Genomic DNA, 72,089 nt, shown 5'->3' with positions numbered 1-72,089 from the left:
ATGTTTGCTCAGCTTTGATAATGCAGTCTTATATTTTCTGACACTACCTGTGGAATCCCCAGACCCTTCCTCTGCGTCAATGGAATCAGGCAAAGTTCTAAATATCCTCAGTGCTTCTGCACCCACACAATTGAGCAAAGTAGCCTCTTTCAAATCATCATTGTACTTAGCCCCTCCAATTGCTCTCAAGTAGACCTGGAAGTTGTCTAACCATTGTTCCCACGAGCAAACAGGATTCCCAGGCTGTGCCAAGAACTTCACTGGTGCCACAATGTTCTACATAGCGAAAACGGTTAATCTTTGATGAGAGCAGTCGTATAGTAACAACTTCCAAAATATATATATATATATTTTTCTATTTTTCAGATGCAGCCAGTATATTTCACGTATGTATGGCACTTTTCAACTGTACCTAAGATTTTTTTGCCGGGCTGCCGCTGTATTGAGGTATGTATTTTTTGCAATACTGTTTGTATTACTTTAAACTCTTCTGCTCAACTGTTTTCTTTTCTCACATCTGATATGTTTAATGTTCACAGGAAAGTAGCATGCTGAGCTTTTAAATGCTCATTCGATTAGTGCTTTTGGAACATTAACTGTGTAAAACCACCATTCCTTTTCACTTTCCCATGTCCTTCAAATGTGGTGTCCAGTGTCCTTTAATAACATTTGCTGTGTTACTGGAACCGGTCATGTATTTCATAAGAGACCGCACATAACATTCATCTTCGCAAGCAGCCGTATTTATAAAACGTTACTGTATATACATTTGATATGTTTATTCGTCGTGTTTTCCTGGTTACGCGTTGTCTGTAACGTTATTGTTTATGCGTAGCCATGCCAACCCACAGCCAACCAAGATGGCGGCACGCAATGCACGTTCAGAGGTGCTTTATTCTAATAAATCCCTGCAGCACTTCCTATGTTATGGCAGTCAACGTGCTCACGTACCGGGTGCTTTACTCGGATGTCTCTTCGGTTGGTCTCCCAGCCTCGTGCACCATTCATATGATGGAAGCTCGGTCTGGCGTCGGTCCGAGGTGAATAACTTTTATGTTCTTATTGTGATAGAAGTCAACAATAACATGTTGAATTAGGTTGCTTTCTTCTTCCTTGCTGTTAATGGGTTCCAGCTGTCCTCACACCATTTCTTGTTAAATGTCTTCTAGTCAAGGCTTGTGCCAGCACGCATCTGGGGACTTCCCTCATGGACAGCTCCTCGTCGTCAATTGTTATGATTGAGAATCCAATGAAGATCAGACGCGATTCATTATGATAAAACATAGTTTAATTGGGAGGAAGTCCCCAACAGCCAACCTTATTCATACAGGCATCTTCTTGTGTGGTTCTGAACTTAGATTTTAGAACCACACAAGATGAACGCTCCTAATTGGAACTATATACATAACATTAACATTCTACATTACAACAACTCTTTGGGCTCTTTTAACATGTAAAAGAAAGCAAGTGGTGCATGGAGCGAATCGGCACGCTTACTCTGACTGTGCGCTCAGTGGTCATTTTGGCAACATCTAACTATTGCTCATGAGGGCTTGACTTACACGCACTGAGCATACGAGCAAAACACGTCACATTCTAAATTAGAGTTAGTAACAAAGCGATGGAATTACCTTAAACAGAGGTTCTAGCAGATCGCAGCCATGCCCTGGCCAGGGATGTTGGACAAATGACATGTATGTGGGAGAAGAAGTCACTTCTGTACTGGTCCGGTTTTGCCATTGTGAAACCCAGGCATACAAATATTGATACACTATCAGGTGAAGTGCTCATGAGTCTTGTGCCACATTTCATGGTCAGCTCGCCCTACTGAGCGCGTCCTTCTCGCACTGCAAGCTACGGCCAAGCCTTCACCCTGATGGGTCCCACTCCTCCAGGGCCCAGTTGCTTCCATTTAAAAAATATATATTACACGGCCTGCGGTAGCGGCCGTGTAGTTATGGTTAAGTTGCTCAACTCATAGGAGGAGCACTTTTTGGGCAGCTAATAACTTCACTCCCCCTGGCGCGATCCTTACCAAACTTTGCTAAAAAAAAGTATATGGCCCGCTCTGAATTATTCTGGCAAGTTTGGTGAGATTTCATTAATGCTGGGCAAAGTTATAGGGTGGTCTCAAATATTTTCTTGTTTCCATAGACGTAATGGAAACACATTTTTGCTCACTCCTCCAACAAAAACCACTGGATGGATTTTCATCAAAATTGCAGCAGGTGGGGCGGCATGGTCCTGAAAGTGTGCTTTTGTAAATTTGGTGTAAATCTCTCCAGTACTTTTCTTTAACACAGGCAAAATATAGGTGCACATAAATTAGTGATATCTGTGTTCTCTCCGCGGACTCACTTCCCTGTGTGCTCCATGGACAGGAGTCCGAGTGGTCCGGAGGGTGGCGTGATGGCCGTGGACACCCAGCGCATCCGCTGATTGGCTGGTGAAAAGCGTGATGTGCTTCACCTTATTCCGAAACGCCCACCAGGCTGTATCCACGGATTTACGTCAATAGCGCAGTGGGGAACAGCACTGGGAAACATGTTTTGGGGCATTTGGTGTTGGGAAGGGGGGCTGGGAAGGGTGAGGGAGTGAAAGATGGTTGATATAATATATTTGTTTAGGTGGAAGCAGCACGTGCAGGGCGTGACTGTCCGTGGACAATGCGGTGGTCCGTGGATTAGGCCAGCATCTAAGCACTGGTACAACCTGCAAGCAAGAATGTACCTACAACTATTGTAGTAGGTACTGTTCGGTGGGTAGTTGAAGAAACATGTTTGGGTTAATTTGGTGAGTGCCACATGGCTTCTTAGAGTAGGGGAGAGAAATCTAGATGATATGGTGATATTGCCATTGGTGAAAAATAGGGTTATTGATATTGATATTTTATTTCTATCGTACACAAGTGTTTCAGAATGCAACAAGGAAAGGGAGGGGAACAGGGGAGAACAAACCAGCAATCTTACTAAGCCCAGTGACATTGAGAATGTGCAAGAGCATGGGAGACGGGGAGGGGAAAGTGCATGGAACGGGGGAGAAGTGGAAAGTGTTAAGCAGAGGAAAAACAGATAAATAATAAATCAATCAAATAATAATAGAGGCAACAAACAGTGGTAGTGCAGCCAGCAATTTGCAAGTGCTAGGTTTAAGGCAGCAGACAGGGTAGGTCTGATAAGTGCAGGAAGAAAAAAGGGGGGGCTGTATGGGTACAGATACAGACCCCAGTGCAAGGGGTGGCCAGGAGGCAGTGTGGGAGGGTGGCAGGGTGAGCAGGTACCTGGGCCCAGAGGACAGAGAGTGGCCAGGTGCACAGTGCCAAGAGAGAACAGATCAGAAGGGGAGAGGGGGAGCAAAGGCAGAAGAAGGAAGAGGAAGGTCTTGAGGTGCTTCCGGAACCGGAGATGGTTCTGCTCAAATTTTAGAGTGGCAGGGAGGCTGTTCCAGAGGGAGGCCCCAGCCGAAGACAGAGATCTACCTCTAGCTTGTTTCTTTGAAAAAGACTGATCCTGAGGGAGTTAGAAGTAGAGGAGCAAAGAGCTTGAGAGGGGAGGTATTTGCGGAGGGATAGCTGAAGGTAGTTGGTGGTCTACTTTGATATTAGCAGATAGGGTTTAAATTAGGAAGTTAAGGGCAAATTGTTGTATGTTGGTTGTGGACAGTGGCCACATTCTTGGGTGCATGGCCAAATTATGCTGTGGTGGTTGTGGCCAGTCCCTAGAGTCTTGGGTGCATGGCTGAAGCCAAGAATCTGGCCAATGGCCATAAGCATTGTAATAATATGTGAACAGGAATTTGGATATTGGAAAGAAGCATTACAGTAATATGTGTATAGTCATTATAGATATTGTATAGGCAGTGTATACTTTTTGAAACACAGTGACACAATACCATTGAAGTGGAAATGGTACTTTTCATTGATGTACCATTGCGGGCACAGATTGACTTTGTTGTACATGGTAATGCAAGAGAAATCCTTGCTTCTTTCTCTGTGAAAAAGATATAGCATAATATGTTAGGTAAGGTACTTCACAATGTCACATTGCACACAATGTCACATATTCATGTACTTTTTAGACCCTCATAATTAGTACATTACAAGTACTATGCTTCAAACAACATCACTGTGTGCTTTGCACAGTTGGTGTGTTTGGTTGCATAATCACTGAGTCTATAAGAAAGAAATCTGTGTAGGATTAAAAAAAACCTAGCACCTTTATTTGATGTTACGTGTCACACTATGTTTGTTTGAAATGTGCACTAGTTACAGGAATGTTTAATGTACACAGAGAAGTGCATTTGCTGTTACAAGCACTGTAGGAGGAATTGAAATGGTATATGTGTTTTGCTTTTTGAAAAAGTGGTGGTGGAATGGCTTTAATTAGATACCAGTTGGCATATTCTAACTGTGTATCATTTTGCAATTTTTAAGAATATCCTTTCATGCCTTTCATTCCTGTTGGTACATTCTAAGTACTTTACTATTGAAAACTAATATCGTAGTACTGTGGGTGCAGTTAGATACCAGTTGGTGTATTCTAACTGTTGATAGTTTTACAGTTTTTCAAGGGTATGTTTTGAAGCACTTTCATTCCTGATGGTGGATGTTAACTGTTTCTCTATTGGAAGTAATGTTGCAGTACTATGGGTGTAGTCAGATAGCAGTTGGCATATTCTGACTGTTGATATATTTAGCGTCTGGAAGGGTATGTTTTGAAACACTTTCATTCTTGCTGGTGCATTTTAACTTTCGCACTATTGGAAACTAACATTCCACTATTATGGGTAAAGTTAGATACTAGTTGGCATATTCTAACTGTTGAGAGTTTTACAGTTTTGCGGGGTATGTTTTGAAGCACTTTCATTCCTGTTGGTGGATTTCAACTATTTCACTATTGGAAAGTAACATTGCAGTGGTATGAGCGCAGTTAGACAGCAACTGCCATAGTCTAACGGTTCATAGTTTTACAGGCTAGTGACTAAAGTTTGTAGACCCTCATAATCAGTACATTCTCAGTACTATGGGTGAAGAAATGTTAGAGCGTGTTTTGAACAGTTGCTGTTTCTGTGTGTATAATAATTGGGTCATTGGGGAAAAAACTGTATAGCATTATCAAAAATGTACAACATCTGTTGGAATATTGAAACTCTTTTCCATTTCACAGAAAACATTGTAGCACTACGGATGTACTCACATACCAGTTGCTGTATGCTAAGTGTTTATACTTTTAGAGTTCAGAACGAGCACTTACATACCTGTTGGTGTCTATCTTGCAATAACTTATGATAGTTGTACAGGTCAGTGGCTAAATTTAGATTTAAGGAATATTAAGGAATATTAAGTAGGCATTTCTTAGAATTGCTGGTAATCTATGTTTTAGAGTAATGGAAGTGTCATTGCATTCAAACCAACCACATCTTTTTTTGTATGTATGCAGTATAGTGACCAGCACTGGTTGTGGCACCAGTGTGGTAGATTATGCCTACTGTTGTGAAGGTTTTCTTGCCAAGAGACTCTTGCCCGTGTGTGAAGCTAGTAAGCTTGCAGTTGTTTTTGGTACCATCTGTATCGTACCTTAAAAGCATTGCTATTACATATTGGTTATGTGAGTTTATGTGTAAGGTGGAACGATTGTCTGAATTACAAACAGTGCATAATATACCATGATTCGCATTTTGCAACAGATGCTGAAACGGAACTGATTCACAATTAGTGTATAGATACACAAACAAATTGTTCATTAGGGACGTTCTCCTGTGCAACATGGTTGCAGAGAGTGCATGTATGTTTCCACGTATATGAAATCTGGAAGATTTCATGTATAGGTATATTTTTGCTTTCTAGTACCTGCAGTTAGTATGTTAGACATTATTGTGGATCTTCCTATGTGTTTAAGTTGAATCTTACCATTCCCACACAGTAGTCCAATTCTTGCCTTATTCCTGAGACACTGCAAGTGTTGTCAGGTTTGTCTGTTGCATTTCTATGAAGGAGGAGCATTTGCAAACACAACTGGTCTACGCCATTCAAGTTCATGCTATGAACAATTGGTGGCAATTGCTACATTTGCATGGCAATTTACACCAGTTGTGTTGGAAAATTTAAATGAACCAGAGAGTTCTGTGTCTGTGTCATTTGCTGGACCTATTTATGTTTGTTTGCGCTGTTGGATATGCATTTGTGTTTGCACTACATAGTTTTGTGGTGGTGCTACTTGATGAAGTAGCAGCTGTTTTCACTTTCTTTGGTGGTACTTTTGGGAGATCGCTTATAAGTTCTGTTTGCATAGCTTTTCTTTTAATACGTTTCTCTTTTGGAGGAAGAGGGTACATATCGAGATGGGGTGTGTAGAGTGCACATAGCCTGTTGTACTTCACGATGCAAGGAATGTCAGCCTTGACTTTGTATCTCCTATTTTGTACGTTATAGCTACAGCATTGGTGCTCTTTGTATAAAAAGTTATGCGACCTCACACACATACTTGGTTTGATATTTCAACAGATGTGCTTTTAAACTTTGCTATTTCTTTTTTGTACATGTTTATTAGAAGGTTGCCATTTGCAAGTGTTTTGCTACTCTTCTTTAAAGTTACTGGATTTTCTACGTGATCTTCACTTTCAAAATATTTGCTTTGGATGTGGTCTACTTCTTCAAGGAGTTCTTTGGCTGTGACATGTAGGGGAATGTTATTAAAATGTTCAAGTTCTAAAGCAGGACTTTTTGCATAGTACAATATCTGGACAAGATTATGTATAGTGGAATGGTGTGTCGCTAACATTTTGATGTGGTGGAAGGTGCCTTTGTAATCAGGTCCTGAAATGCAGGCTAATGAATGTCCTTGCAGTCCAGTGTAATTGCGCACTGGACAGCGAGTCCATGGTTTGCACATTTGTATTCTTATTTTCTCTTTACTTTCACATAGTGTTTGAGGAATTGCTGTAAAGATTTGAAGGATTGTTTTGCATACATTACACATTAAGGTGTAGACCCATTTATAGACGGGACAGATTGGTTTGGTGGAATGAAGAATTGATTGTAAGTTTGTTGGGGACATTTTCCCAATGAGGGATTCTTCTGCCATAAACCATTTCATACCCTCTGTCACTGCTATATATGGTAATTGTTTTTTTTCTGCTTTTGTTTGTATGTCTCTTCATTGAGCTGTGGTTCTGTGCAGGTTGTGTGAATCCACTCACCTGCACAGAAGTTTTCAAAGGTATCTATTTTGACATTGCGCATGTTGTAAAGTACTTTTTGTAGTTTACTGATACATTTTTTTAGTGGTTTCATTCTGCATTTTGGTTAAAAATAATGTAAATTGACAACGGGGGGGGGGGGTCCTGGGAGTCTCTCTTCCAGACATTAGTCCTGTTTACGAGAGACTTAGCCAGAGTCTTTAGCTCACTATCTTTCACAGAGAAGAAATATCCCAAACATATCAGTCTTTGTCCTGCCCTGGGGCAGTCCAGCACCGAAATGCTAGGCAATTCTCACCCTGAATACACTAAATTACCTCCACACAGAAGAGACGACTGTGCTATAGACTTAGTACCCAACAGTCCTCTCCCTTTCGGACGCATGTACATACTCTCAGCCAAAGAGAAGGAAGTTCTGAAGGAGTATTTACGAACCCATATCCAAAACGGTCTAATTATGGAGTCAACATCCCCGGCGGCAGCTTCACTCTTTTTTATACCAAATAAAAACACCTTAGTGCTCCGCCCTTGCATTGACTGTCGCGGCTTAAATAAGATCACGGTGCCAGATAAGTATCCAATGCCACTCATCCCAGACATTTTGGAGGCGGTAAGGGGCGCCTGCATTTACACCAAACTCGATCTGCGTTGGGCTTATCACCTTATCCGTATTAAGCCGGGGGACGAATGGAAAACAGCCTTCCACACTCCTTTTGGCCACTATCAATACAGGGTCATGCCATTTGGCTTATCCAACGCTCCAGCGGTGTTTCAGCGGTTTATGGATCACATATTCGCAGATATATCCCCACACTATGTAATAATCTATCTAGACGATATCCTTATCTTTTCCTCCTCATTATCTGAACTTAATTATACCGTCCTGGAAAAAGAATTACTGGCCATATAACGTGCCTTTGAGGAATGGCGACATCTTCTGTTAGGAGCCCGATTCCCAGTTGAGGTGAGAACGGATCACCACAATCTACGCATATTACAATATGCTCAAACTTGTAACAGCCGCCAAACTAGGTGGGCTCATTTTGTCCCTTTTGTATCAAGTTTACTTTTATTCCAGGCTCGACAAATCTTAAGGCAGATGCATTGTCTCAGAGAGATCCAGTGGAGGAGACTCCATTCAGATCAGAAGCTATGTTCCCCAAGACCATGAGGATAACAGTGGTGCGAGACTTCCTTCAAAAGATTGAAGACGCGTCAAGAGAATGGGAAACTTCACATCAAGACTTGATTGCGAGAGACAACCTGATTCCCAGCCAAGGCCTGTTCCTCAAGGATCAAAATATCTTCATCCCTCGCAAAGATTTGCATCTAGAAGTGTTACTTCTCTGTCATGATTCCCACTTAGCAGGTCATTGAGGCTGTGCAGGCAGGTTAGATCTTATACACAGACAGTTCTGGTGGCCAAATGTCAAAGAGAATGTCCAAGAATATATATTCCTCATGCCCTATCTGCCTCCAAACCAAGAGCTCCAGACGACCCCCCCTTGGGGAAACAACTCAACATGTAAATACCTACTAAACCCTGGCAGATCAGATCCACTGATTTTATAGTGGATCTCCCGATCGCAGAAGGATGTAACACTATCATGGTCACAGTAGACTCCCTAACAAAGATGGCTCATTTCATTCCGCTTCAAAGTATTCCCTCTGATGCAATGATTGCTCGAGTTTTCTTGGAACGTATATTTTCACTTCATGGACTTCCAGAAGTCATCATATCCGATTGAGGCTCTCAGTACACCTCAAAATACTGGAAACAGATATGCCACATCCTAGGAATCTCCAGAGCTCTAGGTTCTGGGTACCATCCCCAGACTAATGGGCAAACCGAGCGACTCAACCAAACCTTGGAAGCCTATCTCAGATGTTACATTTCAGCCACCCAGGATAATTAGAAAAGTCTTTTACCCCTGGCTGAATTTGCATATAACAATGCCCCGCATTCAGCGATACGCCTCAGCACGTTTTTTTGTACCGACGGATTTCACTCTTCGGTGTTCACACAACACTTACCTCCTCTCTATCATCCTTTCCGGACATCAACGGAATGATTGACACCATTCAGAAAGGGCAGAAAGAGGCAAGGGAAGCCTTGATAGAGGCACAACTCAAGAGCACGAAACAAGTGGATAAGCATCGGACTCCAGCCCCCCCAATACAAGTGGCAGACAGAGTGTGGCTCTCGAATAAATTCCTCCCCAAGAGACTGGTCGCCTCTAAGCTATCCCCTAAGTATTTTGGCTCTTTTAGAGTGCTCAAACAAAAGAGTCAGGCAGATTTTCAATTGAAACTTCCATACTCCTGGAAGCGAATACATCCCACATTTCATGTTCCATAGTTGAAACCAGACGTACGGACAAAGTTCCATTTACAAACCACTAAGAATCCTCTTCCTGTGCTTACAGACACCAGCCCTGAATATGAGGTTTCCGGAATCTGCGATTCCCGCTACAGAAGAGGGAGGTTGCAATTTTTAGTGGATTGGAAGGGTTATTCCCCAGCAGAACGATCTTGTGAACCGGCTTCAGCAGTTCACGCCCCTCGACTGGTACAATCATTTTATCACTTCCATCCTGGTAAACCCGGCTTTGTCGCACATAAAAGGGGGCATACTGTTACGAACAATCGTAGTGTTTTCAGCTGATGGTCTTTCTGGCGCCGTTGGCGACGTATCTCGAGTGTCCAAACTCCCCAATCCAAGATGGCCGGGGGCTTACAGGTAGACAGTGCAGTGTTTCGGGAGACCGCAGACCAAGCCCCTCCCATTCATCACGGGAAGGTATTTCCGGTCCTGGACACACCACTACATTGCGTTGCTACTGTACACAGAAGCCACGCTTCGTGAGTATCGCTACTAGATTTCACGGACGCCGAACATCAGAAAGCCTTTATCTCACTGACTCCATTCTTTACTCCCTTTTGTTAGGAACCCTCACGTTCACCCCCTGGAACTCCTGCGCCAGCTCTCTCATCAGCCCTCTCATAGCTCAACACGGCACGGGAATCTCTGGAACTCTCCCACCTTAAGTAGGCAGTATTCTTTCCTCAATCTTCCATTAAACTCTCCCTCTTTAGCTTGTGCTTACCCTCTCCTCTGTTTTATCTGCACAGCTCAAACCACGCTTTACACGCATACGGACAACATCTCCCAACCACCACCGCGATTGGAATCCAAACCATTGCTCCTGAAGACCCATTCCAGTACCCGTTCAGGATTACGGTACAGGAGGAAAGGAGGCTTCGGTAACCTCAATATTCACCCTCTTAAAACTGCATTCACTTACCAATGTGTCTGTTTTCACATAGATATGTACCTACGTCCTGTACTCGGGATCCAACCTCTTCACTTCTCCGTACGATCTGATTCATAGGGTAGGTTCCACTTCCCCGAAACTACTTTCCTTTCTCCACTTCCTCTTTATCAGGTATAACATCTCCTCTCTCCTTTTAGCTGACACTGACAACAGAAGGAAGGAGACGTTGAATTCCATACAGAGGAATAACTGCCAAACCTACGCTACGGAGACACTCAGTTGTATCCTGTCACATCCAGCTCCTCCTCCATTGGACTCCATCGGCAAGGGATTTCTCCCCCTTGAGGGTTTCCCTGGCGTCTTCACTCCGAGCCGACTGGTCAGCGCTAAGAGAGGGTGTCAGGTGAATCACTCCTATACTCCGAATACCCTCTGAAGATCAGGTAGGAGACATCTTATCCTTTTACTCGTGTGAATTTGGGAAGGTGATTTTCAGCGCATCCCTTAACGTAAGGGGCACAGTTTAATAAGGTTAGTTCCCCGTAAACAGCCTTAACAGGATAATCTAGATGGCAGAGAAGATGGTTTTCAAGATCTGATGGTCACAATTATTTGATGCGTTTACATTGCCTGTGACGGTAGGGGTTGTTAAATGCGCTGCGCATACAAGAAAAAATGACTTTGTAGCACTTGGTAACAATGCTGCGGACCGATCAGGAAAGGCTGCAGCTTATTTGCCCCTTCCAGATATCCCAAACATTGAAATACTGGACCTCATTACGAGTCCAGTGGTAGCTGTGCCGGAAAAATCGGCAGGCTGCGTCGGACCCGAAATACCATTCCACCTCCGTGATTGCCGGAATCACTGGGGCATTACAACCCTAGTGACCCGGTAATTCCAGAGGCAGAATTCCGTAAATCCCCATTCCCATGGAGTCCCATAGGACTCCATGGGGATGGGGACAATGGAAACACTGATTCCCTCTATGATGGAGCCCATATTTCCATTTCTGCCTGCAGGCGGGTGGTGGGTGACACCTCCCGCCTGCAGAAATTTTAAATGACGCACACAGTTTTGAAGCTGATAATGTATGGTACCAGCACATGAAGAGAGTGGGAAGAGAGAGTAACTCAGCCATGTTACATTTACTCCATCATTCTCCATGCCTCTGGGGTCCCTAGATTATTTATTCCTAAAGAGCTAGAAGTAGCAGATGCACTTTGTCTGGTGCACCAAGCCCAATGCTGGCTCGGGGGGCAGTATCAGGGGCAATCTGTAGCTTCTGTCCTTCCAATCGATGAAGAATGATAAGTTTCAAATGGGGAATGTCGCAAAGATGTTTGTTGTACACAAAGAATGCGGCTTAATCTTGATGGTCTGATTATCATGAACAACAAATGGGAGCAAGGGGTAATGAGTGGCAAGGATGGTGGGACACTCTGAAGAAGGCGTGGCACAAACTAATTTGGCATGTGGAAAAGTTTGTGGAAAATATGTGAATTTGTTGACATGGCTCAAGGAGCCTGAGAAATCTGTTAAGATCTGGTTACTTACACTTTTTTTTCGGTGTTTTAAGGGTGATGGCACAGTGCCTGTGGGCATGAATCAATCAAAACTGCAGCACCACTCTGTGTATTCCTGATTTACATGGAGGTACGGTGGTGATTCTCAATTTATTCTGGTCATGTGGACCCCTTTATTACAAACACTTATCTCCGCCCTCGAGAGGTGTATGCAGCATCACCACTTTGCATGTGCCCGTCATTGTGTTTCTGCAGAGCCACCTGATAATTTCCACATTTGTGCCCCATTTTTTCCCTGTGCCCCTTGCATCCATTGTGTTCGGACATGGACACTCTATGAACTTTTCAGGACTCTGGAAAAACAGACTTTCTGAGGAGATTGAAAAAATCCAACTATTTTCCAGCAGCATCTTCTGAGGCTCTAAGGAGCAATCCTGATCATGCTCAACTGTTTAGTCATGCTGAAACTTTTTTCTCCTCTCTATTGGCCCTATGCATGCAATACTCTGTCGGTGCAAAATTACTTAAAATAACCTGTTGCTATTATTTGTCAATTCTCTGTGTTAGTGGTCAGTGCCATCAAAGAAGAACGTAGGGCTTTGCGTCTTGTAGGCCTGCAGAATAGGTACATTTTGGACCTCCTAATGGCTTGGATAACAGAACTTTGGGTTAAACAATTGCTGAATTACAAAATATAAAGGGAGCCATGGAGCGGGAGGTGGGAATTACTGACAATACATTTTGACTCTCTGTTCTCTTGGATGCCATTATGGATAAACATAATTTTAAAAGTACTTTCACCTGTTTTGATTTTTTCTCTAGTACTTTTTTGTTCTTATCAGTTATGTCTTCGATGCTGTTCAACTCAGATGCCTAGGAGTATTGCCATGTTTCTTGTAAACCCATATAAGGCTAGGTATAAGACCAATTCTCTTCACATGGGCACTCAAACTGATGATTGAAAGGGGGGATTTCTGTCCTTCCCCAGGTTGTAGTGAATGCACCGAACAATGGGTAGATTATGGAACTAATGATCTGTCAAATTGGGGTTGTCTAGCAGTGGATTATGGAAAAAACTGTGGTGATGTGTTCCATAAAGATAATGAGATTGATGATTTGGAAATTGGTGTGTTAGTTAATGGATCAACTAAAGGGGCGAATATTGGGAAATTGGAAAAGTTCGAACTTTGCACGCCATACCACTGTCTGAGGGGTGGACACGTCAGCATTGTCATTTCTGTCACTTTCCAAAATTGCTACAACTATTACAATAATTATGGTAAATGGGATATGTTTTACATTTAGGTTACTTTGTGTCATTTTGTGTAGAGATGATACATTTGTGGATTTTCATGCGCGCAGAAACATAACAATGAATCATTGTCACACAGAGTGCCCCTCCCCACTCAGGTGAAGCAGGCGGTCAATATGTGCACGTTGAGTTTAGCTGTATGAATGGCAGTCACGAGAGGAGATCATAATAGGTATAACATGCATGCATAATGGTACACATGTATTGGAATTATTTTTCAAATTTAGTAAAAGATGTGAAATATATGTGGTGGTTGTTATGTGTATCATGGGTCGTCGTATTTTGGATTAATTAGAAGGATGTTTTAGTGTGACTGTTAGATGTCATCTAAGCCCCCTTCCCTGCTGTCTGTACAATAAATGTGCTTTATGGACATAAGGTGCACTTACTAATTCTAGAGGTGGGCCTATTTTGGGTATTGCGATGCAGCTAAAGTTCCACACCTACAAGGGGTGATAGAAATAAGGAGGTAGTTGGCTGGCCAGGTAGAGTCTGCTGAGGATTTTTCATGAGGAGGTGCAGAAGGGAGTGCTTGAGGGGCATGGGGAAAGATCAAGTGGCGAAAGAGTGGTTGCAAAAATCAGTGAGTACAGTGGCAAGAGAGCCAGTGTTGTCCTTGATGGTTCTGGAGGAGTAAGGGGAAACCTGTTTGGAAGAGACCTTCATGGAGCCGACAACTCTGGTAACTTATTCTGTTGTGACATGGGCGAAGGAGGAGAAGGAGGAAGAAGGAGGATAAGGGACCAAGGATGGCAAGCAAGTAAGGAATGGGTAGGGCGGGTAAGTAACAAGTGTGTTCAGAATGTCCTGAGTTTTAGTGTTGAAGTGTGTGACCAATGCGTTGTTGGATGCACCAGATACCTGCACCTGAATGTGGGCCCTTTTCTTGGCATGGATAGAGAGTCTGCATTGTCTTTGGAGCAGGTGGCAGGCCAGTTTGTCAGAGTGTGAGCCTGAGGTTTTCCGCTTCTGTTCTACTGCTCTGCACTTTCGATTCAGGGCTGCAAGTTCAGAGTCATACCATGTGTTACACTTGGAGGCGAGTTCACCAGATCCTCATGACTGGGGCTAGAATGTCAAGGGTATTGATGATGGCCAAGTGGAGGTTGCTGAGAGCAGAGTCGGTGGTATATTCTGACACTCGTTTCATTGGGTGGATGGTCATGAACGAGGTTGGCAGGGCTTTTGTGGGTGTGGTCAGAGTGCCAAAGGGACCCATGTGGGAGGAGAGGAGAGAATGGTCTGACCAAGAGACAGGGGTCAGAGTGGTGAGGGCGTCCAGAGTGTGTCGAGCCGAGTGGGCAGGACCTGAAGGGAGAATGGAGAGGGATAGAGAGGTGCAGAGGTCAATGAAGGGAGTGGATGCTGTGACAGGGGAGTCCAATTGGAATGAAATCACCCAAGAGAGGAGGAAATTGGTGGTGGGTGAAAGTAGGAAAGAACACAAATCAGCCGATTCAAAGAGGAACAGTCTGGTGATCCCTGGAGGCGGGTAGATGGTAGCAATAGTTCGGGAGGAGGAAGGAGAGGTGACCAGCTTGCATGGCAGGCTCTCAAAGGAAGAGTAGTGCTGGGTGGGTATGATGGAAGAAGGAACCCACTCAAGGAAGATTAAGGCAAACCCACCACCAGCACAGTGTGGTTGAGGCTTGGAAAGGATTTTAAAGCTGTCAGGGAGAAAGGAGAAAAAAGCAGTGACTGAGCTGACATTGAACCATGTCTTGGTAAGAGCGAGAATGTTGAGGTCAGTTTCTTAAAGAAATGTTTGTTGGCTGAGCGGACATTAAGCACCAGTTGTCAGGTGGAGGAGGTCTCTGTCTTTCAAGGTTTTATGAGGTGGAATACAGGGATGTGGTACACCAGCCAGAGGGAGAAGGACAGTGAGAGTGGTGGGGGTAGAGGCAGGTGATGGAAGGAAGCTAATGAGGGTGGTCAGGATCCAGTCAAAGAGAAGGAGGTTGGATTGAGAACCCTGAACCAGGATAGTGCCTGTGTGGGAGACATTAATAAAGAAATGTGATAATGAGAAGCTGGCCAAGAAGACTTCCCACTTGGTGCTACTGTTAATGCAAGAGGATTTGAAAGGGAGAAGAGAATAGATGAGATGGGGAGTCTATAGGACTGCAGAAGGGACAAAGAAAAGGATGTTGGTGAAGACCCCTCTGGAGGTTGCATTGACATAGGTGTCTGCAATGAATAGGCCAGGGTGGTCTTTTAGTATGTTTATCTTGTGATTTTTGCTTCCAGCCTTTGCAAGGGAGGGAGGGTAGGTGATAGTGTAACCGTTGGAGAAGATTGGAGAGATGGTGAAAGCCATTAGAATGGCAGAGGAAGGTTGAGAAGGAGAAGAGGTTGCACTGCAAGCTCTGGCTCAGCTCACATACATTCAAGTGGTATAGAAGAGGGCATAAAATGTGATGCAATGTGATGTGCGTAATGTTACAACCACAATTTCTAGGTATGGCAGTCAAAAAACTTTGCAAATTACAATTCAGTTGGGCTGAACCATTAATTTGGGGAAGACCAAGTTAGTGGCGATTGTCAGAAAGGGACCTGCTGGCTCTGGGATTGACACAAGTCTGGGCACGATCAATCTTACTCAATCTTATCCCTACTTAGGCCTGGAATTCGATGTCCAGCCTAATTACAACCCGATAATTACCCAAAGAAAGAGGCAAGCTAAACTCCTCACGCTCCAGGCCTGTAAATTTGTCAAGGGAACCGCGGGCTATAGTATGGCTGGGATTGGAAAACTTGACCTGCGATGTTTTGTCCCGGCCATTCTTTATGGCCTTGAGGCATTGGCAATGCAGGACCTGAATTGGCTAAATATCTTAGAGGGCCATTATTGGCATGCAATACTGGGCATGGGACCTTCTTGCCTCATGCAATATCTACAATTAGAACTTGGTCTAACCTCTTTGAGGGGAATGGCATTGCGCGCCCAGGGTGTATTTTATTTGAAAGCATGTGCTTCACCGGTCTGCATGTTACTTACCTTAGTGAGCAGTAATTTTGACTCTGAAAACATATCGCGTGGTCTTAGCTACAAACAACTAAATGAATCTCTATTCTTGTAAATTGATTGGTCTTACTCCAAGAAGAGAACCATGATATATGTCCACCTGAAAAAATTCTTTGTATACAAAATAAATAGATTGGATTGGTGTGAGAGTTACACTCACTTGGCTACTCTGAAAGGGTATAAGGCAGTAACTAATGTTCTATACAGATATAGGAAGATACAACCCTATTTGCTACTCTGCCCGGACTCCGAGGTTTCGACAATTTATGCTAAGGCTGCATACTAACCAAGTAGTGGTACTTGCTGTTGTGGGCCCACGTTTGGGGGTCGTGTCAGGATCTGTCGCATCTGTAAGACAATGGGCCAAATGGAGACAACCAGACATGTCCTAACACAGTACCCCAGATTGGGACCGCTGTATATGTGCATGCTGGGTAGGTTGGTGCAGAGTTATGAATCCATCACCGGGGAGTCCTTCTGGGATTACTGTCTTAACTCAGACACTATTGCAACCCAGCTGGCATTATTTAGGATATGATCTCATGTCAGGAACTTATTGCCGGATTAGACACCCACTTCAGATCCAGTTTGCATCCCATTTGGGGGTGGTCATTAATGCCGAGGATGTACTACTCTGCACTATGATGTGTCCCCATAAATCTGCACTACACTATGAAAGAAATGACATATGTGACCTTTTCTCTACGTGTCTAAATTACATGTTGATGCCTGTGACATTGTGTATTGCTTGGGGTATTTTTGAGCATATGTGTTACTCACAGTGAATCTTATAGAGGATACATGTAAAGGAGTTTAGATGGAATATGTCTCTTTTAGCTATTGTGCTTATGTAATTCTATTCTATTAATTAATTAATCTATGTGATAGTGTATTGACTTGATTGATTTGATTTGTTTGTGTAAAGTTCCGATTTTGGACTAATTCACAATAAAATTATTAATATTGCAATGCAATAAGGAGTGAAGGATGTTAAAGCACAGTGCAGTGGCCCAGGTTCATGGAAGAGCAGGATGTTCACAAGTGTCTGCAGCATCGTTTGTGGTGGGGCTGAAAGGTTGGGGGGCCCTCCTAGCTCTCCCAGGCTCAGACAGGGCCTTAGATCACAGGCTTTCGGTGGGGGGGGTAGCTAAAGCCTACCGGTGCCTTGATTGGCCAGAAGATGGCTACCCTGCCCAATCGGGATACAGGAAGCAGCTCACTGTACTTCAGGGCTGCCTGACTGATGTGGGTAGGAAGCAGGAGCCATGTTTTGAGGTGTTAGGGAGAATGCTCTCTTTAGGCTGAATTTATTAACCTAGTGAGTCCCCCAGCAGCTTTGCTGGATTTCTGGAGTTTGTTTTTTTTCTCCTGCCAAGAGTGAGACTCTTTTTCTCCCACTCTTGGACATGATTTATGGTGTTCCTTTTACTGTTAATCTGTTTTATGGGCTATGGGGTCCTTTACTCCATAGGGTCTCATATGTTTTTACTATGTGTGTTACACAGCACCCTCCGTGCAGTAACACAGGGGTGCCATAGTGACACCCCACCATAGACTCCAAAGCCTGGGACTGACTACTGTCTCCCAGGGCATGTAAAGTCACCATTGGCTTTACTAGTCCCAAATTATTAACAGAAACCAGTACAAACCATCATATTGTGGATGTGCTGGTCGGGGCAATTCGATTGCCCCGGGGTCTGTTAGTCGAGGGGCCACGTCTCTGCCCCCCCGATCGAGTTTTGGCTGGTGGCAGTGGAAACTATTTTTTATATTCGACCGCAAATATTTCCCTATGGGATTTTCACATTGTTCGAGGATACCAACTTTAATTATTTAATTCTCATAGCCTCGAACATACCGCCGGTTTATTTAATTCATATTAATTCGCTGGTTGTTTTTTTTTGCAGGACTCGATTCTAAAATGGCGTTTGTGTTCTCTTCTGTGACTCCAACCCAAGTCGAGCCCTTTGATCCACTTTTTGGCGGGCTTCTCCACATAAGCCTCCAGAAGTGGTGCCACTCTGTCTGGATACCACAGTGGGTGTGGGAGGGGGTTTAGGCACCCTGGACTGAGTGACCTTGGTAACTGAAGTCGCACTCTTGTGTGATTGGCCCAAGTGGTGAGCCGGCCGGCTCACCACTTAACATGTTTGATTGACAGCTAGGCTGAGTGAATGGAGGTATGCTGCATAAAAGCAGGGCTTTGGGGACTGGAACTTCAGAAGTCGCCACAGGACCTGAGAATCCGACGAGGGAGAAGCTGAGCCGACCTACCACGACGACACCACCGGTGGAGCCCTGCAGAACCGACTCACCACTTCCCGACGACAGAGAAGATCTCCCGGCTGGAGAGGCTTCTTCCCCTGACTGGTGGGCACAACCAGTTTACCTTCTTTTCTTCGCACCCCAGACCGGTTTTTGGTCGAACTGCCCGTGCCAAGCACCCAGGCGGCCGGATAGCCACTTACCACTGAACCGCAAATCAACGGACCGCTCCTTGTACCTGAGAAACTCTGCGGCTGGTTTCTTCCCTGGCAGTGCAACGGACTCCTGTCTTCCTCCCCGACGAGATCCTCTCTTCCCCCGGATGAAGCACCGACTTGCATCCGCTGCCAGGAACAACTGCCCCCGCTGGAGTGTTCTCACCACTTTAAGGTACCGTGTCCGCCAGGCCTCCCTTTCTAAAGATTGCTGCAAGGTAATAATAACCCCTTAACCTCCTGAACTGGGCAGGCCGCCTTGACCCTCTAACGGGTCCCTTTCTTTGTTCCAACTCCTTTTTGAACCGTTACAAGACTTTTGTGCACTGCAACCGTGTGACCTTGGACACATTTCGTTTTGATCCTCTTAAAGCGGATCCGGCCTACTGACTTTGAATTCACGGTGTTACTTTGCCTTCCTCTCTTGTTGTGTTTGTGAAAAAGTGTTGGGATCTGTTTCAATCTATTCTCTGCTTTTCTCTCCCTTTTTAAAAACGAATTATTGGAGTGCCATCTACATTAAGCGCTCACCGCTGTCTGAAAATAAGTGGGGCTTTACTTAAGACTTGTCTAATATTCTTTTAAGGGAGTGTATATATTTAAGTGACCGTGTTTTTGAATTGCTTACTATTAGTGCCTGTGTGTTTTTCTAGATGTGGTTTTAAATAAATAATTATATCTCTTTTACACCAAGCCATGGTCAGTGTTTACTTGTTCTATTGTGTTCTCTTGACCTATTGTGAATACTCTGTATACTGCCTAACTCTTCTTGAGGGAAGTCTGACTGCTCAGCCACAGCTACCAAGTGAATCTGTGTGGTACAGACTGCTACCAAGTGGGTTTACTGCCAAACACTTGTAGTCCTAAATCTTTTGCAGTGGTCCCAGAGGGAACTGCACAGGTTTCTGCCTAACATAAGGGCCTCAAGGTGCCTGTGATCTCACTGTGTAGTTTCCTCTACACAGACAAGCATGACAATCTGGAGTGTGTCCAGGCAGCAGATGTAGTCTACCAATGATCACATTCGGGCAACTGGATTTTTAAAAATAAACAAATATTTTCAATTTTTTCATGGAAGATTTATCATTAATAGCATACATCTTGATGTTAGTGGCTGAGATTATCCTGCCATTGGAAAAAAAAGCCTTGTTGGTGTTGTGGATGCCTCACAGCATCATGCAGGGGGAGAAGGCAAGCTGTGTCTGTTCCTCTGTGTCGATGGTGGGATTCATATAAGAGTGGAAGCTCTCCCTTTGGCTTATTCATCTTTGGACTTCAAGACAAGAATGATTCATATGGAACTCTGTTGGGGATACACTCTATTCCAAAGTCCTGCACCATAGTGTTAAGGATAGACGGGTCCAAGGAAGAGGGACAACTCTTCTCCCTGCCCATTCCAAGCACACATTTTGAGTGAAACATCTGTGTGGACCAGCCCTACTGAAACGTTGTCACTGGCACCGATGACCCTGCCACTGGAGAGAACAAAAATCCTGCAAGCATCCTCTTCAAATCTTACTGTTTGGGAAAAGGAGATGAAATTACTCACTTGGCCATGGATAACCTGGGCTGGACTGGGTAATATTTGCTATTTATGTAGCACATGCTACAGGCTAAAGTGTCACTCGTGGCTACATCAAGTGTCTCTCATATCACTCATGGCTACGACAATTAGTAGCCATGGCTCCTCCATCATAGATGAAACAATAATACAATGTTAGTTAGTTGATTGTAGGGTGGTCAGGGGAGCGTTTGAAGAGTGTAATACAGAATTTAGTAGGTGGCATGAACGGATGTGATTTTAACTATGATACATTCTGCATATACAATATGCATAACAATGAACGATCCAAAGGCACAGCATTCACAGGAAAATATGGCTATTGGTTTATTAAAACATGCGCCATAAAATGCTCATTCCAAATTCCCTGCTGTCCACTTTTTAGATGGGTACACAATATAACTTTTTGGGAAAATCTCCAGACCACACACCCCTAATTTGATTTAATAAACCAAGCTCCAAATTGTTCTTCAACCCCAAATTGTTCGTCAACTTCAAATCACTGAATACGTCATACAATACTGAGCAAGCACAACCTAGTCTAAGCCTATCACTCTGGGCCTGATTTGCAAAGTGTGTTTCAATGGGATTGTACCATTGTAAACCACATTTGTAAATCAGGCCCTATGTGTTCTTAGTCCCTCACTACCACGTTCTTTAATTCCTCCAACTGAACTACTCTAACGCCACTGCACTTTACACCTCATTCCCTAACTTCCCCTAAACCTGCCTCCAGCAAGGACCTCATGTCTCTTTGAAAGCTGCCTAAGACTGATTGCAGCCTCAACTAGGTTTACCCTTTCAGCAATGTTGTCTGCCAAGTCCCCGACTTTGACATGGTTGAATTACCTGAAGTTCAGGTATGACGTGCAGACATGTATCCTCGTTGCACCCTATTCATTACATGAAATGATCAACTGAATGAGAAAAAATAATTCTCATTTCAATGACTTAAGCCGTGTTATGCAATACTTTAATAAATGGTCTCGTTCCGCTATACTCCTCATTTTCTGAACACTAGCCCCTTTGTCTACTAATAAAAACAACACCGAATTTCTCCACACTAGAGGCGTGAGTGCCTTCCGAGCTGCAACCTCTTGCAAGGTCATTTATCATTTTGAAAAATAATTAATATCTGAAGGTTTCCTGAAAGGCTCATATAGCAGCAGACATTTATGAGTGAAGTCTTGCACCTTTAAATGTGAAAGATCAAAGAGACAGAGGACCCTGCCGTTAACGTAATGGCTTTAAATTTGTCACTGTTATTTCTCAGAAGCCGTATAGTCGGCTTTGAGGGAATCCATACTAGACAGATGTACTTTGCAAAGAACCCCACGCAGTTCTGCCAGTCATGCATCACAACATCCCTTGTAATTCTTGTGGGGTGCATCAAGCGTATACGAATTAATGAATGAAGCGCTAAAAAACAAACTGTTCTGATGCTCTTTGATTATTATTTGAAGTGCTGAGATGTGTCCTTGAGTTGAGGACAAAGAAAATGGATATTTATGTATGGAGTGTTTGTTGAACAAGCCGAGCCCGGTTAAATACATGCTTCGATACAAATCCCTCCTGTAGCATGGGGATGTTTAGAAAGTCCAACTTCTGAGTTTTGGAAATTAGATTATTTGAGTAGCAGTTTCTCTGCCACACTCGGTTCTACTAAAATGAAACAAAGCATGGAAAAAAAGAAGTTCCTACTTGCAAATTGAGTAAACAATGTATATAAATCCCTCCCTGCCAAGTTTCCTATCTGTAATTTAGATGTAGGGAGAACAATGTTGATTTCATAACATTATATAGATGGAGGGGGATTTATAATAAATGGACAGAGAATGATACTTTTAGTTGGTTGCTATTGAGTATAACACAGCTAAAAGGAAAACTGAAGAAGAAGTTAAATGAACTAGATTGTGATCAAAGGGCAGGCAATTTAGCGACTAAAGCAAATAGTGGGTTCTTTCTTGAGCATCTGACAATAAGAGATAGTAAACCTTCTTATCAATGTGCATACCCAGAAAGCAATAGTATCAGGTGGTATCTGACGTTTAAATTCAATATATGTAATGTGTTGACCATACTTGGAGCAAAAATTGGTATCCCCGAAGAATTTAGATACTGTAGACTATGTGGGTTAAATACATTAGAAACTGCGTACCATATATTATGTGAGCGTGATAGTTTGACCTGGTTACGTAACTTACATATCATGAAATATAACAACAAGTATAAATGTAATGGTTTAGACATGTGGCAAAGACTACTTGGTGGACATGATATGAACTTAATATTTCATATGATGAAATTTTATGTGATGATATTAGACATTTTAACTGAGCTATCAAATGGGATCTATGTGTTTTAAAACTAAAATGTATTTTATCTGTGATTGATTGGTGATTTTATATGAGCTATATGAAAACATGTTTTGTTATAAACATATTATTAAATAAATAAATAAAATGAAACAAAGCATCGAAAAAAAGAAGTTCCTACTTGAAAATTGAGTAAACAATGTATATAAATCCCTCCCTGCCAAGTTTCCTATCTGCATGTGTAAAAGCTTCAGCCAGACCTGCTTTTTGCTTCCAATTGCATACTGAAACTTGTAGCTTGTTTTTCCTATTGCAAAGGTGGGCCTGCAAGTCACAAAATGAAGTGCGAAAAGAATAAACCCCAGCACTGGCTCAAAGATTCTGCATGGAACTGGGAGACCTGGCAGCTATTTAAAGCCCCAAGAGAAGCATGGTTGCCTGTTTAAAAATCGCATGTGTATACACTACATTTATTTGGTAGGTAGCTTTCCAAATGTTATTTGGTACCTGGTTGTTATGGCAGGTTCTTCAGGTATTATACTCAAAATGTAAACACTGTCAAGTTGTCAAGAAATGAGGCTAGATGCTGGCGAAAGTGAAGAGGACGAGTAATAGAAATCAGAACGACCTGAGGAGTAGGTTGTGACCAGGGGTCTCGGAAACGCAGACAATGGTGAAAGGAACTGCTAGAACGAGCCAACAACTAAGAAGCTCGAGGAGGTTGGTGACCAATTATAATGAAGTAGAGGTTACCCAAAGCCATGTAGGCGTTGTTGGGTGAGAGATCAACAAAGACAGTAAGAAGCGCAGCGCCGCGCAAGCCCGCCCGTACAAGTTTACTGAAATCACCTAAAAGAACAAACATTGCATTACTTTTAGACTGTCAAAACATTGAATTATGTGATACTGCGCAAACAATTCTCAATCCACATTATTTGAAAATGTTAAAAAGCCCACGCTGTTTACCGGCGCGTGAGGCACTCTTCAATCCAAACAAAACCAAAGTTTGAAAACCAGCACTAAGACTAATATGCAACGCTGGAACATAGGGGAAAGGACCTAAAGACATAAATAAACGTAGCAGCCAATTTGGTTGTGGGTTTCAGCTATTAAAGTCATGAATATCGCTATGACAACACAGTGCAAATAAAACACGTCTGTTACTGTAACGCTAACTCTGGAAGTCAGACAATGTCAGTTACATTCATCTCAGTGCAGACAAACCACGCGATAATAGAGTGGGGCATGGTCTAAGCAGTACTGTGTCCTAAATTCATAGATTTAATGGAAAATATGGGTCTTCGAGGTTCTTCTGATTTCAGACTTTCAGATGCGAGGATAACATGAGGCAGAAGTGTGCGAGAGAAGAGCCTTGAGAACGTAAGAGCTCATCGGAATCACAGGATGCAACCAGAGGCTCCACTTGCAGGACTAATACAGCCTAGGGCATGGCCACTTAATAGCTATTGGCTTTGAGAAATCCATGGCAGTCAAACCAGCAAATGCCAGTGTCCTTGGAAATATTGCATTGCAGATACTCAAGCATTTCCACTTATTTTCATCATCCATTTTCTATACCTAAGCACCTGACTATGTAATTTAAACCACGACATGGGCCAGATTACAAAAACCTTGCAATGGTGCAAGTGCACATGTGAATGGTATTAGCACTAGGAAAAATATTTCCCAATGTATCACCATATTTTAAAACCATATCTTAAAACCTTTTCACAGAAGCAGAGAACAAGTTAAAAATATCTCTTTAGCTTTGTAATGATCTGCATTGCTATTTAGTAGAAATCATATATAGCTTTGGAACATAAATCCCCAAATGTAGCTACTGTTATTTGCTTTTAATACATAGCATTCTGCAATATCTGTTTAAAAGATGGGCATTATTTTCTTATTACAGAATAGCTTGGCCTTGCAACTGACTTGTAATAAGAATATTACATCATAACTGCTCTTTAATCAGTTGTTATGCTTCAGTTGTGACATCACAATGCCTGCTGCTCGAGCCAGCACAGAGGAAAACACCAGGTGAATGAAATCTCAGAATGCTGGCAAGTAGCTCCTAATAGCGTCTATGATCTAGGGAGGATAGCTCAGCGGCAACGTGCTCGCCTTTGCAGCAAGATGACACGAGCAACACAGGTTCCATCCCCGGGTCCGCGCTTTGAAACCTCTGGGTGTTAAGCGCGTTATAAATAACCCATCATATCATATCATATCTATTTGCAGTCCGTCCGTTGGCCTGATGTTAATTAGAACATGGCAGGGAGAACACATCACTAGAACTATCCAAGTTCTTCTTTAGATCAATAGGCCCAAGAGAGTGGAGTTTGAAGTTATGTCCTTTGCTCCAAGAGCACTCAATACAATGTGGTCAACTTTCATGAGAATAACATTTATTAGCTCCCTCTGAAGTCTGTTCCACTAATCATAATGCAGGGGTGTGGGTGGTATCTGCCAGTGGAAGTCTATGTTGCCCAAGTTCTATTTGACACCATGTCCCATTTCTCAATTCTTCTATCTGTTACCTTCTTTCAGCCCTGCCCCTCCCCATGTCATATTTCTCCCTCCATGGACACCCTCTCTTGGTCTCTTCGCTCCTGCTACGCCATTCCTGACTCATCTTCCACAGTCTGTGCTCATCCCTCCACTCCTCACCATAATTGCCACTTCAGCTGTGCAGGCTGGCTGTTGACCCTTCTCTGTTTCCACATCCCAGACTGTCTTCGATCTTGTGGCTGCCCACATTTCACCTATTTTGACAGTCCCTCAGACTCTCTTCACCAGCACTGCTGAAGCTAATTGTGATAATTGCCTTGCAGGTAGGATCTCATCACCCAGGCCATTGCCTCGGTACATTCCGTTATTACCAGAAGATACAGCCCTGTGCCAATGCCATTACTACCATCAAAATAATATGGTTGTGGGGGGCGCTGTTGAGCAGCCGTTGGATGCAGATGTAGCTTTCCACTGCTCCGCCGGGGCTGCCGTTATCCTTCGACATCTTGCTTATTTTGGGAAGATAATCATCCAACAATGTTACTTCCAGGAAGGGGATTGCACCTACACCATTCCCCTGAAATCCCGGCAAAAATCGAGACGTTTTGGGTCTTTTTCACCATCTACCAATCTGCCGAGAGAGTGTATGGCCGTGTGGGGGAGGAGCGGCACTGGACGACCGAGACTGCAAGAGGGGGAACCGCTGGTCAAATTGTGCCGAGGGCACCTAGCCCCTGCTATAACTTGAGCACAGCTGTTCCCCCCCACCATAAACTGTGTAGCAGGAGAGGCTACTGCAGCGCCCGACTTGAAACGGCTGAAACAGAAAATAAAACATCAGCTTAACTGGTGCTGCAACGCCGGGGATCCCGCCGAAACACACCGCTCACCTCAGGGGGCCGACACCATTGGCCTGCACCGGCCCTGTGGGATCGGAGCTGTCTCGAACTCCTGTTGCATGGCCGTGGTGCTCTGGTCACGTAGAGCCTGTTGAGATCAACGAAACAGAAGCAGCAACGACCGGGGGAATGGGTCCAGAACTCCCGATCCCGCTGTCCAAATTACAAGGACGCCACTGGACGCAACTGCTGCAGCAACGGACTGGCTACACTGCCAAGGGGTCACCGGGTGCCACACACACTGTCGGTAATGAGAGGGGGGAGGGATGCTGCTCCGGTGGTACACCAGGGAAGCTGAGTGTGATTGCTCCCTCTCACACCCCCTGCCCGACCCCAAACCTACTCACCGCAACACCTCACCTGCAACTCTCCATCAACAAGTGTGGGACCTTGTGGAGTCTGTTCCCACAGACCCTGCATCTGGCGGTCCATCTCTGTGGGGCCAGTGCCTGGCAGCGACAGCCACACAAGCACCATCAGCCTAGCAGCTGTTCCCTAGGCAATAAGCTAAGGCCATCTACCATTCCGGAGATACAGCACCACACACCCCCCAGGCCACGGCATTGACACTCACTGCTCGTGGACACCGTGCTTAATACGGAGTCAGCCCATGTCAAGAAGCAGACCACACGTCACCCTGCAGAAGGCCACAGGGGGCACACAGCCATACCAACAGAGGAGGGGCCATCCAGACTAACACCCTGCAACTCTGCACAACAAGAGAGAAAATGACCGCATGGTCACTGCCAATGCAGGAACAGCCTAAGTAAACACCTCCATTCCTCACTGCCAGCAAACAGTAGGCGACAAATTCTAGGGAACATAGCCATGGCTAGAGACTGTGCCTACACTATCACACAGGCCCGGTGCAGCTAGGACACTGAAGGAAAATAACTCAGTGGGTGGACAGACATACCGGGAACTGTCATGGGGCTGGGGACTGGGCCCGCCCCCTCCTTCATGGCAGGCACATCAGAGGTTGATTGTGGGCTGGCTAGCCCCGCTGTGCACTGGTCTGACGAGAGCCATCAGTAACGAGACGGGAGCCCACCCTTAAGCCGCCCCACCAGGTCAAAGATGGGAAAAGACCTGCCCCGTAGAGGAGCAACACAGAATAAAATTGACAGGTACACATTGAGTACCCCATCAAAGCCCCCTGGACCGACAAACGAAACAGAGGACAAAGCCATGAACGCGGGCGCGGGCCAGACGCTTTCACTCACAGACATCATGACGCCCATTAGCAACTCCAGGACCTCGGTGGAGACCAAAATTGATGGCCTAGCCTCTGAAGTATCCTTTTAAAGACAAGACCTGAGAAACCTAACTTCCAGGGTAGGGGAAGCAGAACAACGGATATCCGACACTGAGGACACTGTTAAAAATCTAGCTGACCCCCTTCAACAAATGTAGTGGAAAATTACCATTCTGGAGAGCAGAGCCGTGGACAGTGAAGGAAGCTCCTGCTGCAATAACCTTCATATACTTGGCCTTCCCGAAAAAGAGGAGTGACCCTCCATGGAACTCTTCCTGGAAGTCTGGCTATCAGACCTTATGACTCCTAAGAAACTCTCAAACTTTTTCTCCATTGAAAGAGTGCACAGGATCCCAGCGGGCTGACCTGTCCCTGGGGCTCCCCTGCGCAAGGTGATCGCCAAACTTATGAATTATAGGGGTCGCAATACACTCCTCCATATGGCGAGAGCAACTGGCCCGATCACTTATAATGGCAACCGCATTGGATTTTTCCCCGACTATACAAGGGAGGTCCAGAAGTCACAGCAATATTACGACTCTGTTAAAAGAAAATAGCATCCCTGGGCATCAAATATGCACTTTTCTTCCCGGCAACCTTCAAATTGTACTACAACAGCACAGTCCACTTGTTCCACAACGCCCGTGAGACATGGGAATGGTTAGAAACACTCTTTGCCCCACGTCCTAACAAACCGGGAGGACGTTCAGCCCGCAAGCGCAAGGACAACAATGGCGACACCCAGCCTCATGAGCAAACCAAAATGCTATGCGGGGAAGTTGGGAATGCCGGATCACTGGCGGGAACAGGGACCACTTGAGATCTGAATGTGCACAGCAAGACCCGCAAGGAACCAGAAATGGACCCCTGAACCTGGCAGCCCCGGCAGGGATGGCATGGAAGGAATAGCCCCCCGAGGTTTCCCCATTTAGGTTCTGAGACATTTTAAGTTACATGAGTTGATTGGTTTGGGTCACAGGTGCTTCTGGTTGGGGGGAAGGGCAGGGTGGGGGGAGTTCAGGGGAATTAGTTGTTCAGCAAGAAGGCCTGACCACACATGACTACTTTCAAGACCTGTGAAACAACAAAATAGAGTATTACTTACACACAACACAAATGGGGCTGGAATACCGCCCCTAGTGGTTAATATTTTCACACTGATCCGGCCTATGTTTTACAGTTAATGGTTTGTCAGTTCCATTTTGAAGTACACAAAAGTGAAACCACAGTGGGAAGAATGAGTGGACTTGAAGCCCCCATCTCCATGAGATCGCTCAACATAGATCATATGGAGGCAAAAGACCTGTGGATACTCCGACCAAGCTGCGCACCTTTGCGGAAGCGATGGGGTTATCTGCCACGTGGAGGGCAATGCACACGTCAGACGCAGGCTACTCATTCTACTCCAATGCACATAGGTCCCTCTCTAGACTCGACTATATCCTCACCCCTTAGAACATGGCCCACCGACTATTATCCACAGAATTCCTGGCAAGGGGGATATCGGACCACTCCCCACTACTGATTAAACTCAAGGGTGCACAAACTACCTGGCACTTGAACACATATTACTTGGGAATGCCGGAAATACTAGAGGGTCTTTCTAATAAGACGTCAGAGTACTTTGACCTAAATGAAGAAGAAGTTGACTGTCCGATAGTATGATTGGAAGCATATAAAACAGTCCTATGAGGGGAAGCAATATCCTTGGTCGCTGCTCATCAAACATGGCACAATGAGGCAATCACTGAAGCAGAGGCCAGGTGATCAGGTGGGAAGAACAACTGCTAGAAAAGGGAAGCATGAGGTGCACAACGCCCTAGTAACGCCCCAAGTCATTTTGAAATACAGGGCCCTAGACAATGCTCGAACAGCCCACTGGCTGGTCGGGAGCCAGATATATGAACGGGAAGACAAAGCAAGCAGAACCCTAGCCTGGTTAGAAAGACACAAAGAGAATAAAGGGCAGGTACGGGCCATTCAAGTTGAGGATGGGGAAATACTAACGGGCGACTCCGAAATTGCAGAGGCCTTTGGTAGGTACTATGAGCAACTATACTCTCCCCCAGCAAGGGAACTCATACCAAACGCCCCATACTTTTTGGACTAGATCACGATCCCCAACTCTCTATGCTACAGACAGAACAGTTAGACACTGGCATCACCGAAGAGGAGATTGGGGAAGCCCTGTCACAACTACAGACAGGGAAGACTCCTGGCCCTAATGGCTTTCCACTAGAGATATGGAAAAGACTGGGCGAGGCAACGGACAACAACAAGACACATGCATCTCATGTTCCTCCACAGCAGAAAACTGGGCAGCCTTCCCCCGGACCTTCGAAAAACAAGTATTGTGGTTATCCCCAAAGCGGGGAAACCTCCAGATTGTTGTGCCTTGTATAAGCCCATATCATTAATAAATGGGGAGGCAAAAATATTAGCCAGAGTCCTGGCGAACAGAATGCTCAGAGTAATCAAATCTTTAATCCACCCAGATCAGTGCAGATTTATGCCGGATAAATCTACACAAATGAACCTCTGCAGTGTCCAGGTTGCCATTGACCGAGCAGCTGAAATCCCAGACCCGCTGGCCCTCCTTGCGGTTGACTTTGAAAAGGCATTTGATTCAGTGGATTTGGACGCCCTATGGGAAATCATGAGACGTATGAGTTTTGGGTATAGCTTCGTGTCATGGGTCAAGCTCCAATATACCCTCCATGAAGCATCTTTATGTCTCAACAGGAAAACATCCAGGACGTTCCCGTTGGGCCGGGGGACTACAGCTACCACAAGTACTTGCAGCAGAATCATCATTGATTGCCAACACCTGCACTTGCTGTGAGCTGCAAGTTAAGACTGCCTCCTTGACGATGTGAGGAGCACAGAAACCGGTAGGAGGAGAACACCAGAGGTTGAGAAGGTTTACTGTGCAGGCAACTGGAGTGCGCCCCTCTCCGCTTCATTTTTTGTCATATCTCCAGGATTTTTGAAGGGTGGAATCTTCAGAATCTGATAGGGTGCTGCACTGGGGTGACACATCCCCTGCTTTGGAGCGCCTCACTGTAGGCTACTCACCCCCTTTCCCCACTGTGGGATTGGGTGTGAGCTTATTCCTTGCAAACCTGATTACTACAGCTACCAGAAGTCCTTCCAGCAGAATCATCATTGATTGTCAACAACTGCACTTGCTGTGAGCTGCAAGTTAAGACTGTCTCCCTTACGATGTGAAGAGCACTGAAATCGGTAGGACGAGAACACCAGAGGCTGAGAAGGTTTACTGTGAAGGGAACCGGAATGCGCTCGTCTCCGCTTTCTTTTTTGTCATATCTCCAGGATTTTTGAAGGGTGGAATCTTCAGAATCTGATAGGGTGCTACAGCGGGGTGACACGTCCCCTGCTTTGGAGCGCCTCACTGTAGGCTACTCCCACCCTTTCCCCACTGGGGGATTGGGTGTGAGCTTGTTCCTTGCAAACCTGATGACTACAGCTACCAGAAGTCCTTGCAGCAGAATCATCATTGATTGTCAACACCTGCACTTGCTGTGAGCTGCAAGTTAAGACTGCCTCCCTGACGATGTGAAGAGCACAGAAACCAGTAGCAGGAGAACACCAATGGCTGAGAAGGTTTACTGTGCAGGGAACTGGAATGCTCCCCTCTGCGCTTTCTTTTTTGTCATATTCCATGATTTTTGAAGGGTGGAATCTTCAGATTCTGATAGGGTGCTGCACCGGGGTGACACATGCCCTGCTTTGGAGTGCCTCACTGTAGGCTACTCCCCCACACTTTCCCCACTGTGCACAACCCTGCAGCACAAACCGCTGGACAGATTTTCGCCAAATCTGCGGCAGGAGCAGAAGCTTGGTCCCGAAAGTGTGCTTTTGTAAATTTGGTGAAAATCCGTCCAGTAGTTTTCTTTTAAAATGACCAAAAAGTAGGTCACAAAAAAATAGTGATATCTATGTCTGCTACGCGGACACACTTCCCTGTTCGCTCCATGGACAGGACACCGATTGGTTAATCGGCTTGCGTCATGTCCACGGATATGCAACGTGTTTGCTGATTGGATGGTGAAGAGCGTCAGATTTTTGGAAATGCCTGCCATCTTGGATTCACAGACAGCGGCCTGTGTCTGCGGACATCGCAGTAAAAACATACTAAAAAACACAACATTGCACTTGTCAAACTTATCAAATAATCTCTGGGGAAGTGAGGGGTGATGAGGATGAAATGGGCTATGGCTACAAGAAGCAAAAAAAACAGGTGTTTTGCCGTGAAAGTCTGCGAACAGTTTGGATGTTCGCGAACAGTCCTGTTAAAGTTCGCGGACACCTCAGCATTACAGGGTTGGTGAAATGCAGTTCTTGGATGGCTTATAACTTTGGCACCACTTAATGGAACTGCATGACATTTTGCATTTATATTTCTGACCTGATTCTGAGTGAGTATGCAAAGTTTGGTGGGATTCTGTCATGAGAGACAAAACTAGAGGGAGGTCCAAAAATAATGTAAAGGTTTATAAAGGAGGTGCTATTTGACAAATCTACACTTAATTTGGGAAATCGACAATACATTTAGATATGAATGTTTTTGTGAAGTTTGGTGGGATTCTGTCAAGAGGTAGCAAAATTAAAGGGGGGTCCCAAAATATTGTAAAGGCTTATAAATCTGGTGCCATTTGACAAATCTACACAAAGGTTTGCAAAAGATTATAGATCAACATGTAGATGTTTTCATAAAGTCTGAATGGATTTTGTCAAGTGGGGGCTAGGTTATATGATGATTGTATGTGCATACATTTGACACTTTTGAAAAAATAAAACATGGGTGGATTTCCAGCAAACCTGCGTAAGGAGCATTGGCAAGGACCTACAAGCATGGTTTTGCAAATGTGCTAGTGTTTTATTATTTGACAAGTGCATAATCTAGCTACAAAAAAGTGCAGTATATCTTTAGTGACTGAGGGGTAGCCTGTGGCCATGGGCAGTGGCCAGATTGTCTGGGTCATGGAGTAAGGTCATGATCCACACACTCTGTCTACTGGCCATGACAAAACATAGGATTAAAATGGCCATGTCTACCTGGGACTGGCTTTGTGGTAAAGTTATTCGAAATTAGGATAGATCTGAAAGGGAAGAAAAATATGATCGTGGAAATATGGTCATAGAGTTCTCTTTTTGCTTTCTGCAGGCTGCCATTGAAAGCGAAGAGGGACCCTGTATGGAACCCTCACCTTCCCTTTCCATGGTGGCCATCTTGGAAAAGGATTTTCCTTCCTACACCAGGATGCAGTAGACGTCCCTGTGTAGGAAGAAAAATCCTTTTTTTAGCACCTGCTTTGGGAACCTAGTGTGCTAATGGCCTTGATCCCCCATTTCAGGGGCTGGAATGGGGGGATAATGGTCCTGGGACCTCGTTATCCACCCTTGCTTCACTTGGGCTGATAACCTGGGCTGCTGGGCCAGTATCCACCGTTCCAGTCCCTGCAGCAGAGGATGAATGCTACAATATACCCATTAGCATAACACAAAATGTAACTGGAAATGTTGGAAAATCTTAGTGAGTCTATGTACTTTACTGAGAAATATAAAGTAGATGGAGTCTATACACGTTTTTTTTTAGTTCTACTTTTTTAACTGTGAAAGGTGGTTCCTAAAGGAATATGACTTTTGTTGTTTTTGGATGTATTATTTTGGGCAGGAATGCTGAGAACAAAAGGTGGGGAGGGAAATGAGGGAAGAGGAACCAAACACTAATATGGAGGGGTATGTGGACAAGGGAAAATGTTGTGCATGTGTTATTTTTAAGGTAGGGGGCAGTGTTTCTCATGATTCTTGATTACAGCAGTGGTGGTGGCTCTTGGGGAGGAGGGATGGCATTAGCTGATGCCATTTTAAGATAAATAGCAGTTTTGCTAAAAGTATGTACTGTGTACTAGATTGTTAATGGATAATGAGTAGGAATCGGTGTTGGAGCTGTGCAAGGGAAATTTGGAAGTTGAAAGTTCCTAGATTAGTAGAAAATGTAGTTCTGAACTGTCCACAAAGCAGAGATCTTATTGTGAAGTGCGGACGGGTTCTCAGACACGTCATCATGCCGCCTGCCAGCATATGGTCATGTGGCACTGTCCGTCCGCTATGAAGTGAGATGTTCGTAGACAGCTACGGATGCAAAACTAGTTGAAATAGTTGCAAAAAGTGTATGGAAGTGTTAAAAAATGATTCCAGAAGGTGGGAAATGGCAGAGTTTTAAAATTTTGTAATTGGACACAAACATTTCTATTTTGGGTAAGTATGATATTAGTAAGTTGTAGGAAAATAGCATGAACTGGTAAAAACCTATGAAATTCACTGAAAAAAAAACTTTGTTAAAGGGACATCATGGTTAAGTTGCACCAATAAAACCTATGAAATTCAATGAAAAAACTTTGTTAAAGGGACGTTATGGTTAAGTTGCAATAATAAAAACATGAAATTCAACGAAAAAACTTTGTTAAAGGGACGTCATTGTTTCAAGTAAAATCGAAAAAACCCAGAAATACGCCAGTATGGTAAGCTAAACAACCATAACTTGTGCCACCACCGTGCACTGCTAAGACAACACCCAGGACATCAAAGATGACATCACATATGCCATTGATGACATCACTGATGACATACAATATCTGGCCCACTTGTTTTTGTTTATTGACATATATAGGCCAGGTGGTTTTGTTCACTGGCAGTCAGAATAATAAAATAGGTGATATATATCTAGACGTTAACCTTGTCATATGTTCTTTGAGTACTTTCCTTAGGGTTTGGTCTCAGCTCATGGTGCACATACATGGGGAAATGAGCGGGCCTCAAACACACAATAAATTTGTATACATGAAGATAAACTAACATTTTCTGATGATGCAGTTTCTTTCTTATTTACTTTAGTTTCCCTGTGTGTGCCTCTGACTTGTATGCATTGTGGTTCTTCATATGTATTGTTTGTACCAGCACAAGTGCTGCAAGTCTGGAATTGTTATCTAGTTATTACATGTTTAACAATACTCAAAACTCTGATACGGTAGCATTGATTTTTGTACTGTCCAAAATTACAAGATTATAAATAGTGTACTTCTCTGGTGCATGCTGCAGTCATTGCCTATGTTTATATATGATTAGGTTTCTGTATTAACAACAACACTCCAATACAATGATATTAGATGAGTACATTCTTTAATAGATTAAGTAGTTCGTGATAGGTATCCCGATCACCCCTGACATCTTGTTACCAACAATAAAAACACATCTCCTTGGCTGGACTTTTCATCAAAAAGTATTTCACATTTGATGTCATCAGTGATGTCATCAATGACATTTGTGATATCATCTTTGATGTCCTGGGTGTTAGTTTTAGCAGTGCACGGTGGTGGTTCAAGTTATGGTTGTTTAGCTTACCATAACTGGCAAATTTCTGAGGTTTTTCGATTTGACTTGAAACCATAATGTCCCTTTAACAAAGTTGTTTTCTTTGAATATATATATATATATACATATTCACTAGAAAAAACTCTGTTTGAGGGACGTTATGGGTAAGTTGCACTACTAAAAACCTGTGAAATTCACTAAAGAAACTTTAGAACGTGACATTATTGTTCAAAGTACAATAAAAAAAAAACTGAAATTCGACAGTTATGGTAGGCTAAGCAACCATAACTGCCTGCACCACTGTGCACTGCTAACACTAACACCCAGGACATCAAAGATGACATCACACATGTCATTGATGACATCACTTATGACATCACATGTGCATTTACTTTTCAGACGATGGGTTGTGAATGTAATTTTAGCAAAAACATATCAGGGATTATCAGGACATGTGATTAAAAGTACATACTTCATCACGTAATGTAGTGTTACAAATAAAATTCCATTGCAGTGTTCTTTCTATTACAGGAACCTACTCATACAGAAATGTAGGTATTGGCTGCAGCATTCACCACAGAGGTGCTAAGTTTGTACTTTCCAAAGTTGTATAATAAAAAGGTGAATGTTTCTGTATCACACTTTTGTGGTCTGTGAAACATGTACTAAGTAGCTAATAATGCATCACTTACTACATATATCTAGTACTACACACAAAACATAAATAGTCTACAAAACATACAAAGATGGGGCTTATACGTGGAGAGTAAAGTAAGCATACAAGAGGCAGTATCATTAGCAACTGTGTATAATCTACATGATAGGATTCACGCACAAAAATGATTGCTGTGTTTCAGGCCAGCTTCTTCTACTATATATGTACATCAAACGCTGCGATTACATTCTAAAGAAAGTAGTGTTAGAACATGTGAAAATAGCAACATTAGTAAATGTAATACCTTTTGAAAGTTAAGTTTCTGACTGTCAGTAAATAAACCCACCTGGCCTAGATATGGCAGTGAACAAAAACGAAGGGTCTACACATGTGATGTCATCAGTGATCTCATCAGTGACATTTGTGATATCATCTTTGATGTCCTGGGTGTTAGTGTTAGCAGTGCACAGTGGTGCGGGAAGTTATGGTTGCTTAGCCTACCATAACTGTCGAATTTCAGGGGTTTTTCAATTGTACTTTGAACCATAATGTCACGTTTATAAAGTTTCTTTAGTTCATTTCACAGGTTTTCAGTAGTGTAACTTAACCATAACGTCCCTTTAACAAAGTTTTTTTTTACTCAATTTTACAGGTTTTCAATAGAGCAACTGAAACATACCGTCCCTCTTGCAAAGTGTTTTTGCTAAAGATGATCGGTATACAGAAGTGCCACATAACCATAATGTAAAGCAATTTCTGACTTGTTTAAACACCTTGCGGAGAATACCACTTGACAATATGCTGGTGTACAGCATGGTAACGTGTCCCAGAATCCGTAAACACTTAACAGTAAGATGTTTGTGTCGTGGACAATGTGGAAACAGATTTCATATTGATATAGGAACGTCACCTGCAACATGTGACTTGCGCAGCGCCAACACATATTGGTAGTTAGCCATTAACATTGTAGTGCACATTGCATACAATCAGCAAAAGTTTTAGTTATCTGAAAATGACATCAGCTAAGGCCATCCATCCTCCCCAAGAAACAACAGCACGACTGTAATGAAGGAGCATGAAAAACACTGCCCCAACCTTAGAAATAACAAACACACAATATTTTTGCACCGGCAACCCACTCCCCCATATCACTGTTTGATAAGTCTTTCCTCATTTCCGTTCGCAAGTGGCCTTATTAGCTGTCCTACCAAAAAAGAAAGCCATCCGTTAACAAAGTAAATGTTGCATTAAGAACCACCTTTCACAGTAAAGGAAATAGACGCAATAATATTTGACAATAATAGTATATATGTGCAAAGCATTAATGTGTGCTACAGAAAAATAGGATTTCCGGTTCAACAAAATCCTTTTTCAAGATGGCCACCATCGAAAGGAAAGGCGGTTGTTCCATACATAGCCCCTCCTCGCTTTCCATGACAGCAAGGAAAAAGGAACAGTATGTACCGTGACGCAGAACCTGTAAATAAACATACATCAACGTATAACGTGGTACTTTACATTTCAAAATGATACACGTGATTTTAAACGAAAACGGTAACATTTTAGAATTTGGAAAGTACTTTTATTTAACAAACAACTGTCAGAGCTGAACGGACTAATTCCATTTCCAAATAATTTTCAGCAATGACTCTAAGGCCAACATTGAAAATGTTCATGGAGAGACACATGAAGTTAATTTTGCATACACAAAGTATGCGTTTCTGTTGAAGCATTCGATTTGTTTGCACAGGTATTCCCAACACGGTGGCATCACCGTTGCTTTACACCACCATAAATTATATTAAGTCGCTCCTTGTCGCTAGTCCAGCGTAGGGACAGAGCGGCCCTGGCCTGTCATCCCATAACATTATAATGGACAGGCACCCGGTCACCAGCAGTTGCATCTGGCGTGGAAAGAAGCCGTCACTCGGCATCTGAAAACAGTGGCATGCACAGTACGGCAAAATGTAGCTAGATGGAAAACGTAAGAGAAAATCTGTGTCAATACACAACCTTTATGAAAAATTTCCAAAACAGACACAACGATTGTGGAAAATACTACACAAATGTAAGTGGCCAAACAAGATATTTTAAAGAAATATTAGAGTTCACCATGGGTACATATAATGACACCCTACAAACGCAGATAAACAGCACTCGCCGTAAGGGTTAAAAAAAGGACAACTACACAGTGAGATGGTAATTCAGTTATGGAGGCAGCATGAATGGACAAGCAAGAAAAAATGACATGTCGTAATGTTACACAAGACCAAAAGAACGTGCAAACTGATACACAAAACTATGTGGGCAAGCATAACATTTCAAAGGAAAAGAAATAACGGTCACCAACGGTGACTCTTGTCTTAGCCTGCAAACGCGAACAATGTACACTCTCTGTTATTGGAGGAAAATTACAACTCCGCAAAAATATAATACTTCAGTTACATTGTCACAATTAGTGTACAGTCGTCAAAATTAAACTTATATCATCTTCACAGCTTCCATTATTTTTGCCAAAGTCAGACAGCAAACTGTTTGCATCAAAGTATATTCGTGAACTGATATTTCATGTTCCTTACAAGCGTTTTTAAACTATAACCTTATCAAATAGTATTTTTTTTCCAAGCTTTGATTCCTTGCGTAACTTTTAAAGTTTCCCTTTCGCTCAAGGTCAAAAAACAATAGCCCCTTATGAATTGACTTGAATGCGTGGGCCTACTGAGCTTGCAACCAAAAAAGCAAATCAACTGACCTTCACTCAGAAGGCAATTCCATTCTCACTTTGCAACAACATATGAGCATCCTATCATGAGAACCGCTACTCCCATGCAGCGCGTAAACCAATGTTTCCATCAAACACTCCAGGTGGTCGCCTCAGATTTCAAAACATAGGACGCCAGTCCGACTTCAATATTAATCTGAAAACATTACAACATAGACGCAGGCATTGCTCGCAGTACATTGAGCACCAACTTCCACTTTACCGTATGAATTTGGTGGCAGGAAACCTGCCCACAACCACCATGTACCCAAGACTGCAGGCCCTCCCCACAACCACCTGAGTGATGTGCGGTTGTACGGGTGTATCTATAGGTGTGGTATGCTTCAGTGGTTGTGGCCAGAGGCTAGACTACTAGCTGTATGTCCATAGATATTCCAATGTATGGGTGTGCAGTGGCTTATACCTCCAATGCCCAAGACTCTACACACTCCCCACAACCATCTGATAGATAAGCAATACTACAGGTGTATCCATTGCTGTGACATGCTGCGTTGGTTGTGGCCAGGGAGTACAGTCTTGGAAGTATGACATTCGGCCTATGGCCTACGGCCACGCATCCAAGACTCTAGGCTCTAGCCACAACCACTGCAGCATGTCACACCCATGGCAGCATACAAATGAATAGCACATTTGTATGCCGCTGCATACTCTTGATCGCTGCATACTCTTCATTGATTAGTTTCGCCACCCGACTTCCACACCTACTTACGGCTAACAAAATGTACCTACCAGGCATTTACTCTATACTGCTGAGAGTCATTCTCTCCCTTATCAACTCTTCCAGCGCTATAAGCTTTACCTCTAGCACGGCCTCCATAGGCACCATTCCAGCACCTTCCAGTATGCCTCTCACCATAATTACCCTGCCCCACTCCTCCAAACCATGTAGCCCCCTTGCAAGAAAACCCAGGCTACGAGCTAGACTACCCAAACTATACAAGCCTCGAGCCAGAGACACCATCCAGTCTAAACTGAATAACCGCTCCCCAACTATGCACACAACCACTCTCACTAACCTCCATCTGGAAAGACCCAAGCATAACCCAACTAATACCTTGACTAAGCATAATGTGCATAACACAGACTCTAATCCTACTCACACCAAAAACACTGCCCTGCCATTTGTGAGGTCATCTTTGATGTCCTGGCTGTTAGTGTTAGCAGTGCACGGTGGCGCGAGTTATGGTTGCTTATCTTACCATAACTGCCGAATTTCAGGGGTTTTTCGGTTTTACTTTGAACCATAACGTCCCTTTAACAAAGTTTTTTCACTGAATTTCATAGGTTTTTAGTAGCGCAACTTAACCATAACGTCCCTTTAAAAAAATGTTTTCACTGAATTTCATAGGTTTTTAGTAGCACAACTTAACCATAATATCCCTGACTTCATATACATGTAACATAGAACATACTGAACCCCCACGTAGTGATTTTGATGTCCGCGGACTACCGCCATGTCCGTGGACATATCGAGAATCTGAGCGTGGCGAATGTAAATTTAAATAGTGTGCCCCATTTTCCCTTTGAAGTTGGCTCTGAAAAGAGCTGTTTTTTTGTTTTTTTTACAGATGCTTGACAGATACCTGTTATTTTGTATTTTTTTTCTTGTTTTTTTTTTCTTACTTTACTCCTAAAATCTTCACATAACCTTCTCCAAAGCAACCCTTACATTCCAAAATAGAAAGACATTTCCCGTAAAAGATAAAGAGATGCCATCTTCTTTAAAATTAACAGTATTACTGGCATCAATATTCTCATTATTACAGAAGAACATACCAGCTCTAAGCATGAAGGCACACATGCCTCGGTTGATGACACACCTAGCAATGTTTTGCTGAGGACAAAAAACTGAACTATTGTCCCATATTGCCCTAGGTAGTAATCCAGAAAAAATTACTTTCGCATTTGGAAGGATCTTCATTACGGCTTGAACCAAGCGTTCCAAATCAGCCAACAAAGTAGGGGCACTGACATTGCCCAAATGGAAAGCACCATAGTGCAAAACTATCACATGCAGACTGTTCATCGTGGCCATATCCTCACAAACTTGTACAATACCCTGTACATTGCAATCAGGCACAGTGCTCCACACCACCTCCTTTCCTTTCACATCAAAGTTCTTTTCAACATGCCTGCATCGAGCGTACTGTTGTAAACCATGCACAAACATATCTCCAAGTACCAACACCCTGACTTTCTCTACTTCTGCCATCTTCACCACACACAGTCTCTTTCAACACAAATCCACAACCTCGACATCTGATTGGCTAATCCGTACAGTCTTCTTTCCATGTTGGATTTGCTGGAAAACCCTGGATGAAGCACGCCCTGTCCACGGACAACCGCGGTGTCCGCAGACCACGTAACTCTTCGACACCTCTTCTACCATTTCCACTTTACTCTCTGTGCCATTCCCTCATTGCATACAGCTAAGCAGTCACACATTACGAAGAACATCCTCAGAACACCCCCATTTTGTTTATTTTCGAACATTTCAGGACAATTATCATTTCATTATTCAACATATTAACATTACAAATATTATACTGTCATCTTGTACGCTGCACACAATGCTATGTTTTTCCATTAGTAGCTCAGTATACTAGATAGAACCCCATAATACAATGCTATTTATATCAATGCATCGTTCAAAGCACTAATTATCGTATGATATTTATTGCATTGATCCTTGACACTTTTTTCACAACATTATAATAAAAATCCCTAGTACACAAATTTCATGAAAAGTAAATGCACATGTGATGTCATCAGTGATGTCATCAATGACATTTGCGATGTCATCTTTGATGTCCTGGGTGTTAGTCTTAGGAGTGCACAGTGGTGGCGTGAGTTATGCTTGCTTAGCTTACCATAACTGGTGAATTTCAGGTGTTTTTCGGCTTTACTTGGAACCATAACGTCCCTTAAACAAACTTTTTTTATTAGCACGCAAACAATATACAAAGATGTAGATGTAAGTTCTCACAGATGGCTTTACACAGAATGTTGCAAAGTAAGCATTTATGCTCGTTCACAGTGAAGGTCAGCTGCTTCCATTTTTTTCTCGCAGCCCGGAGAGGCCCACGACTCCCAGTATAAGGTTCTATTTTTTTTTTTACCTTGACAGACAGAGATTGTGCTGAAAGACTTCTTTTGAAGAAGTGTAGCAAAAACGTAAGACACGATAAAGATGACATTTCTGAAACGAAACCACTTTTGTATATTATATCACTTTGAGAAAGATCATTGGCACACGCGGAGTCGTATTTTGGGACTGCAGTACACTTGGACAATGGAAAATGCAATTATAATGTAAGTAACACTTTAGATTATTTTATACCGGAATATAATAACAATAGCGTGGCAGTAAAGCCCGGTCAAATTGTACTTGTTCGTTCAATGTGACATATTGTTTTCTACTGCACACTATCACCGCCAAATTGATCCCCTGTCGTTTAAAGGGCTCTGAAAAAGGCAGACGACACAGGGTGGGTTAATAGAAATAATTTAACAGGTCTGTTGCCGGTCAAGCGCTCTACTCGCTGTGCCACTTCACTTTAGCCGGTCAAGTGGCACAGCGAGTAGAGCGCTCACTATGACACCCGTGCACAGCTTGCTAACGCAGGTTCGAATCCTGGCATGGCCAAACTCAGCCTTTCATCCTTCCATGGTCGATAAATGAGCACCACACACCGTGGGTAATAATAGGCAGCGCTGAGATACCTGACGGTTCTTAGCGCTATATAAATGCGAAAATATTATTAACATACTCTGTTGCACTATCTTTGCTAGCAAATATTTTCACGCCCTAATAAATTAAATGAATATTTTTAATAAAGACCGGCTGGTGAGACTAATTTATGTTTTTTAAAACAAGTACGTTGCCCCATTTTGCCAATGTCACGATTTTCAGACTCCAGAGGATGGATATTTCAACTGCCACGTGCAGCTCCATGTAAGCAACTTCATGACCCTCACCATTTTATGAGACAATCGCCAAGGACCAATATGCCCTTACGCAGTACTAGCGGCTAGAAGCAACATACCAACCATTCTGGTGGTCTAATGCCTCGTTGTTGGACCAACCTTCCGATTATCAGTGTGACCATTTACTGCTTTTATCATAAACCAACAGCCTATCTGCCGCAAAGGAACAGCGGGTGGCTCAAAATAAACTTTTGCTGATCGACAGCAGAGACAATTGCAAATCGCTGAATATTCACTAAACATTTCATGTGAAATAAATGTACTTTGCCAAATGTACAATCCTGCTGTTTACTTTTAAACCACAGTTTCATATTCCGAATTGTGGTGCACTGTGTTCTAAGCTGATCTAACACCCTCTGTACCGCAAAGGAACATCGCGTGGCTCAACATGAACTTTTGCGGATTGACAACAAAGACAAATGCAAATCGCTTAATATTCTCTAAACATTTGATGTCAAATAAATGTACTTTACAAAATTTACAATCTTGCTGTTTGTTTTTAAATTACAGTTTCATATTCCGAATTGTGGCGAACTGTGTTGTGACATAATGTGTGTTGTCTTCCGGGTTCTGTGTAAAGTCGCGTAGGACTGGAGACGACTGGGCGCGTTTGATGACGCACCCTGTAACGTCACGGAGAGAGGCAGGGAATATGAATGCTTTCATAATGTCAAGCTTAGGGGCGGGAGATATGATTTAGTGTCGCAAAAGCAAGTCAGCCAGGTTAATAGCGCCAGTCATAGGATTATCACATAATGTCGGCGCTCACCAGCCTGATTTATCGTTTCTTTAGTGGACAAAAAGTCGGGTGAGGCCCATAGGAAATTGTACTATCAGCGGACAAAAGGAGGGTTCGTAGAACACTATCAACCTGACAACAAACAATACAAACAACGTTCTCAGAACACCCCCATTTTGTGTAATTGCAACCATTTTGGGACACCGCGAGTGTTCTTAGAACACATTCAACTTAACAGATTACAATACGGACAGCGTCCTTAGGACACCCCCAGTTTGTGTATTTACGAACATTTAAATACACCGGAAGTGTTTTTAGCTCAATTTTACCTTCCTTGCGAAAAAAAAGGACACATACTCCGTCCTCTGAACACCCCACCATTTAGTTTATTTACAAAATGTCAGAACAGCCGTGTTCTCCGCGGACAAATCGAACACAACAAAAGCGTATAGCACATAAGAAACAAAACATTGAACCTATCTCATACTCCCCCAACCTCCCCAAACACTCTTACACACCAACACACTCCACTAAATACAATTTTTAATCCAAGTTTCACCGCGCTGTACGCAGTCGACGGCGAATACAAGATGGCGGGCACCACAGAAAATCTGACACGCTCCATGCCCCACGCCGTCCAATCAGCGAACACGTTGCATGTCCGCGGACATGACGCAAGCCCATGGGCCAATCGGGGTGCTGTCCACGGAGCGAACAGGGAAGTCCGTCCGCGAAGCGAACACAGATATCACTAATTTTTTTGCCTTACATTTTGGTCATTTTAAAAAAAAACTACTGGACGGATTTACACCAAATTTGCAAAAGCACTCTTTCGGGACCAAGCCGCCGCTCTTGCCGCAAATTTGGTGTAAATCCGTACAGCGGTTCGGGCTGTAGCTGTGCGCAAAGTTTTTTCCCATTATGTCTATAGGAAAAAACAAAAGTTTTGGGACCCCCCTGAAGTGGGAGAATGGGAGAAAAAGGTCCCCCCAATCTCCTTGCGACCATGGCCTAGAGGATCGCGGCCCAGACACCCACCATGAGATGAATTTGTATATCTACCAGATGACCAAATACCCTGGTTCAAGAACATAAGGATATGCCCACCAGCCTGCCTTACTCAAGCCGACACCTGCGGCATGGATGAACTCGACTAAGACCTCAACAACAAGCACCCACATCGTTAGAGATGCCATGACGAATAAGCCAACTGCCAAGAACACACGTGCCACCATGCACACTGGTCACTCACGCACCAACCCACACGAAGAATATATTCAGTGCTATGACGTAGGTGATGGATAGACCCACTGACGCGCATCTTTATTATTTTTCACATAGGTTTTTCCGTAATGCAGAAACGCAAAAAAAAAGCACTCGTGTATACGCTTGCTGACGCTTCTCCCACCCCTTGCATCGTGATGAGAATATAACGAAGACGTAATACTGCCTATGAAGCGATGTCACACCGCAACACAGGTGCCGTGCATTACACAACCCCACCCATGAACCAGGCCCAAGTAGGCCGCAAGCAAGAACTGCCATGAACACTGAATGAGCGAGAGTACAAGTGCTGATCCCGCAGAACGAGCCCAGCGAGAGCTCACAGCCAAGGGGGCGATGTTGCAACTCGTATGCTACCAGCTGGCGCCAAGGTCACACCTGTAAGCAAAGCCAAGCACACAGACGCAAAAAACAACTTTAAATGTGCAGAATTCTGCCCAAGCCACGGTTTCTCCACACGTGACCAAGCCAACCTGACAAAGTGCCAGACCCACGAGGGAGAAGTCGCCTGGGTCCCACGTCTGGGACACAGGTTGCAACAATGAAATGATCCGATGGACACCTACAGCGATGGGAATGGTCTGCTCTGAAGCCTATGAGCAAATCCGCACATTGTCTGCACGAACACATAGTTACACATTGTTTCTAGTGACAGGTAAACCGCGAGCTGGGAACAACGATGGTCCCAGACCGGAGGGCTCGCGGGTGGACCCATCAGAACATGGGGGCAGTAATCACTGACACCACTAACATTAGCCAATCATCAGGGGTCTTCGTGTAACAATTTTCAACTATCTAATAGAAGGGACAACCCAAGTATACCACCTGACTCATCCTCAACCACTAATATTGCTCTCTATATGTATGCTATACTAACCCTACCACTCGAGGAACCAATCCGGAGTGGCAATAGGTTTTTCACTAACTTTCCCAGGTGACGCAAGTAGCGCGTCATACTGAGGCAAAAAATGCCTGCGAGCCCCACGAATGTTGAGAGTCTGGACGGACGCGTACGATCCTAGACCCATCCCAGCCGTTGTTTTAATAAACAGCAGAACCACCTTGCTTCTTGTGTGTGTCTCATACTCATTTTTGGGGAACACGGGAGGAGTTGGGGCATCCCAGCCCAGAGCTCCGCGGACGGCTCAGCTGACCACGGGATAATCACCCTGACAAGTTGGAGGCTCCAGTGAGATCTGTTTACGATCTACCTTTCTATTTTTCCAAGGCCTCTCGTTGCGAGGAGGCCCGGCGGCGCGGGCCCCCTCTGCCGCTGCCCCCTTTTTGAGGACTACAGGATCATCGCGGAACTGCGAGAAGACCGGACAGCGCAATCTGGATATTGGCCCTCGGGAGCCGGTTGAGAAGTATCCCGCCCGCGGTTGGCGAGTGTCCAGACGTGGTCCAGACGAGGGGAGGTGGCGAGCAGCTTGGAGGGGTGCACGCAGTCGAGCGGCCCCACATCAAGAGAACTTGGTGAGTATGTCACACCCAACAAGCAATGTGAGATTGTGAGGGAGGGGGGAGGAGTGCAATAAGGGCGGTGGGAGGTGTTACTAAGGTGTGCGGCGAAGATTTGATCAATTAGTGTTAGCAGTGAAGTGAATGGTAGCAGGACAGGCGCGAGAGCCGTCCGCTACCACATCACGGAAAAGGGTGGGTGGAGCAAGAAAACATCACGTGCGGTTGCTCGTAGACACTGATTGGCCTAGGTAGTGGCCACCTGTAAGGGGGGTGTGTGTGTGGCTTCCTACGAATTGGCGGTTATTGATCAATGAGTAGATGAGGATCCCTATTGATCGAGCACTGAGACTCGATAGATAGATGACGTTTTCCTGTAGGTGGTAGCTAACTGGTTGCCTAGTACGGAAGATAATTGGCTGGTTAAGCCCTCCCGTTGAGGGGCGTATATCACGCGAGGCGACGCAGCGTGCGCAGTCCGATTATATTGTTGGTTACCTTGTTCCAGGCGTAACAAGTGAGATAGGAGGAGGAGGGGAGGAGAAAAAGTGGGACGGCTGTATAAGCACGTCACACAGGGCACGCAGCCGCAGGGGGCTTTGTGCGCTGTGGCCGCAGGGGGCCGTAATGGTATTAAGGAAGAAAAACAAATACAGGAAAAGACAGCATAATTGCAATTGTTATATTTGACTGTTTTCCTTTTAGCGGACGGTCGCAAGTCCCCAAACTACGGGGCCAGGTAACATATCTGCAATTGTCATATTTGACTGGTTTTCTTTTAGCGGACTGTCGCAAGTTCCCAAGCTACGGGGCCAGGTAACACATCTGCAATTGTCATATTGGACTGGTTTTCTTTTAGCAGACGGTCGCAAGTCCCCAAACTATGGGGCCAGGTAACGACAACTATACTGAAGGGAGCTAACAACACAGTGTAACCATGTCATACAGGTTAGGATCGGGAGGGTGGGGGAATACCCTCACTACCCCACTGCAGCATATGTGTAAAACACTATCACCCCATAGGGAAAAACTGATCAAATACAGCATAGAATGGACACAAGGAACAGACAACAAAACGACGAGACTCTGGCCGCCTAACGGCAGTTTCGACCCGTACGTCCAACACTCACTACTGACACATATACATAACACATACAAGGGGAAGAAGTTGGCGCATCACGTGGAGGTGTTTAACTTATGGAGGATGTTCCAGGGGTCCTGACCAGGACAAACCGGGATGTTCACTGTGGAGGAAACGAAGGAGGGGAAGAAGATTAAGGAGGAAGAGGGAAATGGGGAAAAGGAGGTTGACAGCGCACAGTGCGCGGGAAGAGACCGAGAGGGGGAGGAAAAGCTTAGCATCGCAAATGAAATAGAAATAAAAAAGGAAAGGACCGACGACATGCCCTTAGCGAAAGTAGTGAAGAAGGAAGAAGGGGGGTTATATCCTGTGACGGAACTACGAGAAGCGGTAAGGCAACAACTAACGGCGGCTGAGGGATATTCGAACCCCGCGTACAGCCCACCAACATATACAGCTACAGGTAGCTACACATGCGGGGGGAGGTGACAAGTACGGTAGGCTCAACATATACAAAGATGCACGCGAAGGAAGGGAAGAATAGTGAAGAACCAATCCCAACTATAGGACACGACAAGTGGGTAGCCGCGCAGGTGCTGTTAAAATTGCGAGGGACACTAACGGGAGAAGAAAAAGAGGTAGTACGGAAACTGAACCAGGACAATGAGGGTAGCAGTGAAATAAGAGGGGAGGAAGATAAAAGGAAAGAAGGGAAGCTGTTACGAGCAGAGGAGGAGATGTTGGAGGAATGATTGGCAGAATTAAGGAATGAGCAAAACGCCCTGATCAAACAGCTTGAGAAAGAGGAACGAGAGAGAAGGAGGGAAAGGAAGGAAAGTAAGGATGAGTTAGAAAAAATTGAGGGAACAAACTGAAGAACGGAAGCGGTAGGCTGAAAGGATGAAGGCGATAGCAGAAAGGGTATCTCTTTAAGAGAGGAAGAAGAGAAAGAAAAGGAAATGGAAATATGGAAGAAGAAAATACTATCAGAAACCACCAAGAAATACGAGGAAGGTAAAGTAATAGAAAGCATATTAGAAAGGGAGAGAGAGAGATGGGAAAGGAGGAGAGAGGAAGAAAGGATATTAGAGAAGGTGAGTAGTGAGGTGATGGAGGAATTGAAAAAGAAAAGAGAGGAAATAGGTGGTGAAATAGTGGAGAAGAGAGAAGGGGTAAGAAGAGAGAGGAAAGGGGAGAGAGGGGTAAGGACATATGTACGTCGGGATGCAGAAGTAGCCACAACATCAGCGCAAAGGGGAGCAATTGGTAAAGAAGAAGCGGAAGGAACGGATTTAATAGACTTAAAAACAGTGACGGTTAGGGGGAAAAAGACAGATTGGGGGTTGTCGCTACTGGATGAATTTTGGCAGCGAAGAAGAAGAAGGAATGGGGGGAGAAGGAAGAAGCGGCGATAGGGAAAGCTTAGACAAATTGTACATCACCCGCACCAACCGGGAATCACCATGGGCATGCAGAAGGAAGGAAGAACTGGGGGGAAGTTAGGAGAAAGAACGAGAAGTGGCGGGAAGGCAAACACGTGCAGCTACACCCGCATCATCCCGTCCAACATGTCCGCCCACACCCGCTCCTGAAAACACCCCCTACGCCGGCAGGCTTAGAGATCTCCCCAGACGTAGGCAGGAAGAACGGACACACACACACATTAAATAAAGAAAATAATAAGAGAAGGGGGAGAGATGAAGGGGATGCTACAACGAGCGGCGGTAATATGGACATGACAGATGATCTAGACGACACAGAAGAAGAGGAGGGGTATGCGGACTCCACACCGCGACAACTGGGGGGACAGATGGGACACAATCTAATGCCGCTATTGGAGAGGGGGGGGTTAGACCACAGTACGTCCCTTGGAAGCATGCCGATAAGGAAAATATGAAGTGTAGGCTCCCATCACTAAGTGGAGGAGCGGGAAAATGGATATACGAGATGGAAAAGCACACTGCAGGACAGAAACTAGCAGTAGGAGACGTGAAGGGCCTATTAATATCAATATTAGGGTATGCGGCAGATGACATCTGGAAGAGAGCGGGTTTCCCCGGGGTCACAATAACGAACACATCACATGATGGGGCGCCATTTGCGAATTGCAGGCATGCATTATGGCAAGCTCTGAGGGTACAATACCCAGACAACTCAGATATAGGAGCAATTACGTCACGCAAGATGCGTGAGAACGAAGATCCTGTTGATTATATCCAGGGGATTCAGAAGAAGTGGCGTATGGAAACTAGAGAGCAATGGGACAAGACACCGGCAATATTTTACCACATACTAATACAAGGGCTCCCGGAGGCAGTACAAAAACAATTGAAGAAAGTAGTGAGGATGGAAGCCAAGGCTTGGCCGGAAATACAATTGACAATAGTACACCATTGTAGGATGTGGCAAGAAAAGATGAAACAAAAGGAAGACGATAGAAAAGCGGAAGAGGCTAAATTAGTGCAGAAAAAACTGACTAAATACACCATGGAAGGAGCACTAATAACTACACCAACAACAATGAAACCAAACCCCACGCAAGTAGTGGCCACACAAGATCCCTCACAACTACAAATACCACCACTACCACAATCACCACGACTTATAACACAACAGCTGCCACCACCCGCACCATACACGGCTAACATGGGAGGAGGGTACATGGTACTAGGAAATGGATATTATAATAACATCAGGGGAAGGGGAGGAATGATGAGGGGGAGGGGATATGGCCAACCTGCACAACAGCAAGGGGGAGGATTCCGGAGCTTCTACCCCACTGGGCAACCAGTGTACCAAGATAATGCAGGAAGTTTCCCATGGCAGACCAGGGAACAATGTGTATGTTGGGTCTGTGGGATGTTAGGACACATGTCACGTACGTGTAGAATGAGACCCTCCCCACCAGCATGGGGGAACAAGGACAACAAGGGCCCATGAGGGAGCAGTAGGGTTACCAACAACCACAGGGGCTACCACAGAGCAGCACACAGCAACAATTAGCAACACAACAACAGCTGCAGACATATTCACTACCGCAACAACAGGTAGCATTAACACAACAACACCAAGTGCAGCCAGTGCAGCAGCCCACTCAAATACAGGACCATAAGGTAACCTCCACCGATACACAGCTACAACAAACACAATTGGGAAGGGTGACTATTCTGGGACACAACCCTTACACAGGAAGTGGTCAGTCATTATACCCACAATAGGACAGCCCACAGATGTCCTTGGTGTGTCCCATCCTGTCGATAACATATAATAGTGCAGAGGAACCACGCATTGAGGTAACGATAGGTGACAAAAAATTATCATTCCTTGTTGACACTGGGGCAACCCGGTCTTGCATAAGGGAGGGTAGATTTAAAATGTCAGGTGAGGCCATGAACACCCAAGGATTCTCTGGGGCTAGGGGGTTGGTTCCCTTTACTGATAACATCTCCTTATCTATTGGAGATTATGACATGTCTGTCCCGCTCCTGTATTCAAGGGAGTCGCCAGTGAACATACTTGGGAGGGACATAATGAGCAGGCTAAACATGACAATCTCCTTCACGGATGATGGCATCATTTGCTCCACTCCAGGAATAAACATGCTTACTGCACGACAAATACTGTAAGCGTACTGTGGCCAGACAGTAGCTCAGGCTGAGCCAGTGGATGGCGAACTGTTCCAGTATGGAACAGACATGGCATTCGCCTGGATGCCAGGAATAGAAGGAAAGATCTGGAGGTGGCCAGCAGCATATTTGTTCAGGCCTGAGACACCAGCCAATTAACCAGAAGAAAAGGTGATTTCGTGAGCATTGAGAGTATTATAGCAACTGCAGATTATATCGCAGTACATGACCAAGACCGGGAAGGGAGAGCATGGAGGGCAGTGATAGCCCTGGCTGAGGGATGCAGGCTCACCCAGGTGTCCGATGAAGAGCTCTTTTCATAAGACAGGGAAGAAGGTGAGGTGGTATTTATGATGAGTGTAGATATATGGTTAAGAGTGACATATAAGCAAGTGGCACAGAAAATGGCCATGGCACTTGAAGCACCCGCATCTACCCCAGTTCCATTCTACGAGGAAGATATGGCAAAAGTTCCAACATCACTGTGGACCACCAGTCCCTATGACGTGGGCTGCATAAAGAGTATCGGGGGAGTAAGAATAAAGCTGAAGAAGGGTGCAATACTACCTAAAGTGAAACAATACCCACTATCAAAAGAGGCAGATGAGGGCATGTACGAAACCATAACGGCCCTAATAAATAATGGCATATTGGTACCATCAGAATCACCATGTAACACAGCCGTGTACCCAGTGCGCAAGGCTAAAGGTGGGTCTTGGCATTTTATCCAGGACCTCAGACCCTTGAATAACATTGTAGAAGCAGAATACCCCATAGCAGCAAACCCAGCCACAATATTATGAGGAATTCCGGCAGAGGCCTCACGGTTTACCGTGATTGACCTCAAAAATGCCTTTTTCTCAATACCCCTCCACCCAGATTCACAAGACTTGACAAGCTTCACATACAGGGACACAAAATGGAAACACACCAGGTTACCACAAGTGTACTGCGAGTCACCCTCAATTTTCAACAGAGTAATACAGATGGACTTGGGAAAAATTGAATTGGAAAGTATGGTGTTGCAATATGTTGACGATATAATAATTTGCAGCACAAGCGAGAAAAAGTGCAGGGAGGACTCATTGAAAATGGTGACAGTGTTGTCTGAAAAGGGTTACAAGGTAGACAAAGAAAAGTTACAGTACTGTCAGGAACAGGTACTATACATTGGTCAACTAATATCTCAACACGGAAGAAAGATTGCACCACAAAGAGCACAAGCTATATCCAACACGCCACTACCACAAACAGTAAGGGAGCTGCAGCAGTTCTTGGGATTACGCAACTACTGTAGAGCATGGGTTTTTGACTACAGCTCATACATAGGACCCCTACTTGAGGCATTGAGAGAAGCACACAAAGGGGACAAAACATTGGGATGGACAAGGGAAATGAAGGAGGCATTTGACGAGTTGAAGCACGCCATATCCACTGCTCTGGTACTACCCACCCCAGATTATGAACGACAGTTCTTTATCTTTTCTCATTGCGACTCAGCAGTAATGAAAGCAGTATTGACTCAGAAAACCAGCATGGGACACAAGCCAATAGCATTCTACAGCGGTCACTTGGACCCTGTCATGCTAGGACATTTCCCTTGCGAACAGAGTCTTGCCGCGGCTGCATTTGCGGTAGAGAAATCATCATCGATTACAATGGGGTGCCCAACCACACTATTTGTGTGAGCATGCGCTATTTGCAATATTGAATAAGCCTAAATCCACACTTACCACACAGAGGGCGTCAGGTTATGAGATCATCTTGTCTAGACCCGAACTGTCAATTGTCAGATGCAGTACAGTTAACTCAGGCAGATTTATAGCGGAAGTTATTGAGGAAGGTGATTATGCTCACGATTGTACACAGACGAAACATACTCATGCACTAGAAAAGTTGAAGAGGATGCACTTAAGGGTGGGGAGATTTTGTACATTGATGGGCCATCAACAATAGACCAAAGTGATGGGATAAGGAGAACTGGGGCAGCAGTTGTAAAAATGACAGAAGATTTGATGTATGTCCCGGTGAAATGTGTGCAGTTACCACAGCATTATTCGGCTCAAGCAGCGGAATTGGTTTCACTGATCTTGGCATTCAAGGAAAGCGTTGACAAAAGAGTTACTATATATTCTGATAGCGCAAATGTCACGTCAACTGTCCACTCGGGGCTGATAAAATGGCAGAGAAGAGGGTTTAGGAGAGCTGATGGCACCCCAGTGCAACATGCTCTCTTGTTAGCAGAATTAATTGAAGTAATTAATGATCACCAAGAGATAGCTTTGGTAAAATGCCCGGCACACACTAATGGAGACGACCATATCTCGAAAGGGAATGAAACAGCAGACGCACATGCCAAGCATGCGGCATAATTTGGTGAAATATGGCACCCCCCAGAGTCAGAGAGTGGGAGAGGGAGGGGGATGGCAAAACAGATGATGATGAAAGAAGGGTACACCCATCTCCCCGCAACACAGATAATGGAATTACAGGCAGCCGCACCAATGGCAGAAAAGGAACTATGGGTAAAAAGAGGATATACGATGTCCCCAACTGACGCACTGTGGCGTCAAAATAACACTGGAAAGGTGGTCATGCCGTTGACACTGTTGAACACCGCCCTGGCCCAGCTCCATCACCCAGCACATACAGGAAAGGAAGTAATTGCAGCACGATTTAGGGAAGATTGATTCTGCCACGAGTTAAATTCTCATGTAACAAATTTCATCAGCAATTGCCTCACATGCCAACAGTTTACGGCCGGTCACACACTGCAAGTGATAAAAGGTACTATACCCCGGCCAGAGGGACCCTTCCTACACATTCATATTGACTACGTTGATATGGTCAATGTATGTCACGGATATAGGTATATGATTGTAGTGGTATGCCCATTTTTCAGGTGGATCGAGGCCGGACCCTGCTCACACGCGGATGCGTTCAGAGCAGCTACATTTTTATTGAGAGAGGTTTTCCTCAGGTGGGGTGTGTGCGAAGTGCTGCGGTCAGATAACGGCCCACACTTTGCTAATGAAATGTTCCAGCACATCACGTCCTCGCTGGGTATTAAGCATAAATTTGCATGTGCATATCACCCGCAGGCCAACGGTATATGTGAACGCCTGAATGGCCTATTGAAAGAAGAAATAGCGAAAATTCAGCAGAAAACCAAGAAGAGCTGGTTGTACTGTCTTCCGCTAGCTCTATTTGAGCTAAGTAATAGGCCAGGGTCTGATCACCATCTCACTCCTCACGAGGTGGTGACAGGACGTCAAATGCGCCTTCCTCTAACACCTACATCAAGAGCATTCACAGACCATGAAAACACTGCAACTGTACTTGGTGAGGAAATGTATCAATATGTGTCTTCTTTGATTAATAGTGTAGCGTTTGTATCTCAACAGCTCGAGCGCACGCGGGGCTGGTCGAAGAGTTCTCAACAAGAAGACAAAAACAAAGAACTGGGAAAGGAAGGACTATGCAAAATTGCTAAAGGTGACCATGTGCTACTCCGCAACTTTAATAGAAATTGGAATGGCCCACGCTTTACTGGTCCTCATTTGGTAGAGGAGGTAGCTACCAGAGCGGTGAAATTGCAGGATAACCATGCCTGGAATCACCTACACGACGTGAAGATCTACAAACTCCAGACCAGCCCTAGCGTTAACGACAGGGCCATTGGAAGAGCAACGACAGAAACCGCATCGGCTACAGAGAAGGAGACGTCGACCACAGCTGATGGCAGTAGTGTCACGGCACCTGATCACCCCCCAGATTCCCCAGAGGCAACTACTGAGATAGAAATTGGACGCTTGCCCACAGCCCATCTCATGGTCACGAGATCACAAAGTAAACAAACTTCCTCCAATTGAGCCCCAGCCCCCTCCCCTCTAAGGTCACCTCCGATTGAAGGACGTTGTATAACAAACTTGGGTATTGCACACACACACATATAAAACACTTGTATGTTTTCTCTTTTTCTTCTCTCGCACATGCAGGTACCGTGTATAATTGTATTGATAAGAAAATAAGTAACTAACAGTGCACTCTGCCCAGGAGTAGATGCTGCCCACGGATGATAATACCCCTGAAGCCCTATCACACCAATTTGTATATCATATAAGAAGACCAAAGTACCTAAAAAGAAGAAGGGTACGCATATATTACACCGCATTTGTTTTGGCCATAGAACAATCATTTCCCCATCTTCACGAGCACTTACCGGCTCTAAGAGATAGATCACTAAGATTAGCGTGGGAACAGCTCTTCGCCTGGGCACTGAATGATTACTTGATAGGGAGAGCTTAATAACAACGACTAACAATAATAACAAGCGTATTGAGGATTTTCAGGCGGGCACCTTTAACGTCGCAAGAATAAACTGCCGGACCGCAGCAAGGTAAGAGCAAAATGCCGGTGAGACTAGCTCTTGTAATAAAAATGATTGGAGTATTGGTCATCACTGGTCTGTTGGCTGCCTCTGTATGGCAGAAAAGTTATGCTATCAATATTATGGCTACACCCAAATCTAACATGCCCCCTCCCACTGCTGCAACATGTATGACGTCAGGTGGTACTAGCAACCCTACACATAAGAGAAGTAGAGTTAAACGCAGCACATATACAGATATCAAGGGTATTGATAATTACATAACAGATTCAGCACACGTCTCAAACAACATGTGGTACCAGCACATGACCCAAATTGGTAAGCAGACAACAGAAGATAGCTGTTATGTGTGCTCATTGATCCCATATGCCACGAGCGCTTCGCGAACATTCGTCGCCACAGAAATACAGGAAAAGACAGCGCGATGTATAGTATATCTGGCACTATTTCAAACGAGAGGACGATTTCAAGGAACGGTGGTGAGAATGCAGTGGGAAACAAGAGACACATACCCATATGAAAACAATTTCCTCAAGTCATATTTGAGTTACCATAAGAGCAGTTTACACGCTGAAGCGTTCAGATACATGACGAGTGGCCCTGAAAAGGGAGAAACGAAGAAAATAACACTACAATACCTACCATGTGATTGGTACGCCACTGAAGTTCCTGGTATACAAGGATGTTGGGAAAGGCCACTGATAACAATAACAGGGAAGGTATACAAGAACAATGAATGGGAAATAGGAGTGGTCGGTAGCAACATGATAACAAGAGAGAATATTACCACCATACAGGAACACAACGACAGATGTTGGACGACATGGGGCAAATACGTACCCATGCTGACATGGATGGAGAAGGATGAAGACCCAATAAGCATACTGCCGCTGACCGCGCCCAAGTTATGCTACCAACACAGAGGAGATGTGGAGGTGGGATACAACACCAACTGTGGAAGTGTGTTAGAATTACCAGAGGGGGGTGCTGGAATGGCAGTGATAATGGATCACTATTGGGCCTGCGGAAATAAGGCAAATCACACCCTGCCCCCGTTGTGGAATGGTATATGCACAATGGTACACATCAACGTACCATCACTAGTGGTGCCCCAAAAACATGTCAACATGGCCAACTTCCCCAAAATGGATGAAGGGAACAAGAGGAAGAAGAGATCCGTACAATCACAGGAGGGAGAGAACAACAACAACAATAATGTCCTAACAAGGATAAAGAGACAAGGAGAACCCCTGACAGGAAACTACTTCTGGGGAAGGTCTCACTTCTATTCCACCAGAACATAGATTATTCAGCAGGGCTGCAATGTTCTTCTCGTCAATAATACACCCTGGACTGCAAGCTTATGCAAACGCTAAATGGCTCCAGATCACCCGATGGGAACTAATGATGACGATTAATTCAACAGTAAACAGATTCAATGCAATAAAAGAGGAACTGCGAGCGGTAAGAATGGTAGCACTACGGAACAGATATGTACTGGATCGTCTCACAGCGATGGAAGGAGGAGTTTGTGCAAAAATAGGACAATCATGCTGCACATTTATTCCTGCTAACGATGCAGATAATGGTACACTTACCGAAGCAGTATCACAACTGGCCCAGATGCACTCCAAGATGATGGAAGAAAGTAAAGGAGTAAAAAAGGATGATAGCTGGTTTTCATTATTATGGTCATGAATGCCATCATGGCTGTCGGACGGGCTGAAGATAATAGTTGGATGCATAATACTGGCTGCAGCTGTATTGATTGTAATAAGGTTTTGGAAGGCCAGGAAGGCACGCACTACAGACGAAATGGTCGGCATGCACCCCTTGATGCCAACTGACGGTGACCAGCACACCGACGTGATAATAAAGGAAAGAGAGAAACTGTGCAAACAGATCATCACCAATCACTTAGACCCACCACCCGTAAAGCTTGAGAACCCAAGAAACCCGAGGAGCTATATCGGAAGATGGGTATACTGCAAACCGGGAGGGAGCTGTGTATATATGTACTGGTCATTTGAAGACCATGTCAACCACTATGGACACCTGGGAGGAGTGACCAAAATATAGAGAGTAAGAGGAGATAAAGAAAAAGATATGTTTGTGGTCGACAAGTCGACCAGAGGGGGGACTGAAGTGGGAGAATGGGAGAAAAAGCTCCCCCCAATCTCCTCGCGAGCATGGCCTAGAGGATCGCGGCCCAGACACCCACTACGAGATGAATTTGTCTATCTACCAGACGACCAAATACCCTGGTTCAAAAACATAAGGATATGCCCACCAGCCTGCCCTACTCAAGCCGACACCTGCGGCATGGATGAACTCGACTAAGACCTCAACAACAAGCACCCACATCGTTAGAGATGCCATGACGAATAAGCCAACTGCCAAGAACACACGTGCAACCATGCACACTGGTCACTCACGCACCAACCCACACGAAGAATATATTCAGTGCTATGACGTAGGTTACGGATACACCCACTGACGTGCATCTTTATTATTTTTCACATAGGTTTTTCCGTAATGCAGAAACGCAAGACACATAAAGCACTCGTGTATACGCTTGCTGATGCCTCTCCCACCCCTCGCATCGTGATGAGAATATAACGAAGACGTAATACTGCCTATGAAGCCATGTCACACCGCAACACAGGTGCCGTGCATTACACAACCCCACCCATGAACCAGGCCCAAGTAGGCTGCAAGCAAGAACCAACATGAACACTGAATGAGCAAGAGTACAAGTGCTGATCCCGCAGAATGAGCCCAACGAGAGCTCACAGCCAAGGGGGCGATGTTGCAACTCGTATGCTACCAGCCGGCGCCAAGGTCACACCTGTAAGCAAAGCCAAGCACACAGAAGCAAAATACAACTTTAAATGTGCATAATTCTGCCCCAGCCACGGTTTCTCCACACGTGACCAAGCCAACCTGACAAGGTGCCAGACCCACGAGGGAGAAGTCGCCTGGGTCCCACGTCTGGGACACAGGTTGCAACAATGAAATGATCCGATGGACACCTACAGCGATGGGAATGGTCTGCTCTGAAGCCTATGAGCAAATCCGCACATTGTCTGCATGAACACATAGTTACACATTGTTGCTAGTGACAGGTACACCGCAAGCTGGGAACTGGGGGGCTCGCTGGTGGACCAATCAGAACATGGGGGCAGTAATCACTGACGCCACTAACATTAGCCAATCATCAGGGGTCTTTGTGTAACAATTTTCAACTATCTAATAGAAGGGACAACCCAACCATACCACCTGACTCATCCTCAACCACTAATATTGCTCTCTATATGTATGCTATACTAAGCCTACCACTCGAGGAACCAATCCGGAGTGGCAATAGGTTTTTCGCTAACTTTCCCAGGTGACGCAAGTAGCGCGTCATACTGAGGCAAAAACGAGCCCCACAAATTTTGGGAGTCTGGACGGACGCGTACGATCCTAGACCCATCCCTGCCGGTGTTTTAATAAACAGCAGAACCGCCTTGCTTCTTGTGTGTGTCTCATACTCATTTTTGGGGAACACGGGAGGAGTTGGGGCCTCCCAGCCCAGAGGTCTGCGGACGGCTCAGCTGACCCCGGATAATCACCCCGACAAAAGTTTTGGGACCCCCCTATAACTTTGCCCCCCCTTGACCAAACCTCTCCAAACTTTGCAAGAAAATTCAGAGTGGGCCATATACTTTTTAAGCAAAGTTTGGTGAGGATTCGTCCAGAGGGAGCGAAATTATAAGCCACCCAAAAAGTGCTCTTCCTATGGAAACACCAACTTAACCATGTAAGTTAAGCTACCGCGTCCATGTAATACACATTAATAGTTTAAAATAAGTTAACAAGCCCTAATTACCTCACAGTAATAGGCATTAATTACGTAGTGCATCAAAAGATTTAACTTTAGAAATGGTGATTAAGCACGTTCAATTTTTTTCTCAAAAGTCAGATCCCATCACAAATGAGCATATATATATATATAAATATATATATATATATTGATATATTCTGTAAGGTGAATATGTATATATATATGTTTCAACCCATAGTTGAAGGAAAAGATGTACCTTCGGTTTATACTGGTTTCAGATATGTACATACTTCTGGTGCATGCTTTGATGTGATCGTGTAATTTTAAAACAGTTTCATTTTAAATGAAAATTAGAATTCCTTTCGGAATTGTAACTCATTCGTTAGGTCTAAATGAGTGCTTGTATCCATTACATGAGCGAGCTACATGCATTGCAATACATAGCGTTAATTTCTGAAGTGCACCTTTTTACCCCAGCTGGGATGGGATGTACCTTTACTATTATGTTCTCCTCTTTTGGGATCATTTATATTTCAATAGGTGAATCGAATTCAAACTTGCAGCCTCGCTTTTATATATTTGCTTTCCCAGAACAGCACAATACTTCAAAGGAGTGAAATAATGTCCACGTGCCTACCTTTTCATTCAGGAAAACACTGTTTACATTGTATTTCCATGCTATAATATTTGGAGATGTCGCCATTAGCCATATTTCAAATATGGATTATTTCTGCAAATAAAACGTGCTTCCTTTTCATTTTAAATGAGATTTGTAATCCCTAGGAAGTGATCAAACACAATGGTTTATCCACCTCACTTTCATGAGTAGGGCTTAGATTCGAATAAAGACACGGATGCGAGTCTTAAGAATTCAGTGGCAAAGAAAAATACACTTTAGAAAATGTTCACGAGTAACATGAACAGTCTGAAAGAAGAAGCATGTACTGAAAGTTCCTTAAAGAAGCTGGGTCGTGACATCCAGTACAGCTAATCCCCAGAGGATCCAGCACATAATGGACCCTATAAGCAATCCCTCTTTCTCTTCTTTAGTGCTCGGAAACACCTGAATATATCATCCAAACTGGATCAGCATGGCAACACCTAGTATCCTGTAAGAACTCGCTGAAGTGGTATCCAAGACTCGGTGCCTTTCATCTGCTATTTACTGACTAAGAGAACAGCACAACATTCCAGTGGGAGGTACAACGTATATAACCACTTCTACTGTCTTATGCTCCCACTAGTCAGGGTACATTAGTACAGTGAGGTGGGTTTTCTTTTAAGAAAAAGAGTAACATGAATGTCAACATGATTAATCAAATGGAAGACCAGGCACAGGCTATGACATAACATAATACATTCTTATTTCTATTGGAAAATTACATTTAGATCATCCTACAACTTACATTTTTATGGATGACTAAGAAAGATTTAAAGGAATGTTAGTGGCTGATTATGGTCAGGGTCGGACTGGGACAAGAAATAGGTCCTGACACCCAAAAAAAAGTTGCCCAGCCCTCGCCTCAAAAAATTGTCCCACCCCTCGCCTCACAACACTTGACCCCTGATGACATCACCAGAAGTGATGTCATTTGACCCCACCCCAAAGTGATATCCTCGGAAGCAATGAAACACAACCTTTCACCCCTTGGCAAACAGGAAGTGGCATCAAATAGCATTGTTCCTAAGCACACTATGAAAAATATGGTTATGATTTCACTAATGTCATACATGAATGGATCACAATATGCATTATTAATATCTGTGTGTATAGATCTGTATTGTCAAATTACTGTGAATGCAAGCAGATGTCCAAAGACAAATGATAATATGTTATTGTATAGCACTTACACGCAACCTCTTTTTTATAGAACAAATATGCATACAATATCACCCAACCTGTGTTGGTACTCATTTATTGACCTAAGAAGGATGAATGGCTGAGACGGCCTAGCTGGGATTCGAACATGCAGATCACACACCCATCGCAGCAGCGAGCACTCAACCCACTGAGCTATCATATCGGCTGCAGTAAAAATAGCAATTATTCTGTAGTAGATACCATTAAACTGGTAACTGAGAATTAACAGCAGACCAGTTAAGTTCATCTGCAGATCTGGTGTAAAGTTGGCCGCATGTCAAGCCTGCATGGATCTACTTTCAGGCTTCAGAGGTTGAAAAAATAGGGAAAGCAGTTCACTCACAGGACATCCCATACTCTGAGCACTCTTTACCTCATACATACAAAGAAACATCCTGAACAGCATGCCAGGGAGATGGGAAAGATAGACACATTACAACAAAGCATTTCTTGTGGCACAATGAAGTCAATAGCCACTTGAAGTGCTATGGTCAAGTATTTCTACACTGTAGAGGAGCTTTTAGGCACAAGGAATTTGTCTAGTGAGCGAGGACACCGTTATGGAATGTCTTGTGATGATCCTAACAGAGACAAAGGCAGAAAAAACCATGCTATCACTGCAACTTGCGAAAGGCAAAATACATAGTCCGAAATGGATACCTGTATTGCTCTAAAATTGGTTGTTTATCACTAATATCACTAATACACATTTATCACTAATACAACAGCACAGCCACTCCAGGGGGCACCGTGACCCCGGATTGGCAGCACTGTGACAGCCGCCGGGCCGGCGGCGGCTCAGGCCCCTCAACTTTGCATGCTGCATCAGTATGTAAATGATCCATGCATCATAATTTATGATGCAAACATCATCCATAATTCTTTTTTTGAAAAACTGTGGCTTTGAAAAACCTTGCTCCACCAGGGCGACCCCTTACAATCCCGATAGTTATACGTGCAAGATTAAAAGTTTCAAAATCCGGTCAATGAAGTCGCAGGTCAACTGTATAAGGATGGTAAAAAGCCTAACCGTCCCATACGTTGAAGAAATTAATTAATGAAAATACAGGACTCTGCGCCAACAACTCAAGTTGAGTTAAATCTTAGATTATGCTTTATTGATCATCCATGACCATTGAGCCCATAATTGATAACATGTTTCGGCTCCACTGAGCCTTTTTCAAATCCGGGCCGAAATTTGATGTAACCAGTTCTTATGACTATTTGTCCATGTAGTAGTAACGGGGTACAATCCCCAATATCAATCAGTTCCTGGAACACAAACAGTCACACGCGTCGGCAGGGAGTGGAGCCGAAACATGTTATCAATTATGGGCTCAATGGTCATGGATGATCAATAAAGCATAATCTAAGATTTAACTCAACTTGAGTTGTTGGCGCAGAGTCCTGTATTTTCATTAATTAATATCATCCATAATTCATCTAGTTATAATAACTAGTAAAAGAAACAGAAATCCAGGAAACATGCACTCTACTGCTATTAATATTTATGGCTTTGAACTTGAAACATTAACAAAAGAACACAATGGTTGAAATATAGAGACATAAAATAACTGAGTTAATTTCATGTGATATTATTCATTAGTTATCGTCTCCTTCATGAATTTCTGTGTTTGTAAATTATGTCATGAAACCTGGTAAGGAACAAGCAATGGATATAATTCAAAGCCGAGAACAACCAATCATATTATTTAAAGCCAAAACAAGTTTCACCCATCCCGGCTTTCTCAAGGCTACAATAGTTCTTGCAATAAATAACATTTTTTTTAAAAATACATATTTCAATATACCATCTGTGTGTAATGTCCCATATTGCATATTGGAGATATCCAATTCCAATATTTTGCTGAATGTATGTAAGGTTCCTTGATTCAGGAATGTAACATATTTGTTGGTATCCAAGTTGAGAAACAATGTTTCATTGTGTTCACCCATAAGCAAGGCCAATGTTTGTTATTAATGTAGAATCTTTCATATTTTCAGGGGTAAGGATTCCTCATATTTCCTATCCCATGTCAAAGAGTTCCACTGACCTAAGCCAACTGCAATCATTGGACCAGGGTGTCTCCTAAAGACCACTATTACTGGAAAAGAACCCTAGCACCTGGACACCATGCAAATAGCAGCGGTGCGCAGTATAAATTCCATTAGCAAAACACAACATAACATCACCACCTCTTAGAACCATTCACCAAAGACTACCTCAATGATTGGATTAAGGTGCTGAATACCACTGCTGGAAATTAGTTCACCACTACCACTTTGAAAAGCAAACAAAAGAACTCAGTCAGAGCTAATAGGCATCAGCAAGACCCCACTGCTGCAGAAGATCCAGGACCACTGATTGGCAAATGACCTGTACATTCCCCTGGCAAGAGAGTATGACTGCAATGATGAAGGACTTGGAGCTCTACTTTTATTATTCTGTTAATGCTGCTACCGACTTGAACAACTGCTTACCAAGCCTATTTGGGGCACAGAGATTTAGAATCAGTGTAGATCCACTTGAGTTGTGTACAAACTGAAAAACACACAATAATTAGGGGGGAGAGGCGGTGCCTAGGACATTCAGCTATGAAAAGGGCTGATACCCTCCCCTAATCTTGTCTCTGGCCATCATTGGTGTTTTTGTTTTTGTTAAAAAAAATATATCTATTTTATTTTTCTAAACCAGCCCAGGAGTGGGCAGAAACCAGCCACCACTCCCTAGGGACAATTTCACCCCGGCAACGGGCCGAAAGGCAGAGGGGCCCATCCGACCTTGATTATGGTGCTATGTTAAGGCAAGAAGCAGAACATATCTGACAAGCATGGGTTTACAAAAGAAGATGTTATCATCCTGTCTTGAAATGTGTGTCATGTTAAACAAACATGGATGCATGTTTTCAAACTTTGTCTGGAACAACATGCAATCATTGAAAAATTAACCAAAGTGAGTAAAGATTCAGAAAGTAGAGAAGCCAGTTCCACAGGACTATGCACCTCTACTTGGCAAAATATTCCCTGGAAAAGTACGAAAACCAGAAGCAGGCAGAGAGTTTTTAAGAAACAAGACATCTAAAGGGGTTGACCTGTCTTCTCAGCACGGCGGATACCTGCTTTCCAATGGAATACCCCTAATTAACTTAGCGAATGGCATGTTCCTTTCCTTGTTTGCTATCCCTTGGGAAATCTGCGGGTCTGGCACCTATAGATCACAGAATACTCTCTATAGAGAGTTATAGAATATATGTCATAACATTGGAAGGCTGGTAATATACAAGGGTACACCTACAAGCAGGTTTAAAGTGCAGGGCAAGGGTTGCTGGAGATCTAGTTAGGGCAGAATAAAAGTAATGACAGGAAAACAAAAGTGCACCGCCAGGAGATAGTTTTCCCAGCAAGAGGACCAGGACAGGCAACATCATTGATATATACAGATGTGTGGGGCTCCTAAAGGAACAGTAGAGCAAAGCAATTCATTAACCCAGACACATATTGAGAAACAATTTCACTTATTCCAGAATACAGAAGAGAAAATCCACTAATGAAAACGTTGAGGCAATTGGACAATACTTTGGGAGAAGAAACATTTGGGAAGGAAACCAAAACAATTTTGATGAAGCTTTGCCATATCATCCAAAATGCCTGGGCAAATGTAACTTGTACATCACCATAGGGTCAGGGTACAATGGTGGTAAGTGAATGTAATCAGTTTGATGAAGCCTGATGAAACCCTTTGGGATGTCAGAAGCAGGGGGATGTGATATCCAAGAGAAGAATAAAACAATTCTTTATTATATGCAGCATTATCCATGTAACCATCTTCTAGGCACATGTGATATATGTGAGCCTAGGAAAACTAACTAAATGAAAGAGAAGGAAATATACCACCATGGGATTGAAGTGAGCCTTGCTAACATGACAATGTAAACCCTGGAATAGGGAAAATAGACAGAAACCTTTTGACAAGAGACAACGTCATCCCTTCTCCCTCCAGAACAGACCTCAAAAGGGATGACCTTTTTTTTTTTACCAAATCCAGGGAGAGGGGGAAAATCCTCTCCTCTGTGTCTTTAATAGAATCGAAATACCCACTCCTGATTCTGAGGGGATTAACCATTCTAGATCAGGTGATGTGAAGCGTGTGAACTGTGGAATACTACAATGACCTGATTGTGGACCAGGTAACCTTAGACAATTAAATGACATTATTGTATGTAATCTATGATATATCATGTACTTATTTGTATTTCTATTTGTCTTTTATGAAATGTATAAAGGCCTTCACCAAAACCCTGGACAAACAATTTAATGGGAACACAAATATGTGAAATGGATACATAGGAGTTCACGGGGAATATGGTAAAACTAAATATCAGAGGTAAGCAAAAAGAATTTAAAGCAGGAATGGAAGAGGTGTAGAGACAGAGAAGATCTAATATAAGCAGGACGTGAATTCCAGAGCTTAGAGGCCAACAAGGGAAAAGAACTGGAAATGAAATTCGGCAAAAGGAGGCTTTGATGACAGACAATAGGAGTTGGTTTTCAGAGCGAAGAGATTAAGGAGGTACATAAAATGAGAGTAGGGAAGAGTTGTAGGGAAGGATGAGACCTGAGTGGTTTTGTAAACAATAGTAAAGTGACAAAGTATGCAATTTCCAAACAAAGTAAGGAAAGAGAAAGGGGGAAGAGTAGACAGAGGTACCATGTGAGAGGAGGCAGAACGTGGGAATGGCTGAGTTAAAGATAGAATGAAGTGGGGCAACATGGTAAGAGGGAACATCGATCGGAAGGGAAGAACAATAGTCTATCCATTGGAACACTAGGGTGGAGATAAGTTTCATAGCATGAAAAATCAGGCAGGGCTGGGATTTATGGATATTGTAAAGCTGACATCTGCAGGTACAAACAATAGAAGAAAATGAGGAGCATACCAAAGATTGGTGTCAAAGATGGTGCACAAATTATGCGCAGTAGGGTATAAAGTGAGATAGGAGGGAAGAAAGGAAATGCAAGGATGGGGTAGAGGAAGGGGAACAGCGGTAGAAGGGAAGAAGAGAATTTCAGTTTTTGAAGAGTTTAGATGAAGAAAGTGATTGTGCAGCCAAAACAGGACAGCTAGGAAACACGAGGAAATGTCCCAGTGAAGGGATTGGAAAACAAGAAGCAGTATATGATTGTTACTGCTGTGTCCCGAGAAACACCTTAAAGGACAGAGGTGTTGAGAAGGAAGTAGTTTTGAGGAGAGTGAAGTGTATGGTTAAAACCACTGGAGGTTTCTCATCGCTGTACAACCTTGAGAATTTCCTGTTGAGCAGGAAACACAAACCAGCAAAACAACATTCTGGAAATTATAGCAAAAAAATGGTTGGTAACAACAGAGCAAAGTAATAATTGGGTTTGAAGATAACTCCTCTCAAATGGTAGAAAATAAAGCAAGTCTGCCACCCATATCCTTCCAGAGAACTATATAAATAAATGAATAAAATACTCCTATGGTGCGTTGAACAACTGGGTGCCACTAGTGATGTCCCTGGTAGAGACCTTCACAATGAGGGCATGCATTGCATTATAGGAGAGAAAAGACAAATATGGACCATTGACTGAGAAAGGATTGAGCCGTCACTAGCTAAAGTAGTTTGTTTCCTGACCACCATGGTTCTGATGGGAATGAAAGTGACTGCAGTGCCAAGCAGGTAAAGCCTCTGTAAACCTAATCATGAAGGGACTGCATAATCCCAGGGCAACCAGTAAGCAATGGTAACTTCTTGAACCTTTTTATTAACATGATGGAGCAGGAAGAGGCATGATTAAACTGCAATTGAAAGGAATTTGCTTTTCACTTTTGAGAGAAGAAAATAAAACTATTTCATCTGACTGGTGCAAGCAGCTCATTGGGCCCTATTTTGTTAAATCTCATCCATATAAAATGAACAATAAAAAGGGATATATGCCCAAGTCTGCAAACAGCCATTCATTTTGGAATATTGCAGTGACTAATCCTCTACTCAGTTAAAACAAGAAAAAGGTATATGCTACCTTCTACCACAAAATTATAAACACATGAGATTGCAGCAAACTATTTGATCAGCGTTCAGGTTTTAGGCCAGACAAGACATCTGTAAAGCTCCTCGGAATAGAACAATGGCTTATCCAGAATGGAAGAAAAATAAGCAGCATGTGAAATGAACTGTGAACAAAGCACCAAGACCCATAAACAAATAATGCTTGAATAAAGGCTGTCCCTGTAAAGTACTTCCATAATCCACTGAGCAGTGTGATCACTCCGACAGGCTCCTCACAATTACCTGCCTAAAGTGCCCTTCCAGGTGGCCCGGGAAAGGCAAAAGCTTCCTGATCTGACCTTGGAGGTGGTGTTCTACGGGAAGATCACCTTGGAGGAGAAAAGGCCTAGCAAAGTTAGAGGAATCTGTAGAATGAGATACCGCATTTGTATTGGTCTAGGGAGGATGGCTCCGCAATGCTAAAGAATGTAATGGCTTGTTGTAATAACCATCTTGCTATTTCACAAGATACACATACAGATAGGGGTGAACCCAAGCATACACTCCTAGGTCCGGGAAGAAATCAAAACACTCCTAAAATTCAAGAGACATGTAAAGCTGAGAACCTCCCTGAAACCCAAAGGAGCAGTGAAAGGAACATTGTAACTAACACCAGCATAAAATAATTACCTTTCCCTGTACAATCAAGGATAATAACTAATCCTTGAATCCCTGTGATGTTCCTTTAAAGAATGTTATAAGAAACAAACTGGGGTATACAAGTAAAACAGGCATAAGAAAAATCAATTCCTAGCAGTAGGAATTACAGGTCCCATAATTCCCTAGGTATTGGGACAAAGAAGAGGGCTGAAGATGTAAAATGTTGCAGGAGTGATCTGCTAATTAATGCAGATGACCAACACCTGAGGGAGACAGAGAGGCTTAAAAGGCATCCTCAGGCATTCAGGCGATAGAGTTGGCATTGTTTGTCAAGAGTAGAGGAAGTCAGAAGCAGCGTGTCTTGTCTTGGCAGCCCAGGCAGAAGCTGGAGGAGAGAGAGAAAATCGTGACCAGATATCAGCTACCGGTCCTGAAAGGGTCTCTGCCCCCAGAAATCTGAAGTGCAAAGGTCATGCAGAGGGAAGCATACAGGAGGAAAGCTCACCCTTGTGATCGGTTCTGCAGAGGCTGCGCAGCATGAAGCATGCAGGAGGCTTTCTCAGGTGGCTGGCATGCACCTGAGGGCCTCATGCTATCTATGGTGGCTGGCATGCACCAGAGGGCCTCAGAAGCAAGAGGAGCTCCAAGTGGAAGAGTTATGGGCGAAAGCAGACTTACCAAAGCGGTTTGCCAGGTCGTGAGGATCCACAGCAGCTGAAATCCATTGAGCGGTGATGGGAACAGTGGTGCGCATCTGATCCAGTGAGTTCACAGGTCGTCAGTGACCCCAGAGATCACTTTCCCCACTCGCGAGTTGGAAGTAGGCGTGTGGCGGGTGAAGGGCGCTTGCATAGAAGCAGAACGAGTGTACAGAAGAAGAAGCAGCACTCTTGTGTGAATGAAAATGATTTACATGTTATTTTTGAAAAACAAACTTTTGTAAAACAGCTGAAGCAGCACTCACATGGGAGGGAACGAGACTCCCTAGTTAATTCTGAATACCGAACTAGTGAAAAGCAGCAAAACCCTAAAATATGAAAGCCAAATGACTTTAATCTTGAAAGTGTGAGTCTATGGAAAACGCAATGACTTGTGGGGCGGACTTTGGTAAGAGTTAATGTCAATAGGCATTGTCGAAGTCAAGAGACCCTGAAATTAAGGCAAATGCCATCTAGCCAATATTGCCACTGTCATAGGGGGCTAATGCAAGGTCTATGAACTATGAAACATGTTTCCCACATTGTATGCAGAATTTTTTACAAGCTGAGATACTAACACATTGCCAACACCAGGGGAGAATAAGGAAGAAACCATCACCCTATCAGTCTTCAGTTACTTGTGTACAGGGTAAACAAGAGTGGCAAAAATGCTGCCCTTCTGGGAAAGGATATCCAGAACGATATGAACATCAATTGCAGAAGACTTGTAAAGCGCACCAATGTAAATCTTGTTTTCCCTGAAAAGTTGTTGAATGGTTTAAATCTGCAATTTGTTAAAAGCTGTGAAGTTGTTGAAAACCCCTTTTCAGTTTATATATCAACCACAAAGCACTATTTTTTGTGAAAAGCTGTTTGGGAAGGAGAGTATACCCGGAAGGCCTCCTGTGGAGATTGCAGGCCTGGCATAGAAGCTGTCCAGGTCGAAGATGAAGGAGTGCTTCAAGGTGGTCCTGACAGAGACATTATATGTGTTAATGGTCCTGGAGGAAGAACCGTGTGGGGTTGTTACGGAGAAGTTGTATTTCTTTGAGTTGTTAAAGTGGCAAATCATTCTGACCAAGCCAATTATTGTTGCTATTAAGGAACTTAAAACGTGTTCAAGACGGAAGAAGAGACGTATATCTTCTGTGTTAGAACTTTGTGTTAACCAGTTGAAATTGCATTGAACTATAGTGGGACTTTATTACAGATCCAGATGTCCTTGTGTTCGGGTGTGAGGGTTAAAGGGTGCATTGCACCAGAAAAGAAAGTTGGTGAAACTTTGATTAGAGCGCCCCATCTGCCTAAATTTTGTGGATGTAGCTACCTCCCAAGAGGACCAAAGCCCCAGCATGTCAGCACTTATATTCTTGAGCAGGTGCTGGGGATGTACATTAATGTTATGCATTCATATCTCAAGACTGTTACGGCCTCATCACGAGTTGTATGGTATCCCGGCGGTATTCCCGCCGGGATAGCACCCACGGTAATATCGCTACTGCAAACTGGTCTGGCACCATTAGTGCCGGATCACTGGTTTGGCAGAACTGTACTTCCCCATTTCCCATTGGGCCCATTCGGCAATTCCCCATTGGACCCAATGGGGAATTTTCTGCGGGATTACCATCTGGGTATTACCGCGTGGTAATAGCACCAAAAATCAGAAAATATTGCCAAACCAGTGATTTGGTGTACCCTGAAATGCAGCGGTTATAGCGTTACCACCGCATTTAAGGGATACCGCCCAAGTCGTGATGACCCTTTTAGACTATTGTGCCGGAGATGCCAATACAGTGCAGGGATTGACCTCTTTTTGCTCAGTTCACAGGCAGTCCTCACCAGTTAAAAAATAAACATCATCTTCAAACGAAAGAATAACTGATATTTAGCATGTGATTCTGCAGCAATTAGAGCAATTTCATTCTATTACTTAAAGCTTACAAATAGAAATGCTCTCACAGCATTGATATATAGAATTTGAAAAGCAATCTACTTATCTGCTGTGACAAGCAGCAAAGATGAGGGAGATGGTCCTTCAGGGAATGGATGTTGTGGAGGTCACAACACTGGCCCTTTAAATAGCTTCCATTACAGAATTGTCCCTTGATATTGTTAATGTTCGACATGAACACGTTTTAAAAGTTTATTTTTTATTGTTGCTGGATAAATAAATAGTATGAAGCCTCTGGTCTTGATATAGAATGAAGAATAAACGTTTACTTTCGGTTTTCAACTAAGAGCATACTAACAGAATGATGTGAACGGTCTTGTAAAATCCTTTAGTTATTGGTTTATTGCGTTATAGTGTTATTGTGTTATTTTTACAGCTCTCTTACTACATCAAAGAAACCTTGGAGTTTATTTTCACTTCACATCAGCCATGCCACAAAACCCATTTCCTTTGACAAAAAAATCATAATTGGTAGTGAATGGATTGTACATCTTTATGTGTTTGCTGCATAATTTAGCAAAGTTTCCTTGTCAGAATGAAAGAGCCAATTGTCTGGAATATACTCACAAGTGAGTCCTCATACACCATAGGTATCATGCATGCCATTCTCCACCACACTCATTTGTTATCAATGATCAGCCGATTTAAAATGTAATTGGTGTTGGAGCTTTTCTTAATAATGGAACACAATGGATTATAATTATTTGACAAAATACATGTTTCACTTGCAAACATATTCAAACGTATCAGAGAATTTTGTGGGTTCACATCTGCAAACGATAATAGTATTAATTGAATATGAACAATAATAATTATTATTATAATAAATATAATTATAAAAATATCATGTTTTCAGGCAACACTTGATGTCAGTTTCCTCTTACTTTTAAGTACTGTAATAGTAGCCATTATTATTACCCAATTTAGTTTTAAAACAGCATTGGTCATAAGTGGTATTGACATGTAGTGATTTTTGCTCAGTGCTCTGAATGATAATTTGAACAAATTCAATATAATATGGTTGCATGGTAGGACTAACTATGACTCTATATGCTGGTCAAGTGGCACAGCGAGTAGAGCGCTCGCTTTGACATCAATGCAGATCCTGCTAACGCAGGTTCGAATCCTGGCAGGGCCAAACTCAGCCTTTCATCCTTCCGAAATCGATAAATGAGCACCACACACCGTGGGTAAAAATTAGCAGGGCTCAGATACCTGGGGGTTTGTAGCGCTATATAAATGTGAAATTATTATTATTGTAAAGGTAGCCAAAATCCTTGTCATCTAATTTGTGTCATGCATGAATGGAAGAAGAATATTCCTACTGCCAAACTGACAGGCTTCAAAGACTCAGCAGAGAAAGATTTTGGTCAAGTGGGAGGCCCACAAATAGCTGGTATTGTTTTATTATTGTGCATTTGTTTTAAATCAAAACCTCACACAAGTCGTAAAACAATCATAATACATTACTTTGCTAAACAAGAACATACTATCATTCTATAAATCATACTTATTATCATAATACATTGTAAAGACCAAAGCTAGCAAGGTTATTATACACATTTATTTACATATCCAAAATTTCATACACATTTTTTAAATTCGAGTTAGTGCTAATAACGGGTAGATGTGTTCACCACTCATAAATCTAATCCATAATCACCGACCTGCATGGATACAGTTAAAATCAGAGAATCATTCAAAGCAAATGTTTCTCCGATTTTCAGTACAAAGGTGATCAATAACAAGATGCTTCATTGTTTCCAAAGCATCAACTGCCCTGCACAGTCTACACAATCTTGGCCCTACACGATCCAAAGTAGGAACTTGATTCAATTATAATCTCATGAAGGCTGTCCTAGGTAATTACAACTACACTTATCATTTTTAACTTACATGGTGAGATGTGAAACTGGTACTTGCTGGGTGTAACAGCGTCAAGTGGGGACATTGATTGGGACATTACATCCGTCAAATGATAATGAAGTTGCCCAAAGGAAAGCTCAGGAAAGCTGAAAAGATCCCATGCAGCATTAGGGGAACGCTCACTTATTCTCAGTGTGCATAGGTACATAATAAATAACAAGTCAATCAATCAATGTTCAATTTTAATACAGACTGTGAGCTTGGGGACTCATGATCATTCAGACTATTTGAGCTCAAACAGGAAGTGTCTGAGAAAAGGTACCATAGAGATAATTGACTTGTGGTGGGCAGGCAGTCATAGGGATATAGCTTGTTCTACCTTCAATGCTGGATTTTATATCACAAGGAAGCAGAATTCACAAAGCATGGGATTGTTCACCTACTAATAGGGAATGTGGCCTG

The sequence above is a fragment of the Ambystoma mexicanum genome, chromosome 7q, assembly GCF_040938575.1.
Source record: "Ambystoma mexicanum isolate Mex_15411 chromosome 7q, UKY_AmexF1_1, whole genome shotgun sequence".
In the NCBI taxonomy this organism is placed as follows: domain Eukaryota; kingdom Metazoa; phylum Chordata; class Amphibia; order Caudata; family Ambystomatidae; genus Ambystoma; species Ambystoma mexicanum.
Note: the sequence above shows the minus strand (reverse complement) of the source record.